The sequence below is a fragment of the Cebidichthys violaceus genome, unplaced genomic scaffold (assembly GCF_023349555.1).
Source record: "Cebidichthys violaceus isolate CVI_PGR_0920_01 unplaced genomic scaffold, fCebVio1.0.p SCAF_1, whole genome shotgun sequence".
Classification (NCBI taxonomy): Eukaryota; Metazoa; Chordata; class Actinopteri; order Perciformes; family Stichaeidae; genus Cebidichthys; species Cebidichthys violaceus.
In genome coordinates, this window is record NW_027176262.1 from 8,860,854 (window position 1) to 8,914,291 (window position 53,438).

Below are 53,438 nucleotides of genomic sequence, written 5' to 3' on the forward strand. Positions count from 1 at the left end.
GGAATGACCTGGTGAAGAAGGGCAGTGTTGGACAGTTTCTACATTTACTCATCTACTGTACAGTTAAGACATACTTTTATGCAGATTTATACTTCTACATTCTATATTGTAAGTATTACTGCACTTAATTTATCTGACAGCCATACATTACATTACATTACATTACAGTCATTTAGCAGAGCATAACTCAGAGCCAAAGTACAGTGCAGAAACAAACAAAAACAGTAAGTGCAAAAAAAGTAAAATTAATACAATAAGTGCAACAAGCTAGTATGAATACAAGTGCTAAGTGGAAGGCTCAGGGTAGCACTTCCTGAAGAGGTGGGCATACAAAGATATGATCAACAAATTAACGATAATGCAATGTTTTTGATCAACTGAACTGCCCAACAGTGTATAAAGAAGTTAGGAGCAAAAAGAAGTGTCACCTTTACCACCTTCAACATTAAAATGCTTTATACACATGAATGCATCGTAATAATTATTATTATTAATAATAATAATAATAATAATACATAAGTATATTATATAATACTATAACACTTTGAAAAGAGGCATTGCTTATTATGAGTACCTTTATTTTTTAAACTTTAAGTTTATTTTTCTCATAATACTTCTACACATATGTAACATTTTAACTACTTTACACTTTTACCTGAATGTTTTACAAAGTGGTATTATTAGTTTAACTTGATTAAAGGATGCAAGTACTTCTTTCTTGTCTGAAAAGGGGAAATAAAGTTCAGTTTGGGTTTCCTCTTTAAATATCAGTGAGACCTGCAGCCACTGAAGAGGTCAAACTGCTGTAATGTATCAAACTACAATCCAGTTTTACAAACCTTTTATTTTCCAGACCACACACACTCTACAGGTGTAGCTGTCCACTCAGGGGCCAGACTGGCAAAACACAGAAAACAGCCCACGCAACATTTAGAGATTTTGCTCATTATGTATTTTCCTTTCTAGTGCCCACAAAAAGTCTGACTTCTAAAATGTGGTATGGACACATACACACACACACACACACACACACACACACACACACACACACACACACACACACACACACATACAAAGCAACAAAGCATGAGAAAGTTGATTTAGGAGAAAGGGTGAGAGTTGAGCAGGGTAGTGTGTGTGTGTGTGTTTCTGTTTGTGTGTGTGTGTGCATGTTGCCAATGACCTCAGAAAAGCTGAGTATTAATAGCCACGTGGACGACAGCCATCCCAATTCTATTTCTGACTATGTCATCACACTGTGTGTGCCCGTGTGTGCCCGTGTGTGTGTGTGTGTGTGTGTGCATTGACAGTAAAAGTCTGTAAAGTATGTGGCTTAACAATATGTCTGCATGCAGGGATTTTAAAGTTGTGTCGCAAAATGTGACATTGTAATAAAACTACTTTTACAACTACTACAATTCATCTTACAAATAAATCCTTTTGCACATTTAGTTTCTTTTCTCATCTTACCATAATTGTCTTGTAACTCTGAAACACAAGTTAAAGTTTGTGGCCATGCTGAGATCACGGTGAGGCGTTACTGCTCATTACAAATCCCAAAACACAACTTTTGTGAAGTTGTGCCTGGGGGTCAGGCCAGAAAACAGGCCTTGTTGTTACGTATACATAACCTGTGAGAGGGTCACTTTAGGCCACTTGAGGCCACTGAAGGTCACTTTAGGTCACTTTAGGTCACTTTAGGCCACTTGAGGCCATACTACTCTGTGTGGACATTTTAGAGTCAGCTTTTCAGGCTCATCTTTACTTCTTTGATTTAAAGTCAGGATATTTTTGCACATTATGTCAAATAGAAATTCCATTTTCCCTGGTTCTGATTGTTCATATCAATATCAAAAGTATTAATATCTGACAATTCACATTTTTTGGTCATATCTTACATATTAAATTATTACGTATGTGCTAAGCATTATGTATCTGAAAAGCAAACTAGCATGGATGCATCAGCTATAACATCCATCACCCAGCAAGCTACAAACCTATGTAATATTAAATAAATGCACAACATGTTTGCCATTCCATGACCAAATCAACACGATTGCGTTGTTCATGTAGTGTGTTTACTCTTGTTATGAGTAATGTTTGCAGTCAGCATCTTTACATGTCTGAAGACCATTCTTCAGAGTGTGAAAAGATGTTTAAGATGACGTTAACCTCATTGTGTGAACTAATGGCATTATGTTAAATTGATGTTGTTTGTGGAAACATCTTCTGTTATTTAAACACAGATTGAATATTGTTTCAGTATGATCTTATCACGGAAAATTTTGGAGCAGTTATGCCCATGTTTGAGTTGGATCAATTATGGCTACGGCAATAACAATCTTCTGCAACGAGATTGTCTCATGCAAATCCACGCCTCTCTTTGTTTAGCAGCTGTGTGCATACAGTCCATGCAGAGAAAAGAGACAGGAAAGACTGGCCTTGGGTTCACAGCTGACCTTACAACGGCTAAATCATCAGGAAGGATGTTATTATAAGCCTCAGAAATGGAGCAGAACTTTGACACGTCTGATATTTGTCAGAAGGGAAGGCCACATTTTCAAAGATACTGTTGACTGCATCTGTTATGTCTTTTCATTGTACTTGATTTAATTATCTCAGACCTTGATTATAAAAGTGCAGAGTGCACAAAAATTGCCAAATATGTATCTCAGACATATCTTTGACCAGCCAAGGTCCTCTCTGGCCATGTCTTGTAGCCAATCACAAAACGTATTCAAAGGCCTGATAGAGCACATTCAGACGTGGCACTGACGCACACATATGTAAACTCATGCCCCTCACAGTCACTGTCACACACACACACACACACACACACACACACACACACACACACACATTTATATATATATAGAGACTATGTGACACAAAAACACACTTAAACATAGGGGGAGGAAGAGAGACACTAACACACCCTTAGTCTTTCTCTCTTTCTTTACTCCCTCTCTCTGTCACACACACACACACACACACACACACACACACACACACACACACACACACACACACACACACACTCATGGGACTGGAACTCCTTAATTACCAAGCAGTGGAGCCCACTAACCACTAGCTGGCCCAGAGTGGTCATGTGATGTCGTGATCACTGGGGCCTAGTGCAGAGAAACATTTTCTCTCAATGCAGATCCTGGGTCACTTTTGTTGTTTCCCCACTGGTGGTTATTGTTGTGGAGGGGTTATTAAATTGAAAAAAATATATAAATATTTGAATTCAAATGTAGAGAATTAAACAGCAACAAATCTTCTATTTTATTATTGACTATTGTTGAACTTACTTGTCAAAAGCAGACTAGAAAGCTACAGAGCCAGGAGAGCATGTGAAAACAATTTTATTGGTGGTCTGAGGTGATACAAGAAATCATTTTAGTGCATCATTACAGATAAAGATGCAAAAGCCGGGAGAAGTAGTGTCGTCAAGGCAAAGCTTTGGTGTTGCTGTGCGTTGTTGTTGTAGTACTCAGCTACCTCCCTGTTGGGGTTTGACCCATTGAACCAGAGCTGCATGCAGCGGCCTGAGGTTTTGGAGTGAGTGGTATAAAGGTAGGAATTGGACCAGATTTGCTCACACATGGACTTGGGTGTGGAGTAAACTTCGGTCCACTTCCTGCACTTGCTGTTTGCAGGGCATTTGTTAATACCTGTAGGAAAGAGGGAGAGAGAGGGTGGGAGGGGGGAGGGTAAAACAAATGTGTGAATTTTTTTTTTGTGGTTACATACGAAAATGCGAGCAAATATTTACCTTACCCACTGGTCTGTGGTTGTTTGTTTGTGTGTGTGTGTGTGTGTGTGTGTGTGTGTGTGTGTGTGTGTGTACTTACCTGAGCTCCAGTCCCATCCCTTGTGCCAGTCAGTCTTGCAGGTGTAATCATTCTTGCAGTCTTCCCACCAACTATGGCAGTCCTCCTTACACAAAGGCACATCCAAGATACGCTCCCTACGCCAGCTCTGATCCACCTACATAAATGTAATTAATGAGTGTGAATGAGCCATCATTTCACAACAAAAGGGATATATTTTTAGAATAAAACTCATTGCCCTTTGCAGTTGCAATGCCATGCTGTGTCGGGAGAGTTATAAAAGGTGTCCACAAATCAAACTGGGGCACATTACAAAGACTAATTAGCTGGCTCTCTTTTTATTACAAAGATAAGAAAATAATGACATCATTCTGTATGTGGCTTAACGGTCCTGACAAGCCCTTCTTATGCTGCCATCTAGTGTCGCAAGTACACACATACAAGAGAGACTGAGAGCACAATACACACTTTTTGTATCCAGGGTCCCAAGTGAGGTGAGCACTCATAGAAGCAAGTGTCCTGGGTGAAATGTTTCTTGCACTGGGGGCTCATGACGCCACAGTGATTCCAGTTGAAGTTGTACAGGTAGGAGTTGTCGTTGTGGGCTTCTGTGCTGGTGTTGGCAGTACAACATGCATTGTCACGCCAGGGAGCACACTGGAAAGAGGAAGAAGGAGAGAGAGGTCACTTTATGTTGTTGAACCATAAACATTGTTCTGAAGAGAAGAACATTTTTGAATCACAGCATCTTCCCCATTTGATTGGTTTCATCTTTGATGTCTGTGGACTTTTGTGTTCATCACCTGAAAGTAAAGTTGTCCCTCGGGGCCAGGGTTTACTTTGTGGTGTTTGCCGTCCATACACATGTTGAGTTTGTCCAGAGACAGAGCGCCACTGGAGAGGGCTAGTAGCGAGGCCAGGACAAGCCACATGGCTCTACAGCAGGGAGGCATTAACATACATCAATGGGTAGGAAAAATAATGGGATGACAGCCGACGTACAGAACCGGTCAAAGGTTTAAATCCATATGACAGGCGTGTCTTGTAACCTCTGATCTGAGTGAGACACACACAGTCCTCTGGCCACCTTAGTCACTTTTATACCATCTAGGCAGCAGGTGTATGGGTTGTTTGATAGTAATTCATTGCTAATAGTTATTTTATGAAGTAGGAGGACCTTGCTGGCACAAACAGGCCACAGTCGCTGTCCAAAGGGCCTGAACTTAAAAGGGACACACCCTGGTCAGTCCTTGTGCAGAATTGCTTTTTGTTTGATTTCCCCATATTTTTTCAGCTTTCTTTTTGGGAGTTTTGATAGACATTGAGTCCACTGGAACATCTCTTATTCAGGTTCTGACATAGTGCCTAGTGATGCATTACTTAACTTCTTAAAACGTGACAACGACTTAAAACATTTTAAAAATCATCCTCTTGCAATCGTGCTAATCACTGCAAAGATACTGTTCTAAATAAACTGTATGTTTATACTATACAGTTCTCCTGGATGTAAACTTAAAAACACAATGGAAAGCAACAACAATGACAGTTTAGGCCTTCATTTAAAAGTAATTAAAACTTACCCTACAGCCTAAATACATGTATTTGTAATTGTAACCAACTTATTTAGAGACCAATGAGAATATTTCTATAAGCAATGATGAACAGATTCATTTTACCTTGTTAGTTTGTGATGAGTCCTTCCACACGGGATGATCCTTCAAATCACCGTCTTTAGTCCAGTCACCTCTTATACACCTCGCAAGACCAAATTTAGAAAACACACCTCTGTGCATGTGTGTGTGTGTGTGTGTGTGTGTGTGTGTGTGTGTGTGTGTGTGTGTATATGTCTACAAGTCCAAAGTCTGTGCCAATGTGTCAGTGCCTCTGGTATGTGCAGTGTTTGAGATATAAAGGCAGGAGAAAGAGGCAGTGCGCTTGTGATAATCTGAGTTTTATTACATCTTACTGTGAGGAAGGTTTGTCTTATCTCAAGGTCTACCCTGCTCATTCTCACACACATGGGGTTAATATTTGGTGTATAATGGCAGTGTGACCTCTGGGAAGGCAATAAGAAGAGGAAAAAGAAGGCAGTTAAGATAAGTTTTTGCTTCGTTTGTTTGGGGGTCTCCTGATTCAACGAAAACATTTCACATTACAAGCACTTTAAAATGGGTGGCTCATTTGTGTGTGTGTGTGTGTGTGTGTGTGTGTGTGTGTGTGTGTGTGTGTGTGTTAATCTCAGAAGTTGCAGAAGTTACAAGTCTTCAAATGAAACCTCTAAAAAAGAGACATATCAATTGTGTCAGTGGCTTTCTTATTGATTTAATAGAAGATCGGTGTCAATGTACTGTTTGATTTAATTCATGAGTAATACAAATAAGGGTTTTCATTTTTAAATGTCTGTATTTGAATAAATCCACCAGACCTACTTTGATGCTTTAGTGTTTTCCTATAATCAGTGTAAAAATAATGGAAATTGATAAGTTTCACAATGCAATTAATTAGGCAAAAATAAATTCAGGCCCCAAATGAAAGATGATGTCATTATGATAATATTGAATAATATGGTAATTTAATAGCTGTTGTAGAGGTTGATTTTTGTTGTTGATGATCAGATTATTTGACGTTATGGGCGTTATGAGTTAAAACTCAATACCTAATAGCTGGCTTAATAACTTAGTTATCTATCTGACTTGTGGTGAGACACCACAGGATCTCACTATTAGGAACTCAGTAACGAACTGATTTTCTTCAGTTCACAAAGGTTTATTTGCATCACACAGAATACAAGTAAACCGAGCTGTCTGGAATCAACTAACTTCACAATAGCAATGTACACCACTGTATACCCCCATTCTGCCCCAGGGGGTGACTTTAGCAGGTCCCTTGGGTCTCCCCCCTCCCCAGGTTCCTGCTTTGCTCTCAGTCCCTAAGCCCCTAAATAGACAAGTTACAATGTGTACAACGGACATGTCAAACAGAGGGTTTTTGCTTTAGTGGCAATGGCAGCAGGTCACAGTGCACCCCCCCCCCCCCCCCCCCCCCCCCCATCTTCACCCAGGCTCCTAGGCCACTATGCTTACTTCCCTACTCTCAAAGGAACAGCGTCTGAAACAGAGACGGTTGATAAGCAAATCCTCCCGAGATGAGATTGGTTCAGTTGTGCATATTTACGTTCAGCGGAACCTAACTCCCTGTTCATTCCCAGTCCCTTGGCCTTCATAGATTACCGCCCTCGGCGTACATACTTCCAGATTTCCCCTATACCCGTCACCAGTCCCCTTTCTTTCACCCTCTGACACAGCATCCTGTTTCCCATGCACACACTTGTGAAGTAGTTGCTTCAAAGATTGAACTTTGTTTTACTTGTCAAAAGGTTACAAGGTTGAGGCGGCCAAAAGAGCACAAAGCCTCAGTTATGTGAAGAACATATCACAATGATACAGGCCAATATCACAGTATGAATGTGAATATACATGAATACATTTCAAAATATGGATATGATTTTACACAAATATATTTCAAGACACAAATACAGTTTTCTCCCACACTGTTCATTGAAATATTTAGCAGTATTTATGGGGCAAAACATACATAGGGGAATATTTGTATTACACAGTTCATTGATATCAATATCAACATACTAACCAAAGTACATATTTTGTTACAACTTCACTTTCCTGTCTCTACTGCTGCCACCCAGGCGGAACCATTGTGCGGGGACACAGGAATAAAGGACTCCGGAAATATTGGTAGGTGAACACCAGGAGTTTCCGGTTAAATTTGTTTTGAAAATTTTGAAAGCTGGAGCGAGAGATTGGCAGGTACTTAAGCTACCCTGTCTATAATTTAGCCAGGATTTACGAGTAAAATAGCATGTTATATTAAATTGTATTTTACGTAGTAGAATAGCGAGAATAATTTCTCTACATTGTAGAGTTGGAATGTAATAAAACAGGAAGACTTTAGATCGTACGTCAACGATGTGTTACGTTAATTTACCGTTTCCCTCCACCGCTCATGTGTCCTTTTACATTGTGTTGGTGTTTACGTGTCTGGTAGACCCGGGTTTTAACGCTTTGGTTTGTTTGTGTAAAGGTGGCACACACACAGGCTTGCTGACTGACGCCGTGTTTGTTGTTGTTATTGTTGTCCCCGTGAGACAGACATGTCCACGCTGTTCCCCTCGCTTTTCCCCCGGATTACGGAGTCCCTGTGGTTCAATCTTGACCGACCCTGCGTGGACGAGACTGAGCTGCACCAGCAGGAGCAGCAGCATCAAACCTGGGTAAACAAACCTCTGCTTCAACACAGTCTCAGTCTCTCTCTCTCTCTCTCTCTCTCTCTCTCTCTCTCTCTCTCTCTCTCTCTCTTCGTGCTCGTGTTTGAATACGTGCTCTCCATCTCTACCTCAGCTGCAGAGCATTGCTGAGAAAGACAACAACCTGATGCCCATTGGGAAACCTATTTTTGAGGTAACATGTTGGTGGTGTTGCTCTTTTTAAGATATAATTAAAAGTTTCACCCTGCCACAGTATAAAACATACGCTGGTAAGACGGTTCCCTCCATTCATGTCATCTGGCTATCCTGTGGCACAGGCGGGATACGATGAAGAGGAAGAGGAGGACGACGAGGATGAGGAGGACAGCGAGGAGGACTCAGAAGATGAAGAAGACATGCAGGACATGGATGAGATGAATGACTACAACGAGTCACCCGATGACGGCGAGATCAATGAGGTGCTTTAATTTAGGATTTGTAGAAAGTCTTGTTACTGGATATCTAATACACACAGAAGTTACTTTTTATTACAATAAGTATTGTTTCCGTTTTAACTGCCTTTCTTCTCCCCAAGCTGAGAAATCACGGTCTTTTAATCTGGCTCTGTGTCTTCTGTCAGGTGGACATGGAGGGAGCAGACCAAGACCAAGACCAATGGATGATTTAAGACAAATGACAATTTTTAGTCTCCATCAAGCTGTCTGGCACTGGATTTCTACTCCCCACTTAAAACATGACTGCTGCCCCTTTTGCCTGTGACACAGATATATCTTTCTTATTTGTGTAAACAAATAAGAAAGATAATAGTTGAATCAAAAGCTTGTATCACGATGTCCTTCAAAGGAAGTGAATCCAGCACAAAGTGTCTTGTTTCAAGCTGGAGTGGGCCCGTGAAGGCCCTGGACGTCGTTGAACATCACTGTGAGTGCTTCTACCTGACACACACACACACACACACACACACACACACACACACACACACACACACACACACACACACACACACAAGGTCCTGCTGTTTTGTAACCAGTCGGACACACACCCACACAGTGGTAGCAGTAGGCATTAATTTTAACTTTGACCTTCTCATATCTTCAGTCATGTGCCACTTCTCTCGGAGAGCCTTCAAACAGCTGACCGAGCACAAACAACAGTTCAGTCAGCTAAATAATTTGTTACCTATGAAGGAGACTGACCGCTACTTCACACCATGTAGTACGATTCTGTTTCACAGTGTTGTGTATGCTGCTAGTCTTTTGTTACAGATATCATACTCCCAATGGAACCTTCATAAACGCTTATGAAATAGTATTATGTTCAGACCATTCATCAGTTCTTATTGAAATACATTTCAATGTTTTTTTGAGAGAGGAACAAGCAGCCTTTTAAAGCAGTTACTTTTGAAGAATGTCAGTTGAAATATGGAGACACTCTCAGTGTCCGTCCAAATACTCTCATGTTTATCTTAAAGAATTGCTTGTCAAGGTTTTGGTTATTAGTACTCAAATGAGCAGAAGCCTTGAATTTTTGTATTAAATTAAATAATTTTGATGAAACCATGTTTTTCTGTTGTCTACATTTTCCTTTCTTATTGATTAAAAAACACATAATGTAACATGGTAGTAAGGGGTGTGTGTTGGATTTAGGTTGAGTCAATGTTCATTGAGAAAAGTCTAGTAAAGAGGTTTGTGAATTTGATGTAAAATGTATGATTTGGTGTTCCGATGTCCATAATTCACTTTGTCATTCAACATTGTTTTAAATTGACTCCATAGCGCCCCCTACAATATTTCAAAAGAGCAGCCCCAGTGCTACGTTTGACCTACCTCTATGAAACTTGGTAAGAACATGTATCTCAGAGAGAGTTAAAAATAAGTCTCTTGGGAATATGCTCTAAACCGTACCGGAAGTCGGCCATTTTGATTTTTGTGTCATTTTTCAATAGAGTTTGCCTTATTTCTAGTCGCTATAATTTAACGAACTCCTCCTAGGAACTTTGTCGGATCCACTTCAAATTTGGTCAGTACAGTCTCAAGACCTTTGTGATTAAAAGTTATCAAAAGCTTTACGTTTGAAGGAATGGCTTAACCGTAGCGGGCGGCTAATTTACGTGATTCCCCAACATAGAAGCTGATGTAACTCAGCTGGACTTGTTCCAAACAGTCCCAAACTTCACATGCTTGATAACACTCATGGCCTGAGACAAGCTAATTTACACTAATACTCACAGCGCCACCTAAAAGCCAAAGGAAATCTGTGTTTTGTAACAAACAACATCCGATTTACATGACTTTTACACAATGTGGTTTCAGGTTCATATAGAGCAACATAATGCATGTTTACGTGTCTTCTGTAGCGCCACAAAGCAGATACAGGAAGCGGTGGACTATTTGCATAGCATCATTTCCTGCGTCACGCGGTCCAAGCTGAAAAAATGCATTGGACTCATAGGCGCGTTGGATGCGAGGGCCCGTTCATCGCTGCTCGCAGCTTTAATTCACGTTGTCATTCAACATTTCATATCTGGAAAGAATTGAACAGACAATGGTTACATTTCTCACCCGAAAGGCTACATTTTCTTTATTATTAAACTTGTATATGAAGGACATTTATTATGAACTCACTAAAAGTGACATATTATTGAGTTTAATTTGCGTATTTAATGAATTTGGCAGTTATGACAAAACAAAACAAGCTATTTTTTAAGACATTTCCTGATTTTTCAGTCTTTATTAAATAGGTGACAGAGGAGAACAGAGTGGTGACAAGTAACATGTGGTTACTAAATTGGTACATTTTCCTAATACAATTTTTTCTACCCAGGAGAGGGCACTGGCAGTGAGTCATTTTGAAAGTGAGATAATATGCAAAAACTAGCTTTGACATGCTACAATTTTCAAGTGAATGTAACTTTTTAGGGAATAATTTACAGTTAACTTTTCCATCACAAATATTCTTTAAAAACAGTTTTAACACGGGGTATACCATCATCACTTCATACCGTGCCACTCCAAAAATGTGTATCTGAATAATAGTGTAGTCTACTTGATTCCCTGGTACACCAGCTCAGCCATCCCGTCCCTGACGCCTTTGCTGTACTCGAGTGTGGCTCGGTGGACCTTCCACTCATACAGGCCGCTCTTGCGAACGTACCTGAGGAACTTTGGAGCCCCGGGGAACAGCACGTTGTCGGCCATGATCACGGACCCTTTTCCCAGCAGACCAGAGCCCTCCAGCATCTGTAACACACACACACAGAGGAAGTATCATGTACAGTAACTGAGGGAGTTAACCAGGTAACAGTGCGACGGATCACAACTATAACATATTTATTTAAGCACAAATTCAGGTGTGAAGAAACTGGCTTCTGCAAACTCACATTATGAGTACATATTATGTGAATGTTTTTTCTAGTGATTTATTCTAGTCACCTGCAGATCAGGGAGGTAACATTTCTTCCAGTGGTCCATGAAGACGAAATCGAGCCTTTCCAAACCATAGTCAGCCCGCAGCCGAGGGATCACCTCATCAGATGGGTTTACAATGAGCTCCACCTGGAGAACATACCTCGGGAATGTCTCAAAGGTATAATATTCTTCATATTCAATACATGAAAGAAAAATGTCCTAGATTCATGTGAAAAAAAGGTCATTTGGTGCTTTTGCTGTACATGGAGTGCGATGGATGTGCAGTGTTTACATGTTTCTACTCTCACCGTGTCATCGTCAAACCCTGCCAGGCGGATGATTTTCTCAGCGATGGCAGCATTCCTCGGGTCCATCTCGAGGCTGTAGATCCGGGCGCCCAGGGGCAGAGACCGGGCGATCCTCACGGTGCTGTACCCGCAGTGGGCACCCAGCTCCAGCACCGTCAGAGGGCTCTGCTCCATCACCAGCCGGTCCAGGATCTTCCCTACACATCCAAAAGCATCATGTAAAATCATACTGGTTGACAGATGGTAAATTGTTGCGTGAGGTAAATGATCTTCTCACCTTTTTTAGGCCCGATGTTGCTGATGAACTCCACTTTGCTGCACCAGACATCGAAGGCATCCAGGATGCTGTCTGGGTCTCCAGGGGTGGCGTGAGTGAGGACGTACTGGTAAGCACGCTCCTCGCGGCTCAGACCAGTAACACAGTCCTTCCATATCCTGACCAGGACCGCCCGATAGAACAGCACAAAGTAGAAGCGGCACCTAATAAGAACTGTCAGCAGGAGGGGAATGAAGGCCAGAGCGATAGCAGGAGAAACCATCCTAGCACCTATAAAGAGAAACACACACAAGTAGAATCATGAGACACCTATAATTATGTTCAAAAAAAGGAATGTTGTTTATGTCAACTCATAAGATGTATTTATACTGTTCGAAGGGGCCGGATGCCATGTCTCCATGTGCCCCTTTAAATTAACCTTTACGTGAATGTTGTACCAGAAAAACACAAATCAACTTTTGTGCTTCTGTCTCCCTACTCTCCGTTTTTACATTCATGGACTACAACGGCATTGGCTTACTGTATTTTATCTGATCTAATCATTAACATCTAATCTAACTGTGCTGCCCTGCAGTGGAAAAAGAAGGTAATATGGATAAAGAACAACTTTATCAGTCAACAACTCACCTCATTTTTGAGTAAAAGCACAATTATACTGATTATCGCAGTGCCATGTTTCCTTCTGATGCTGATGTTCAGGTGCTTTAAGAGCCTGAGTATTCAGTGCCGGTATTTAGTCCCAAACCTTGCTTCAACCTTCCATTAGTGCTGCAAGATCATTGAGCCAATTCCTCCTCATTCTCGAGTCAGTTAAGCTTTATAATTTTGTTTATAATTTTGTAGCTGTCATTCTGCATTGTGACTCCACAATTCTTTCTGTGGTCTGGTGCTTTTGTAATGTTTCATGTGATAAATGATCAAAGCCATCAATTAATCACAACTAACAAAGGATCTCTAGTTAATGCACAGAAAGAAGGAAAGGTAAGGTACAGTTGGGAATACTAAATGTCCATTATAAGACCATTATGAGAGTGAATCAACAGTGACAATTGTATTAGTTAAATTATCTTTTCCTGAATTGCCGACATTCCAAATAGACTTTTGAGACAAACTCTCCTAGTTTTGAATAATGCAAGATCTACACAGGAATGATCTTTCACACTTTAGTCCTGTGGAAGATGTGAGAGAAAGTGCGGTTGTCTCTCTCGATGTTTCTACTGCCTCAGGTAACCATAGACTCCGCAGGCTTTCCCGTCCCACACAGAACAGATGCTATAACAAAGTCTCTCTTACTGTCCCATGAAAAAAAAAACTCACCTGTAAACTTAACTTGTTGCGAGCGCAGAGCAGCAGCGCCGGTGATAAAGATGAAAGTGTCACTTCAGGCACAGAAAGATGGAGGTGTGTGTGTGTGTGTGTGCAAGAGACGGTAAGAGACCTGGGGGTGTGAATAATTTAAGTATCACGTGCTTGACAGGACACATCCTGTAATTATTTCCAATTAACAGGCGGTCGACAGTAACATCACTAACTCTTTAACTCGCTGTTAAACACCAGTTTTTGTAATTTTTGACAAGACACACAGGCAGCTTCTTGTGCTGTTTATAACAGCGATGCTGTGGATAGGAGCAGAGACAGTGAGACAGAGAACGGCAGTGTGAGACATTTGATATATCCAGTTAACAGCAACAGGTGTATGTCTGTGTGGCATCAGATTTCTTTACTGAGTAACGATGGAAAGGTCAAGAAAACACACACAAATAAGTTTAAGGGAATATCATCTAATGTAACTAAATCATACTTTTTTTTCATTAAAGTTTGTTTAAATAAAACAAAAATCCGCCAAATATGAAAAAAACCTACAGTATAGTTATGTTAGGAGTAAATACATGTAATACAATGCAAAAATAGAGACCAAACAAGAACCAAATGATTTATTATTCACCTCATATTTCTTTCCTTTCTTTTCAGTGCTTCTCTTTTGACGTGACTCCTAACATGCGATTTCACTCATAAAACGACTGAAGATGCTGCGAAACTAAACGGTAAAATACAAGGTAATAAAAAACTTGCAGGGCTAGTTTTTATGGTGTATGCTTCATGTATATAAAATGATAGGATAGGTAGTATAAGAAAACATTTTTGTCATTACAGGAATAAAAACAATTACACTGCTTTAACCCAAATATGTGTCAAAAGAAAACTTGTGATGAGATCAGTCTAAACCCTGCAATCAATACCAAACACTTTGACTTTGATTAAAGGTCTCTCCTATATACACATGTACACAAAAATACTAATATTCCTGCTGGTGGGAGATTTTCAGAATAATTGTGTAATTGGTAATTACAATAAGATACAGAAACACCAGCACTCTGCCTAATAATCATTCACTGAAAAAAAGTTACAAATGTTGAATTATGTAACGTAACGTAATTCATGATACTGCTTTACTTGATGGGACATAAAATAATATGTATGTATTTAAGGAAGAAGATTGGTTATTGAGCACTTTTTCAGAGTTAATTAGGAACAATTCTTCAAGAAAGTGGCAAGTATTCAGATACACAGATAACTACAAACTTATCTGGTTAATTAACATTGTATCTAACGATCAGTACTCAAGTGAATTACTCAATGTTAGTTGGGAACTATTTGTTAACTGATCATTATTCAATGATGTAGCAATCAGCAGCACAGTTACACACTGCATACGACCACAAAGCAGCATCCATGGGGAAGGAGTGCGATGGTAACCCTTCTGTCTACAGCGCCAGACAAGACTGTTTAAGGAGAGCTCTGATGAACTTCTTCAGCTCTTTGTCCCCTCTGGTCCACTTCACCAGTCGAGTCAGCAGCAGCCTTCCCTCTTCAGCCTGAGCCAGGGCCAGATACCATCCACTCTGGACCCCTTTTGCCTCCTTTCCTCCTTCTTTTGCTTGTCTTATATCCATCTGTTCCTCCTCTAACCCCCTGTCTTTGTTTGTCTCTGCAGAGTCCAAGCCAGGACAAGCGCAGGTGCCTCCTTCTTGCAGCCACAAAGCGCTGTGGGCCATCGCGCCTCCAATCCCTTCTGCCCTCTGCGCACCTCCCCCTGCCCACCTCAGGATGCGGCTGCGGGCCGTAGGCACCAGCTGACGGTCCCCTCCCACCACCGACACACTGCCCAGACGCATCTTAAACGCTAAAACGGAGACAGAATGCTAGTTAACAGGTGCCATTTCAGACACATTGTAAAACAACCACTCTATCTCTATGATTAGATCATCTGTTGGTTCTCACCATATGGACTGTGGCAGAAGTTTTCCTGGATGTCACTTTCTCCTTCAGCAGCCAGACTGCAGGCCTCACAGATGACACTCCCTGGGGGGTGGAAAGAGAGGGGATTAGATGACTGCAAGCGTCTGCAGTGGGGATGTAAAAAAAATCCTAAAAGGTGGTGAGACTGTTGTCTTTGAGCAGAAACTCCAGGATCAAGGCATTCAAAACAACTTAAAGATAAGATTGGGGGAAATAAAACTGCATTGATCTTCAGGAGGGACGTTTCAGTTACAGCAGTTCAAGAAACAGATCAACTGCTTTAAATACAATTTGAAAATAACAAAAAAAATTACTTTCAAAAGCTGCTTAAATATATATATATATATGCTTGTATACATCTAGATACTGTACATTATTTGTACTACAGCACAAATGATTGAAAACTGCAGAGTGATGCCAATATCAATATTAAGGAGTACACCATTTTATATTGATAAACTCACGGATATTTGTCTTTCAGAAACACATAACATAAATAAACATTTTTGATGACGATTACTAAAATGTGGTTATAAAGAGGACATGTGACCAAGATATATGATATGTATAATGGAGACACTTTACAAACATTTCTTTAACATCTTGATATTTCCTTTTACGTATCAGCAGAAATAAGTGCTGATACTGATATGTTTGTTCGTGCATTGTGCAAAAATGAAGAGTACATGCAGAGATGATATTGGGCTATAGTGGTATAGTGCAGTTGGAGAGCCTTGGAGAAAGTGACTGCAGCAGGGATAGGAATTTATAGTGCAGGCAACACATAGGCTAATAATAGTTATGTAAATAATAATTATGTAAATAGGCCTAATAAAAAGGTCTACTACAGGCACATAGCCTATACAAATATATAGCTATTAATATAACAAATATTTGAAGGTAGCCGAGTTTAACTGAAGGCGTCGACTGGTGTACTCGTATAGTGTGATGATAAAGCAACAGCTGTGTTGTGTTTTTAAAGAGTAGGTTAAACAGAGCCTACTGACCTTTCAACGCCTCCTCGTGCCTGTCCTCCTCGGGCGTCCGCCCCTCCTGCTCTCCGGTTGCCGGGATACAGAGCTGGGTGCCACGCGGGAACCGGGTGCAGTTGAACATCTCCGGCCAGGGGAACCCGAACGCGCTCATCACGGGCACGCAGCCGTCCCGCACGACCTCGCACAGGTTCCTGCAGGGGCTGACCGGCCCGCTGAGCTCTGGCAGACACACCGGGGCGAAGAGCGAGCACAGGAACTTCTTGGTGTCCCGGTGGCACAGCTTGGAGATGAGGGGCAGCCAGGCCGCCGACTGCTGCTGGGCCTCCCTCAGCGTGTCATGGCCGAGCAAGTTGGGGATCCGCATGTGCCTGTAGCCGATCCCGTGGCACAGAGACAGGGTGCTCGGGATGGGTTTACACACCGAGCGCACCGAGGAACTGAACCCGAGCGACGGCGGCCCGAGCTGGGCAGGAGCCGCCGTGTCCGAGGCATGGCAAACTCCAAACAGCAGAATAAAGCTGAGCACGGAAACAAACATTGTGTCTCCCGAAAAGAACAGAGTGAAGTCTGCTAATCTGCTGCTCCCCCTGCCTGGACTTGACCGGCATGTAGGTGTAAACAAAGGAGGTGTGGAGGAAACGGGGGGTTAATGAGAGGGCAGGCGCCTCCCAGTCATCATCCCCACCCCATCAGACTGGTGCCCGCCTCCACGTTTAACGGTGTACCACTAATACACACTGTTTCTTTAGTTTGGGATTCGTGTTGTAAACTGCTGTGAAGTAACTTATATCATATTTTTGCCTTGTTGCTGTGTATAGCCAGACTCTAGACTTTCAAATGAAGACAAATTAAAATGAAGAGACGTTAATAAACTATACAGTTTACTATAAACGTTGCTTTTGTTTGTTGGACATTAATACAATTTTTGTATGAGCAATATGAAGAGAAATCTGATTTGGTGCATGAAGAGATTTGAAGAACATTATTGTCAGTATTGTGAAATTAGATACTGGAAATAACATGTAACTGTTGTGTGTTAGAGAAGCACTGCATATGGTACTCTGTCATCATAATCAGCCCGAGGGTGTGAGAGAGCCTTTCATCTTTTTCCAGGGAGACTTCCTCATGTGCACCAACATGCCTTGTCCTGTTCCCTTCTCCTGCTGCTGTCTATTTGATTTCAATTCAAACTATTTGCTCAGCCTATTATGGATTTAGACAGCTACTTCACTAATTCACTAAATGTACTACTCTTTTCTAAGGAAAATAGAGAAATAAACACTGTTTGGGCAGTTTGAATATACTCAGTGCAGTGCATTAATGCTGCAAATCAGATGTACGACTGGAGCTCGCGATTTTGCAGAGTAAGGAATGTATTTTATGTTTTTAATCAAGATCATAAAATAATATGGAGGTCAAACAGCAACTAGATGGAGCATGACTAATATGATATCAAAACATTTGCAGGTTGATGCATCAATAAAACACAAGCACGGCTGAATTAACCTGTTGTTTACCCCTGTTGAGTTCCCATTGAGTACACTGCACACAGTAGAAAAGACATGGCACTGTCATTACATGTCTGAACAGAGGCCAATCACTTCCCATGTTGAATTCATATTTTTGGTTAGTTTGTGGTAGTGTAATTAAACACAATTTAATTCAGAATTAAATCATTCTCTTAATTCTGGTCCTGTAATTTGTTTTTATAATTTCAAACATGAACACAAAGCTTTCTCTGTTCATTAGATCTGTCTGTTCACAGCTAATCTTGAATTCTGATGGACCCACCAGCGGAATATTTTTTGTGCTCATTTATGACTTTATGCTCAAGGACTTCTCGTGGTTATGGGGATTCCTAAATTTTTGTCAGTGACTGCTGACTCCTCACTCCTCTTAGCCTGGGTTGCACCAGCAAGGATTCATTTAATCTGAGATAGGTTTTAATTAGAATTTAGAAAAACTAGGTTTCAAATGAGTAAATCCAGATTTAGAATTTAGCAGAGCTCTGTTGCACAAATACAAACTAACCTCTGTTCAGTAAATCCAAGTTTAAACCAAAATGAAATAGAGTTTCATCCCTATATTGATGCCTGCTTACCCAAATTTGAATAATTAATAATCCTCCTTTTCGTGGAGCAATATGGCCAAATAATAGTAGAAAAATACGTACAACAGTACAGTAAAGGAAAAAAAAACCTAAAATATCAAATTTTTCACCATTCCTGATATGCATGCCAAAATTGTTGAGTTTTGAGCATGACAAAGCCCCCAAAGTGCCAATTAATTTGGCAGAAGATGAAGAAACCCTACAATTTCAACAGGGCCTTGTTGACCCAATGTTGTCAGTGCTCGGGCCCTAAATATGTACTGCACGAGCACAATACAAACTACGAATATGCTTTTAAAGTGTGATTCTCTCAAAGTACTAAAACCATTGAAATACAACGTGGGAACTAAATCTAATGCTTCGTAGTAGTGGTCATTTATTTCTGTTCAGTCAATAATGTTGACCAGAAAATCAAATCGTAGGCTTAAGCTTGCTATATCTACCCAGTTTTTACATATACAATTAAAATAGGCAACCTTTTCACTATTGGTTTAGGCTATACAAAAACAAAACAGTACTGCAAAAAAAAACAAAAAACGTTTAAAACGTTCATACATCATAATAATCATGCCTCAGTTGTATTTTTCTAACTAGCTCCCTCTAATCTAATAGCCTCATACAATGATATTGTATATCAAAGCAAATTATATTGCTTTGCACAATATTCGTAGAGCTTTAATTTGGGTAGCGTTGTATGTTTACCCCACTGCGCCTAACTTTTTAACATGTTTTCATTTTTTACATAACTCACGTTTGAAAATCCCCCCTTCACGTGACGGATTCCACAGCTGCTTCACATATACCGGAAGTGGCCGCTGTGTTGTTGCACCAGAGCTACTGTCATGTGATAGCTCGTCCTGAGGAGCTGCTGTAGGCAGTAGTTTCCATACCTTTACATGAAGCATAAGTAAACCAAGCAGGAGAAAAAAGTTTTATGACTGTTGGAGAAGATAAATACGGCCCGTTTCTGACGGACAACAGGGAAGCCGGGGTTGTGTAGTTTGGCCCCTCGGACGCTGACATGGGTTGCTGTTACAGCAGCGAGAACGAGACCACAGAGCAGGTAGTTAGCTAGCCGCTAGCCGGCTAAAACTGTCCCGATAAATACGATATTTGGTATTAAGAACCATGTTATTGTGTCATAAATGAATGCATTTGAGTAATGGTTGAAAAGTTTACCAAGTGGTCTTTCTTTATAGCTAAACTGTTGTGACGCCTGAGAAGCAGCGTTAGCTTGCTAGTCAAAGCCTTCGTAAAGGCCTGAGCTAAGGCAGGCTGTGAAGTTAACGCATAGAGGAAAAACCATCGTGGATAAGACGAGCTGCACGGATCGGAAGGCTAAGAAACATGTTTTGAAGAAAACCCGTAACGTAACATATGTCAACTTATGTACAGACACTTTTTACGATTAGCAGGACATAATAGCTTAGTCAGTTACATTAACGTTGTTTCCTGAAAACAAATTGTTGTAAAACTGTGAATAAATCCCAGAATTACTAGTAAACTAGTAAATATTCTATTGTTACATAAACAGCAGAAGAGATTGATGTCCTGAATACCATGTTCTTGATGTCTTTTATGTCATATGACCCTAGCCATTTTTAGTTTCCGGAAACAAGTCACTTCTGCCTTGATGCAGTTTTGTGCTAGCACAGAGAGTTACAGCAGAAATGCATATCTAGCCACTCTGTCTGTGTTATTCCCAAATAATGTATATTAGTCCCAATCAAATTAGTCCTGTTGTTCAAATCAGTGTGAATTTGTTTATGTTTAGGCTTCCCCTGATGTCTAATTAAGAATGGCAAACCTGAGTTTAGAGCAAGTCTGCAAGGAGGAGTGTAACAGTGTGTGTTACCACAAGTATTGTCATGTTGACAAATGCATTGCTATGGTTGGTTGTTGAGCTGATACCTCAGGTTTTTGTCACTACTTGTTGTATTGTAACACGATGCATTCATTCTTGTGTCCAATGGAGAAAGCACCTTTGATGGGTCACACATTACTTCATTGTTTCATCTCATTGGCTCAATTATCATGTTTAATGTCATGCTTAATACAATATAGTAGGTAAGGCACATTCTTTGGCGCTATTTCTGCTGAATTGAATTACTACACAACTGTAACATAGTTTGTTGTATTGTCATGAGCTGAAAACCTTTTTTATCACTTGATCCCATTCTGGTCGACCCGTTCTAGGACCCTGATGAACGCAAGCCGCTGATCCCCCACCCGAACCCTGTCAGCAAACCCCCAAATGGGACTGACTGGATCACTACCAGCGTCCCCTCAGCGAGGACGGATGAACAGGCCCTCCTTACATCCATCCTCACCAAGACGGCACAGTGAGACACGCAACCATAGATGAGCCAGATTCATGCATGTGTTTCCCTGATACTAAAAAGAAGTAAATTGATGTGCCTTTTAATAACTGGCCAATATCTCTTCTCTGTCAGGAACATCATTGATGTGTCAGCAGCTGACTCCGTCATGATGGAGCAGCATGAATACATGGACAAAGCTCGGCAATACAGGTATGTGGGTGAGCGGCGGTGTAATATTTGTTGTGGAGGGCTGGTGCAGTGTTCTGTGTACGGGTATGAGAAAGGTGTCTGAAGATGTTTTTTATCAATAATCTGCTGAATTCTACATGTAGGTAGCCTATAAACTATAAAGAAAGCTTGGATATTTGAGTTGTTAGAGCCATATATCATGATAGCATTCTTAGTTTATACAATTTTGAGCTTACTTTTGTGTTTACTGTATGTACACCGTATGGAGCTTCACGGTGTTTTGTTGTATGATTATACCATATCTTACTCATTTAAAGCCTATGGAAAGCCTATCCGATGACTTAAATGCTATTAAAAAGGGAACCAGCTTGTACTGGTTGGTGTTGGCTCACATGAATGTGCTAAGAATGAAACTTTGTACACCAACCCGACGACTCAAGAAGGTGGGGGGAGTGATTAAAAAGAAAATTGCAACAACTTAGACCTATTCGCTTGAACTTTACCGTTAAACCTCAGATACAACGACACCTAGTGGCTACATTTCTACCAAACACAGCAGCTGTGTTTAGTCTAAAATACAGGTGCAGAGATTAAACTGTTGGTTCTGAGGACACAGCAATGAGGTTGAACAGTCAAGGTGACACACTGTGTTTTAAACTTTTAAGCTTGTGTTTTGTTTCAGTACAAAGCTGGCTGTGTTGAGCAACAGTCTGCCCCAGAAGAAGTCCCTCACGCTCCCCTCCCTCACCAGCCAGCCCCACCAAGTGCTTGCGAGTGACCTGGTGCCGTACTCAGATGTTCAGCAGGTATAATCACCCACTAGCACACATGGAAGATATGTTGGCATGTGTTTCTTTTGTTGGCTACATATAACATCAGAGAGGTACTTGGAAACAGTATGCAACATGTGTAGCTGCGTGGTGTTTCAGTGTGTGTGGGGGTGTGACTAAATGTGTGGCTGAAAATAGATCTTAAAGATATCAAATGCATTTCTGTCGTTACTATTTTTGTCCACCCCTTTAAAAAGACATTCTGTTGGTCATACACAGCGGAGTAGTTTTGTTTTACTCTCTGTAAATTGTGAATTTGATTTGATTAATTTTGCACACTCATAAACTCTTCTGCTTTCTTCTCAGGTGTCCAAGATAGCAGCTTATGCTTACAGTGCAATTTCTCAAATCAAAGTGGATGCTAAAGAAGAGCTAGTGGTCCAGTTTGCCATTCCCTGATTCTGCAACCCCGGCACGCACACTGTTCCTCCCATCCCGCTCTCTCTGTGTCACTTCTGCATCCTCACCCTCCAGCTCATCCTTTATTAAAGCATCTTGGTTCTTGTGCTCCTTAGCTATGCCTCTAACTGCTATAAAGACAGAGACAATGTAGGATTGCACCCTATGGCTGTCTTTTAGTGTACTTAATTACGTGTCAGTTACAAATTGTCAGCATGGGCAATGGAAGATGGCCGACCGTAGGTGGGCCATGCTCTCATATTTATAACATGGCCTCCTCTGTACGTGGATCACAGACTTTGTCAGAACCAGCTGTGGAAAAATCAACATTCATCCTTCTTGGTAATCGCTTTAATTTTTAAAACGGTTTCAGGGCCGTCTCAGTATCTATATTTAGTTAGATTCCCTAGCCTGTATTCTCAAACGAGCATTTTTTTGATGCAATGCATAGGCTATCGGTGTATATGCTTGATACAATCTTCACTAGAACCGGAGAAATTAGGAATCTATGTGGCATGGAACAAGTAGCATAGATGCAAGAGCAATAGTTGGGTATTTTAGCCATTTACCAGGATAGGAATACTTCCAACATGAAGTTTGCACTTCATGTCTCTAAAAGGAAAACAAAATGTAGAAAAGTGCAGCCATAAAAGAGTTAAGAGGCTATTCTATTTTAAAAGGTTGTAATGCTATAGTTCCGATGTGACCATCAAATATCCCACAGTAATCTGGTGTCACACTGCACCAAGATTCATGTCTCACTACAAACCTGAACATGAACCAGTAAACCAACCTGACATTGCCCTGTAGTAATGTTTACAATCTGACAGTGAAACCGGTTGGTTATTGGTTGTCCGGTGTGTAATCTGTCATCCCAGATGAGGCTAATTCATGAGTGACCTGACGACGACTGGTGTCTTCTGGTGGGTGAGGATGCAAACACAAGCAGGAGGGGCCTGGAGGGGTGGGGCTACTGATGTCACAGCGGAGAGGGAAGATGGGAATTTTCTTGGGTCACAAGTTCTCGAGTTTACAGACAGTAATTTGTCCTGAGCTGGCAGACTCTTTAAATAAAATCCCAGAACTTCACATATTTAATAGCAGTGGAGGCAGACAGAGATGAAGGGGGTTGGTGTGTAGAAGATGCAGTGACAGATATCATGTATTCATGCCGCCTTTTGTACAGAGTTTTCTGATCGAATATAAAAGCAGATGATGGATTGTATGAAGTTCCTCCTTTTTGTCGAGAGTTCATTGAGGGCAGGTTGGACCGGATCTTGTGGTGATGAATAAATGTTTTTATGAAACACAAGAAAACTTTTAAGGACTGCATCGGTTAGCTTTTTAAACGAAAGCTGTCCGCTGCAGATTGTAATAGGATTGAGTTGTTCATATTAATCAGAAACTAACCATTGTAGCAGTGTGGGAGGAGCGCTAACAATCTATGTACCACGGCAGATAAAATGATCCGAGACCCTTTTTTGTGATTTATTTATTTGTGTTTTTAAATGTTTATTTGCTCTTTGGAGGAGAGCATGTGAACATGCGTGTGCAGGGAGCAGGGTGAGCCGCTCTGCAGTCTCTAAAGGGATAATCTGCAAGGCCGTGATTATTTCAACCACGCAATTGATTTGAGCTTTTTGCAATGGGTTCTTGGCATTTTTTGTTTGTTACTCAAATGTGTTATACTACCTGAAATATGTTTGTAATATCTTAGGCTAGTACCAAAAAGTTTTAAGGATTTTTGTTTTTTCTGGTTTAATTAATTCATTAAAGATTTTCAACATAACACGTGTCTTATTACATCTTACATCCACATGCTCTCATCTGGGAAGTGGTTGGTTCAGTAATGAAACAGAGAAAGTCATTAACATTAAATACTGATATGCCACTTTGTTAGAAAAAATTAAATTAAAATATTCCAGAACCCACACCCATGTTTGCAACAATATCAGAGAATTTGCAGGCATCTATAGAATGTCAGAGCCAGTATCTCAGGATGGTTCCGATTAATTTGCCTCCCTATCACTTTATTATCAAGTGATACAGTGTTGATGACTTCTCTTTGGACTATCCAATAATAAACTTAATTTCAGCAAATAAAAATGGATAAAACATTCAATACAGTGCTGGTTTCACCACAGATATACAGAGAAACACAATATATGAGGTTTTCCAGCAGTAGATGTGGACCACAGAACATTTGGGTGAACACACCACAATGGAGGTGAGTCAGCGGTCACTGGAGAGTCTCCTTGCCGCCTCTGCTGCGTCTGTTGCTCTGATGCCAAATATTTGCCATGACTCGCTCCTGGCGTGTCACAGCACTGAAGTCCATCGACTTCAATCGAGGCAGAGCAGAGATCACACGATTCCTAAATGCAAAAAAACACATTCATGCATGTGCACTAGATAGTTTAGATGTGAAAACTGAATGTTGAAAGCAGACCGTATCTCCACTTTACTGGTGCTACACATATAGTATACAATGTAATCCCATAAATCACATTGATTCATGAGAAACCAGGTCATTGGAATAGACTTTTAACAAGCAGCCCCTCTGTGTGTTATGTAACCGGTGTTGCTGCGCAGACTAGGTAATATGAGCTTGATCTGCATTTAAGCACCTGTTATGCACCTACATGCTTGCCAAGCATTTGTGTCTCATTTGACACTCACACCGTTACTGAACTGAGAGTAAACCCTCATTATGGCCCTCTACTGTATGACAGTATGAAGTGTTAAAAATAAATAAATAAATAAATAAATAAATAAATAAATATATATATATATATATATATATATAGTTTATATTATATATATATATATAGATATATAGTATATCTTTTTTATATATATATATATATATATATATATATATATATAATATATATTTTATATATATATAGTATATATTTATATATATATATATATATATATATTTAAATATTATATATATATATAGTATATATTTTACAGTATATATATTATATATATATATATATATATATATATATATTATATATATATATATATATATATATATAGTGTATATATTTTAGATATATATACAGTATATATTTTGATATTTTGGCCGTGTATTTTATACCTGGGCCTTCAGTGCTGTCCGACTACACTTGAACCACTTCCAAATAACCTCATTATGACGCCAGCATGACGGGATGCTTCGTCATTAACGGGCAATGCATATAGTCAAAATGACAAGAACAAATTCACAAGGAGCAGTCACATATATTTATATGACAACAAAGTAGGTAGAATAACATAAAACCCAAATAACACGATTCAACAGGCATCTGCACATTCCAGCAAAACTGCGGCGCTAAAACACGCTTTCAGAACACAGAACACAGAACAGAACACAGAACACACACACACACATACACACACACACAGAACACAGAACACACAGAACACCGAACAGAACACAGAACACACACACACACACACAGAACACAGAACACAGAACGCAGAACACAGAACACACACACACACACACACACACACACACACACACACACACACACACACACACACACACACACACACACACAGAACACAGAACACACACACACAGAACACACAGTAAGTAACTTCTCCACCTGTAAGCCTTGTTGGTTTCTATCATATTTCCATGCAGAGTGATGGTATGTAGATGCGGCAGCACTCCCAGCCTGTCCACCTCTGACAGAATAAAAAGGCCATTGCCGTGGAGATACAACACACGCAGTTCATGCAGCTCGCACAAAACCTGGAACACACACACACACACACACACACACACACACACACACACACACACACACACACACACACACACACACACACACACGTTGCAAGTGTACTGTGAGAGACAGAAGACAGCTAAGCCACTGTGCTAACAAACACGCTTACTTGATCTATGTGTGATATATTGTTGAAGGAAAGGTCCAGCCAGGCGAGCTGTGACGGCTCAGCCAGGAAGTGGTTAACAGTCCTCTGGAGATCATGAAGGTCCGTGATGTTATTGTTGTTGAGACGTAGGGAGCAGCTTACGTACTTCATCTTTGAATTTCTCTTTAAAGGCCGCAGACTGCTGCTGGGTTCCTCTGTCCATGCATCTGAGAACGCAAATAAAAGAAAGACAGTGACTATTAAGTACTGGCTTGCAAATTATATTTATGGTCCACATTGTTTCAAAGGCATCTAAATGTATTGATCAGTTTATAAAAGATCATGCATTGCAGACGTTAAGTGTCCATTATCTAATTATTATGTTGAGCTTGAGTTTGGTTTAATTCAGTAGAACAAATACTTAGACTTTTAGAGAAGAATAACACATTACAAACTTTTTACAGAGATATACTGAAAATGTCCTAATCAGTTGTTCTAATCATATGGTTATTTTAAGTATACTGCAGTTCACTGTAATGTGTAGCTATTTAAACAAAGATACAGTTTGTCCTGAACAGAGCTGTACTAATATTATAGCAAAAATACAATGTGGAAAAAAAAAAAAAAAAGTACTATAAAGAGGCTGAAAAACCTTAGAGGAATATGATAGTGTACTACCTGACAAACTGCTGACGTGTTTGAAGGATAAATCCACTGGAGCTCCGTACATATTCCCACCTGTAATAGATTCACTCACCTGTGTGAGGACAGTGACGTCATGGTGAATTAGTGAAGAATCAACTGACCTAGTGATCATCAAACACCATTACTTTATTCAAACTGTTCTAAAACAACAACACAAAAAGCTTAATTATAATGACTTTGCTGACACTATTAACTGTATTATGGGCTATACAGCTATAAATTGCCTATTTCGACCTGATTCTTTGTAGCTGACCTACCTCAATTGTTGACATATCATAAACATACCAATAAACTACGGGATATTATAATACCAACACGCTATTTATCTTAAGTTATTTAGAAACCTGTGTGTCGACGTGACTAGATAGACGTTTACCAGTCGAAGAAACAACAACGCGTTTCCAAGGAAACGAACGAGGTGCATTGTGGGATTTGTAGTGAGGGTTTATATCCCCTTGCTAAATCATATAATGTGTAAATATATAACAATTAAATGCATTTACCCCACAAACTTCTGTACAGTATGAACATTAGTAATGTCTTAATGAAAACCATTTGGGGCATGTGTATGTAATTTTGTGTGCGTGACGATTCTCTCGCTTGCTTTCTATTCCGGCGTGCACCGAAATTCCATCGGAGGGGGGGGGGGGGGGGTCAACAGTCAGCACTAGTTTTAGAACTAGTTTGACCAGCTGCAACCTGACTGATGCTGACGCAACAAAAAAACATAATGTAAAAAAATAAATAAAAAATGTTTTGTGGGTAGTTTGTGCATTTTGTACGTTATTCGTTCCCGCTTACCTTTAAGCGGGGCGCACCCACCACGGCACCGACCGAAATCAATAACGAGTGCGACGTTTAGTTTACTTCCTGCTTTTAAACCAATCAACTCGGGTTATTTTCAGACGCGTCTGTATGCGAATGCGGATTGGCTGGTTCAATCTTCAGCAAGTCTTTTTGAATTGTGTCTAGTTTATCATGCGCCTGTGTGTGTTTCGTAGCCGTAGGTTCGTTTAGAAAGACGTAGAGGCTGCATCTATTTTCAGAGGACGAATAAATACGTTACAGAGGACAGGACAAAGTCTTCAAAGGTGAGTCACTGCTGGAGAGCAACACTGTATTACCGTTGGTATTAAGAATTAACTATAATTGTGATAAGTTACAGGTAACGTTAGCGTTACTGTAACCAACGAATGTTGGTTAATTTAAGGGTACCACTAACTTCAGCTTAATGCTATATTTGCTAGCACTAAGTTACCATTCGACAGGCAAATTAACTAATGTTGGAGACTGTTTTTTGGCTTCCAGGTTGAAAACCCTTTTTGAGTTAAAGGTTCAGCCAAGATGACTATTAACTTGGGTGTCAAGGCTCTTCTCGGCTGGGTAAATTCATTTAACGTTCATTTTATTGTTAAAATATATTGAATTAAGCCAAGCTTGAGGTTAGATGAATTAAATAAGATTAGATGGATGCAGTTGTCTTTAACCAACTTATTTAAATTATCTTTTTGCAGGTCAACACCCTTAAACTGTCCGACCGAGAAGTAGCTCTCGAGGATTTAACAGATGGGGCAGTCCTTCTGAAAGTTGTTTGTATGTTGTAAGTAGAAGTAATGTGTTGAAATGCTTGGCCTGTGTAAACAGGGGAACTGTCAGTGACCGTTGAACTTCATTTTAAACAAGCTTCTCCTGTTAAGAGTGTTCTTGCAAGTATAGAGATGCTTATTCCTTATTCTATTTTCACCTTTTGTGTCATCTCAGGAAAAGGGAACCCAACTCCTGTTTCAGTAATTCCATCGAGGAGCGATTCAAGATCATTGCAGACTTTGTGGAACGTGAGTTTCTCTGTGTAACCTTTTTTTTTTTTTTTTTTTTTAAATATCACTGTTGGGCGTGGTCTGAAATGTGCCCTCTTACACCTGTAAATGTGCCAGACAGTGTATTAAACACACACCCTGAGAACCACGTCTCTCATTTATGTTAACTTACTCTAAAAGTCTCACAGTTAAGACAGATGTTGAATATTGCTTTCCTTTGAGAATTAACCTTTTTGTATATTTCTTTTGTTTATTAGGGGATTGCAGATTTAGTCCAACCAAAGGAACTTCATTATTTTGGGACAACATAAGAGATGGTGTCAACCTAACAGTAGAAATTGCAAAGGTACAAGACTAAATAAAAACAAGAAAAAGACTTAAGACAAACAAGCAAAATGTCCCTTTCTGACCCATTCTTTGTGATACCACCAGGTGATTTTGTTGCTCATATATCACGACATAATGAATGACCGCTTGACTCTGAACAGGCTGGAATGCGATGTGGAGGTAAGCCTTCCCTGATTTGTTATGAATTGTCATGTGTCCACCACTTAGAGGCATCACATTTCATTCATCACCTGTTGTGCTATAAATAATTCTGTGCCAATTTATATATATATATATTCCCACTCTTATCTGTTAGCGAGAGATAGCGAACCTAACTGGTTCCTTTGTGATGGAGAGCGACGGCTGCGTTTACTTGAACAGAGGAATTGATGCCCATTTGGCCAGGAAACGTAAGTCAAATATTTGTTGAATCTTTCATTTCTTCATGCCATACCATAATAAGAGACATTAGTGTCACACACACCTAATGCTGCTGTATAACACTAGCTCTTCTGGTTGGGATTTAACATGCAAGCTGTGAAGTTTGTCAAATCGCGTTTCTCCATAAATTTCAGATTTGCCCGTCTCCCGTGAGGTATTCGAGAGGTCCGCCACCATCTCGGCGTCCAGTGTGTCGACCGTCTCGTCATTTTCAGATGACGAGTCCCCCGTATTCCGCCGCATACCAAAAATAGCATTTGTGGACATGGACACTGTGGCTTCCTCCTCAGTCAGGTAGCTGTGCGGATTTGAATGTTTTCAATCCAGTGCTTATCATATACATCAAATGTGAAATAAGCAATTTTATGCACACTGTCACCAAAACATTGGTTCGGGTATTGATCTATCGAACCTCTTTACGAGACATTTTTCAGCTTAATAAGTTGCTTGTCTCCATTGTAAAAACTTCAGCCCGAGAGAATAAGCGGAAGCAGCATTGTTTGTATTCTTTGTAATGAAAACTCGCAGGTGGGCTGTTTAATCTACCATGCTTTGCCAAACTTGCATTAACTAAGATTTTTGTTTTCTCAACATGACAAAACTTTTTTTTAGGGTTGCATTTCATGAAAGCATTAAAACTTTGTCTGAATATACATGCTATATGTTAGTAATTTCATATCCATTTATGTATGTAAATCCATTGAATGTTGTTGTGATTTGACTATAATTCTTTTATTCCCACAGCAAGTCTCCCCTGCAGGATATCATGAACACGCCTAAGTTTCAACTGAGGAAGATGCAGCGACAGATGATCCAGGAGCGAGACTACAGAGACGGGTTGGAGAGGGAGCTGGCCAGCAAGCTGGTACTCATTGACCAGAGAGGTACCGCATTTAAGGCTTTGGATAATACCATTGTTAGTTAGGTTGATAAGAGAAATAAGAAAACCTTTTTGTGCTTTCTGTTTATTTTATGGGCAACTGAAAGTGTGCATTATAATGTCTGTCTTTTCATGTATGTTTTTGTTTCTGTTCAAATTATAGTCTGTTCTATACTTACTTTGTTTTCTTCAGAGTCCCATATTAGCCAGTTGCAATACCGCCTAGATAAAATGAAAGAAGAGCAAGGTGATCAGGAGACTGTCATCAGGGACCAGCTCAATGAGATTCAGACCAAGAACAACACGTAAGTACCCAAGGACAGTCATTCTAAAGAAAACAACCTGTAAATAAGGCCTATTTATTAATACAAGACAGAGATAATAGGATTTGTACGTCAAAGATGTGTGTTCAACTGGAGTTTGCGAATAATATTTACATCTGCAGGCCATGACACGTCCCCTGCTAAACTAATAAATTAAGGGTGGTTTGATGCTATTGTATAAAATTCTTCTCGTAGCAATAAGATAATCTATAACAAGTCTCACATTTTGCTCAAGAAATTATTTATTTCATGCCATGATCTGTCCAAAACATTCAGAATTTGTTGTGAAAGTAATTGAAGAAACTGTTTTGTTTTTTTCTGTCTTAGGTTACAAATGCGTCTAAATGAGATGTTGACTCAAAATAAAGACCTTAAGAGTAACTCCTCACTCATGGAGCGCAAAGTGGATGAGCTGTCAGACGAGAATGGTTTACTCTCATCCCAGGTAATGACACTCTCTTTTCCAATCCCCTCATAAGTGAGAAGACAACCAGTAACAGTCATGTGCAAAGTGTACGTCGTTGAAAGATTCAACATCACGAGCAGAGTTCTCCTAAAACTAAGTCATGTGAACATGCTGGTGCATTTGGGGAATATGCAAGTCTCAGTGGGGTCGACGCTAGTAATAACACAGTCACATGTTGGGATAAAAAATTAGTCAGTTAACACATACCGAAAAGGCTTTCTTTTGATATTTTTGCAGGTGAGAACTGTGTGTTCACAGCTGGCCATATTTGAGGCAGAAGTTGGCAGGCTGACGGAAAGCCAAGCATCCGCTCAGGACGAGTGGAGGAGCAAAACGGGCCACCTACAGTCTGAACTGAACCAAGCTACCTCTCAAAAGGTAGGTACACCATCACAAGAGATGCTAGAATCTGCTTTTGAATTGTTAAATCTTGAACTCTGATTCAGGTCGTATCCACTAGAACTAAATTAAACAAGCATATGAGTTTTGTCTTGATTGGAATTTTTTTTTACTCTACTTTTCCATTAGTCTGATTAATTGCATTTCTACTCAAAGTTTTGTTTTAATGTAATATGATCCTCTTTGTTTCTCAGGAGCTACTGACTGAACAAATTCAGATCCTGCAGGGAAAGATTTCCTGTTTGGAGGATGAAATAACCAGGGCCTCTGAGGAAGAAGTAGGAGAGAACATGGGACCTGTAATGGAGGTAAAGTCCACGGTTCTATGTTGAGTTCAGAAAAGCTTGTTAATCAAATATAATCTTTTTGGATTAGATGGATACTAATTGTGTTCTGCTTGATTTATAGAGAGAAATGTTGGACACTGAAATCAATGGTTTGAAGAATGAGCTGGAGAGCACATTTTGCTCCCTGAAAAAGGCTGAGGTGGAGATTGAGGCCAAAACACAGCAGCTGGCGGAGTATCAACAAGAAATTAATCAACAAAAAGAGCTCCTGAAGCAACAGGAGGCCCAAACTGAGGCAATTATTCAAACCAAGGATGAAATTATAGACAAATTGAAAAAGGAGATCACTGAGCAGAGAGCTGTCATTCAGCAAGAGATCCAGGATCTCAAGATTCAACTTGAGCAAGTTGAGCAGCAGAAAACTGAGCAGATGACCAGACTACAACAGCACATTGCTGCTTGTGAACAAGAAATTGAAAAACTTAAGGAAATTAAGAAAGAGAAGGAAGGCCTTTTGCTCCAGACTGAAGAAAACGTGAAACATCTGGAGACAAAGTTATCTGCTGCCAGTTCTCTCTTGGTTGATAAAGACCAACAAATTAATAGTCTCAGAAAAGAAGTTTCATTTCTTACAGATGAAACCAAAAACAACCAAAATGAAATTCAAACTAAAGAGGAAATGCTTGCCAAATTACTTCTGGAGAAGTCTAATGAGGAAGACATTTTTTGTAAAAAAATCCAGACCCTAACCGTCCAGGTGGAAGACCTTAGCTCGTCTCTCAAACAGGCTGAGCAGGAAATTCAACTCAAGCAAGACCTACTGGCTAAAACCCAACAAGAGAATGACCAACAAAGAGAGGTAGTCCAACAACAGATTGTAACCGGCAAAGAGGAGGTTCAGAAGTTAAACGAAGAGATACAGGTAAAAAACGAGCAGCTTGTTGTTCTAAAGAAGGAAAGCTCTCAACAGTCCGAATTGCTAGAGCAAGAGATTGCAGGTCTGAAAGGCCAACTAGAACATCTGAATGACTCTCTCAGAAAGACTGAGGATCAAGTTCAGGCCCAGAAAGTTCTGCTTACAAAGCAAGAGCAGCAAAGTGCTCATCAGACAGAGGCCCTGCAGCAACAACTGTCTGCTTCTGAAGAGAGGGTAAGGAGCATGAAGGAGGAGATCCAGACTAGAGAGGAACAGATGAACATGTTGAGAACTCAAAGTTCACAGCAGTCAGAACGACTACATCAAGAGATACAAGAGTTAAAGAAACAGATTGAGTGTCTTAGTTCCTCACTGAAGACTGCAGAGAACAATTTGCAATCCAAGGACAACCTGTTTGCTGAACAGCAACTACAGAGCACTCGGGATATGGAGTCATTCCAGGAGCAGATGGCATCATCTCAAGATGAGGTGAAGAAGCTGAATACAGAGATTCATGCTAAGGAGGAGCAATTAATCCTGCTGAAGACTGAGACCACTACACACTCTGAATTGCTGCAGCAAGAGATTGAAAGTCTGAATAAACAAATAAAATGTGTGACAGATTCTCTTGAGGTCGCCAAGAACCAGGCTCAAGCCAAAGAAGATTTGATGGCCAAGCAGGAGCAGGAAAGCACTTTGCAGATTGAGACACTCGGGAAGCACAGTGCCGCTCTTGAGGAGGAGGTTAATCGGCAGAGGGATGAAATCCAAACTAAAGAGGGCGAGGTAGACCTGTTAAAGGTGGAGAGCTGCAAGGAGTCAGAAGTGCTCCAGAGTGAGATCCAAACTCTTAAGGACCAAGTCCAAGGTTTGAACGAATCCCTGAAGACTACAATAGAGCAGCTTCAGGCTAAAGAAAACCTGCTGACTCAGAAGGAAATAGAGATTTCTCAGGAAAAAGACAAATGTGAAAGCATGATCACCACCTCTGAAGAGGAGGTGAGAGGGCTTAAGGAGCAGATCCAGACTAAAGAGAAACAACTGGCCACACTAGAAAGAGAAGGCTCCACACATTCTGACATGCTACAGCAAGAAATCAAATGTCTAAAAACCCAACTCGCTGATATGGGTGACTCCCTCACAAAGGCTGAGGAGAAGGTTCAAGGTCAGCTTGTCATGCTCACCAAACAAGAGCAAGAGAGTGCTCATCAGATGGAGCTTCTGCAGCAGCAACTGTCATCTTCTGAGGAAGAGGTGAGGAAGATGAAAGAGGAGATCCAAGCTAAAGAGGAACAGGTGACACTGCTGAAGACCAACAGCTCAGTGCAGTCAGATGTGCTGCAACAAGAGATGCAAGAGTTAAAGAAACATATTGAGTGTCTTAGTTCCTCACTGAAGACTGCAGAGAACAATTTGCAATCCAAGGACGACCTGTTTGCTGAACAGCAACTACAGAGCACTCGGGATATGGAGTCATTCCAGGAGCAGATGGCATCATCTCAAGATGAGGTGAAGAAGCTGAATACAGAGATTCATGCTAAGGAGGAGCAATTAATCCTGCTGAAGACTGAGACCACTACACACTCTGAATTGCTGCAGCAAGAGATTGAAAGTCTGAATAAACAAATAAAATGTGTGACAGATTCTCTTGAGGTCGCCAAGAACCAGGCTCAAGCCAAAGAAGATTTGATGGCCAAGCAGGAGCAGGAAAGCACTTTGCAGATTGAGACACTCGGGAAGCACAGTGCCGCTCTTGAGGAGGAGGTTAATCGGCTGAGGGATGAAATCCAAACTAAAGAGGGCGAGGTAGACCTGTTAAAGGTGGAGAGCTGCAAGGAGTCAGAAGTGCTCCAGAGTGAGATCCAAACTCTTAAGGACCAAGTCCAAGGTTTGAACGAATCCCTGAAGACTACAATAGAGCAGCTTCAGGCTAAAGAAAACCTGCTGACTCAGAAGGAAATAGAGATTTCTCAGGAAAAAGACAAATGTGAAAGCATGATCACCACCTCTGAAGAGGAGGTGAGAGGGCTTAAGGAGCAGATCCAGACTAAAGAGAAACAACTGGCCACACTAGAAAGAGAAGGCTCCACACATTCTGACATGCTACAGCAAGAAATCAAATGTCTAAAAACCCAACTCGCTGATATGGGTGACTCCCTCACCAAACAAGAGCAGGAGAGTGGTCATCAGAAGGAGCTTCTGCAGCAGCAACTGTCATCCTCTGAGGAAGAGGTGAGGAAGATGAAAGAGGAGATCCAAGCTAAAGAGGAACAGGTGAGGCTGCTGAAGACCGACGGCTCAGTGCAGTTGGAATCGCTACATTCAGAGATTCAAAGTTTAAAGACGCAGGCGGAGACTCTTAGCTTCTCGCTGAGGAAAACCGAGGAGGATCTGCAAGCCAAGGAAGATCTCTTGGCTCAACAAGAACAACAAAACACTCAACAGGGGGAGGCTCTCCAAAGCCTACAGGAGAAAGTCAAACAAGTGGAGATTCTGCATGAACAGATTTCTTCACACGAAGAAGAGATTCAAACGCTAAAAGAATCTCAGAGGGAGAAGGAAAGCCTCCTCTTTAAGGCCGAGGAAAAGCTTCAGATGCTCCAGACAGAGTTGTCTGCAGTCAACACACTCATAACTGATAAAGACCAAAATCTGATCACTCTCAGAGAGGAGGTCACTGCCCAAGCCGACTTGGTTCACAAAGCAAAAGAGGAAGCTGAAGCCAATGAGAAAATGCTGGCTGAGATGAAGGTGGAGAGCTCCAACCAAACAGATGTTCTTCAACATGAGATTCAGGGTCTGAAAGGGGAAATGGAAACCGCTTCTCTGAATCTTCTGGCTAAAGAGCAGGTGTTACTTGAAACTCAGCGGGAGTCCGCTGAGCAGATAGACCTCCTCCAGCAGCAGCTTATCTCCGTAAATGCAGAGCTGAACCAATACAAAGAGGCAAAAGCTGCAGACCTCAGACTGAAAGAGGCTGCTCACGTTGCCACTGTTGGGGAAAAGGATGCTCTTGTTCAGGAAAAAGAAGCACTCACGGCCAGGATATTCCAGGCAGAAAAGAATCAGAAAGCTCTGGAGAAACAACTGGAGGCCACGGTGTTTGAGAAAGAGAGACTTGCTAAAGCCAAGCAGGCCATAGAGAGGGAGAATACTGCCTCTCATGAATTAGAATCTGTGCTTCAGCAGGAACTGGAAATCTTGAAACTGGAAAAAGAGAAACTCTTGAAAGAGAGAGAAGAAGTTGAGACGCTAAAGCGAGACCTGCAGGAACAGCTCTCGGCTAAATCGGAGGCTGCAGAACACTACAAGGCACAGGTTGGTCAGATAACATGACATAATTCAGTTTCAGTACTTGTATTTCATACAACTTTACTGTCAAAAATGATTAAGATATTTACACTTCTTGTTTGCACTGCTGTTTCATGTGCATACTTGGTTGGTCTGTCTGTTTGGTGTCAGATGACTAGTTTGGACTCAGAAATTCATGCTAAAATATATTTTATTATCACAATACCGCAGATGGAGAAGGCAGTGAGCCATTACAATGGGAAGAAACAGCTTCTCCAGGACAGCCATGGGGAGGTGGTTGAACTCAAGCATTCCTTGGAGGTTAAAGAGCGAGAAGTAAAGGCTACTACTGTGGAAAACAAGCAGCTTAAACTGGATTTGGACGAAGCCAAAACTAATGAGAAGGCCCTTTTGAGCAGGGTGGCCAGTTTGGAGGCACAGGTTGGTATTGTTTTTTGAGGCATGAGAACTGAGACGATGTCTCTTTTTAAATTACTGTAAAAAAACAAACAATGAAACATTTATAGTTCAGTTTGATTGCACTTTTTTTTGCTGCTGATTGCTATCATTTTTATCTGTTTTCCTTTTAGCTGGCTTTTGCTGACCGTAATCTCCGGGAACAGAATAAAATGTATGGTAACCAAAGAAGTGCAACCGGGTCGTGTTACTTGGAGATTCCTTTTCCAAGTAATGACACGAGAGCACAGGGGAAGAGAATCGAGAGCTCTGACAGCCTGGACCAGAGCTCTCTGGAAGACTCGCTGAACACCACAAGGTAATGCTCCTCTCAGATACGTAGCATGACATCTTTTAGGGCTGCAATTTATGTCTTTTTTATTTATTTTTGTCCCCCGTGCTCCCAACAAAGTTGAAAAGCCATAAAATCTTACATCGGAGGCATTGTGGGAATATATTTTGTTTGCAATCTCGCACAAAACTCTTTTTCTTACCGTTGCAGGAAACTGTCAGCACCTGATGAGTCGAGCACACCGCTTGTTCGCAGTTCAGAGCGCTTGGCAGCCAAACGCCGTGGTCTACAGGCCGAGTCTTTGGAAACCCTGTATTTCACACCTATAAACACCAGGCAGATCAACAGGTACGTCACACAGTTTCACATAATAGCCACCTTTTAGGAAGTTTTATTGTTTACAATGAGTGAGTGAGAGTGGAGGGTGTTGTAGAGTTCCCCTAAATTAATTTTCAGTATATTGTATACTAACTGCAGACATGAGTGTCTTTGAATTGCTTATATTTACTCAGCCTTCTCCAGGCTCCAGGCCTTAACCATGCACAAACTAATACTGCATTACTCAATTGTCTATTTTAAATTTATTTTTTAAACATTTCCCTGGACATTTCTCCCTAGTCTATACAGACAATTTCCAGATTTTAGTGCAACCACTCCATACTCTTTTATTGAGATCTTTGTCTTCTTTTTCATCGCCTAGGACCGGTACAGAGCACAAAATGGAACTGGATTCAACCCGTAAAAATCCATCTTCATCTGTCAAACGACGCAGGACCACACAGGTTATTAACATCACCATGACCAAGGTGGAGGAAACTCACTAGCACACTTACTGCATGTTCACAATAACACACACAGTTGAAGATGCTACATTTGAATAATCACAATGGGTTCTTCTTCACTATTTTTCAAATGCAGTCATTATGATGATGATATTAGAGTATTTGTGTTTTTTGAGGGTTAAATTCAACTCTTAATTTGTTATCTTTAACATTGTCGTGCTAGGTTTTAACTCTCCTGCTATACCTATAATTATAATTAAAGAGCTCTGTGTACCTTTCATGTTGTTGGGAGTACTGCTCCCAGAACACTCCAGCAGTGTAAAGATGCATTGAAATGGCTGAACCCAAATGTTTAAACTTGCCCTTTCAAAAACACTCCAACATTATTGTAGCTGTGAGTGATTGTTGAACTCTTATCGTAGAAAACCCCAGGCGGCAGTGAAGATGAGACTTTCTACAGTCTGGCCTCGGCTCGCTCCCACCCAAACCTCTCCAGTTCCCACTCTGCTCGACCCGTGTCTTTGGAGCCGTTTGACACACCTGCCAGAATGACCGGCGCTGCCAGCGACCAGCTCATTGGTCTTCCAGGTTACAGACGCAGCACAGTCCATTCACAGCGTAAGTGTGACGACGTATCTAAAATAAATAAATAATATGATTAGACTTTGAATCGTCAACATTTAGGGGGCAGATGTACTAATTAGTTACTAATAAATGGCGATTGATTCCAGATGGGTATTACAGTTGGTGTGTATGTAACTCTTTTTTTTTTTTTTTTCTACATCTTCAGCCGCTAGTACGTTCTGTGCGGGGGTAGAGAACGAGCCAGAGGGCGGACCTGAAGATTGGAGGAGGATTGCTGAGCTCCAGGCCAGGAACAAGGCCTGCCTTCCTCATCTAAAGAGCAGCTACCCCGTGGAGTCTGAAGTTAGTAGAGAGGGACACTTGCATGCACACTGAACATGATGGGAATACAGTCACACACATACATTATACTTGTTTCTATGAAATCCATCTCTCGCTCTCTGTTCTCCTAGAATTGCCGTGGCAGTACATTACTTTTCACAGATGAAGAACTCCGTATGGGTGACCCATCGGACACAATCCGTAGGGCGTCCATGATGCCCGGCCAGCTGCAAGACTCTCTAGCCTTCCATCGGCTCTCCTTCGTGGCGGGACACTCGGGTGCCGCAGCCAGTACTCGGTCACATCGTCTGTCCCTGATGCCAGGCCAGCTGCCATCCAAAACTGTCAGCACAAAGCGCTCTTCATCGACGTTGTCCATACATCAAGCTTCGCCTGAGGTCGGTTTGCATTAGAATGCACAGGAATATTTGCTACATCTAGTGTAACTTAATGGTTGAGCTTGACTGAAGGACAGTAGATAAATGTTTTATAGCCTACAATTGTACTTTTTTTTTTTTTTTTTTTTTTTTCAACTTGAATGTTTTCCTTAGATTTCTTTAATTTATAGTTATTGATAATATAATTTCTTGAAGTTTAGCTTTTAAAATAGACTTTTTTTTACAATACTTATTGTTACTGTGTTGGTTTATTTCATTGGTAGTCTGAAATTTTACTCTTTATGTTAATATAAATGACCATGAATCTGAAATGTAACTTCCTGAAACCCTCTTTGTCTTTTTCTTAACTTGTCTTTCTCTTTTCTCCATCTGACAGAAAAGGGTGAAGGCCAGCTGCTTCCCACGTCCACTCACTCCCAAAAACAAGATCGGTGGACCTTCAAGCGCTCAGCTTCGCCCTGCCCTCAGTCCAGTGAGTTCAATGCACGCACACACACACACTTACAGAATATTTTGGTCAATTGAAAACAGAGACGAGGACTAAATTATTTTATTCATGTTGTCTTGATTAAACACAATCGTACATTTAATGTTTTGCATGTATAAATCTAAGTTCCACCTATATTGTTCTCTCAGGCTGATCGGAGGCAGTCAATGATGTTCAATATTGACAACACCCCGAAAAACAGTAACTATCTAAAGAAAGGGCTGAACAAACTGCGCAGCTCCACCCGTAAGGGCCAGGAAAAAATGCCTTCAGGAAGTCTGCAACCAGGCAGAGGCTCCAGGTCACCCCAGGTGGCCTCTAAAGGCCAGAGAGCCCCCAGGTCTGCAAAGTCTCCTCTGACGGCTAGTGCTCGCAAGGTAATAACTCAAATCACAACACAAAACCATTCAGAATTGTACAGGCCACACTTGGATAATCATTGTTGTGTAGTGGCAGGGGTGGGGAAATCTGCTTAGATGAAGTGCATATGAGGCAGCAGGTATGACGTAGGATCTCCGTCGGCTCATAATCAAACAGCAGCAGGTAGTGGAGATACTGTGGTACCAATTTGTTGAATGTTTTCAAACCTGTACCATTAACATTGCTCTTCATTGGTACTTTACAGTAACAGTACTGACCCTTTTTTGTCCGCACATATACAAGTGTACCTAATAAACTGGTAATTTTGCATTTATTAATTTAGTACAAACGACTTGAGATGATTACATTTGTCTGTCCCTCAGTAGTGATCTCACTCATGAAACAAAACGACATGATTGTGAAAGAGAACTTGCTTTAAATGTGTTCAGTCGTTACATCTCAGTAACTGTTTTCAGAAACACGCACCTGTCAATGAAGAGAATGTTGCTGGAAGTCTTAAAAGGTCATTAAAGTGATTTTTATTTAGTGACTGGGGGTTTGCTTCTTTCCACTGGCTGCTTGTTCTCACGTTTTTCCAGAGTAACTCACGGTGTTTTCATTTATAGAACAACCTATGGGATGTCCACATCCGTCACACAACACTAACAGCATGTGATTTACACTTCTGCTTAATGTAATATTGTGTTAACATGTTTCTCTGTCAGCTTTGGTTTAATCCGATTTTTTTTTTTTTATTTATTTTATTCCACAGATGATGAACAGGTTGAAGGTGTGAGGACAGGCTCCCAAATTGGATTCATAATCGTCAACGGTTCTACTTGATTACACTTTTTTTTCCCCCTCCCCGATGTCGTCTTTATTGTTGTCCTTCAGGGCTTTTTACAATCTTATCTTAATCTACTTTTATTTCCTCTGTATTATATTTACATGTTTGTTAATAAAAACGATTTTAAATGTCCCACTGTGTGGAAGCCTGCTACTTGAGCCTTTACCAGTTCTTGGAGTTCATGTATGGTCCAGAGCTTCACCTCATGATTTTATTTACACATCTGTTAGGGCATCAACAGACACCATTGCTTGTAACAAAGATGGATTCTGACCACAGTTGCACAGTTTTTTTTTGCCTTCTTGTCAGAATGAGCTACCTTGATTTAATCATAATTATTACATAGGTTGCCCACTTTAGCCTAATTTGAATCTAATGTATTTCCTGCCCAATAGATACTTTGAATTGAAAGCACTTGACTCCACTGGTAGAGCAGCTCAAATTTTCTTGAAAAACAGTTTAAACAATCCTATAGTCTTATTTCCTTTAGTTGGGTTAACTTTTGTTAACGTGGGGTTCCTGTTAGAATGATAAAGGTTGACGGGGAAAATGCTGTGACAGTAGAAGATGCCAAGATCTTCTGGGAATTCTAATCCAAAATAATTCAGTCCAAATCCAATATTGTGTTGATCTACATGTTAGAAGTTCAAAAGTGGAGGCATGGATGTTCAGTGTGTTTCCAAGAACATGACAGATTCATCCATAATTCAACAATTACAGTCCATGTAAACCTTTGAAGAATAGTGCTGTTTCTTTCAGCCATGGGTGTATTCTAAGAATAATATTAATGTTTTTATAATGCATCCATGTTTTCAGCACATGAGAAGAGGTCGCCTGAGTTCCTGACTATTGAGCAACTATTATTCTTCCGGTATGGGCATCAAAACCTTCAGATTAAAAGTAAAATATTTTGTTTTGGAGTTATAGCATGCATATTTCACCGTCGTACCTTAATGAAAACACAGTCTACTGCTTGGTGTAAATACATTCGAAATTCTGTGCATCCTTTTTAATAACGGACGCTGAATAAGAGACTGACAATGTAGCATACATTTGTATGTGTGTATGTATTGCACAAGTCGTCTGTTAAAACTGTTTCAGCAACCTGAAATTTGAAGTGAAGTAATTATGTGTCAATTCACCACTGTACAATTTGGCTGACTTTGAGGTTTTACTTTTAAATTGGACAACTACATTTAAAACGACAACATGAAGATAAAGTACATGGAAAACGGAGTATTTCGTTTGTGCCTTAGCAATCAGCAGGGGTTCTTTCACAAAAATGCTCAAATGTTTCCATCACACAGTATAGTTTATGAGTATATATATTTCAAGTACATGCACACATTAGAGACTAGACCATGTTTGTGTGAAGAATGTGCCAGTATGAATCATGTGATACATGTAATCATTCTTGTGCCGACTGCTTGTGGATTAACGTTTGTCGAGATCATGCTTTTATTTTGAAGTGGGACGGAAGTCGTACTGTTGCTATTGGCGGAACACAAAAGCAGGAACTGAAAGTTAGAGCTGACAACGAATAGGAAATAACTTAAAAATCGACTGCTGGGTCATATAAGCCTTACAGTTTATAGAGTATTTGATTTGTATTCATTATTTGCTGGTAAATGTTTATTTTCTACCGCGGCCGTTTATTCATACACGTTAGCATAACCGACAACCTTTATTTTAGAGTAACGTTCGCACGCTGGATTAACGTTTTTTTGGATGTAACGCACGTTAAAGTTATTGCAGATACGTATGATTTACATAAATCCATTCTACAGCTCGTGTGTTTGAGTGTATTGCTGCCGGAGAGATGGACCCGGACATTGAAGTCGAAAGGTAGGTGTTGTCGCCTCAGCTCTTTGGCAGCAGGAGATAGCTCACCTGCCATCTTTAATTCTCTGTCACTTTAAGGAGATGTTTCACAAGCAATGTTACTTCCGTAGGTTGACGTTAGTTTTATCACACCCACGTGCGTCACTTATGGCCCAAATGTGTCACATCTTGTTCAACTACTTGGTTTCTTAATGACCATATTTGTATTTGGTGACTTTTCATATTGTCCATATGTATTATTTTTTACATGTATCCCAGTAAAATATTGGCAATTAATTACCTATCAAACTAATTTAAAAACTGTGTCATACCTCACATTTTAACACCCGTTTTTCGTCCCCTCAGAATTTTTAGGCAGGAGAATTCGGAGGAAGATGAGGAGGAGAAGATGAAGAGGCCTCCCTCCAGCTATGGTTCAATGAAGAGTGATGCCAGTGTTGTGATGGACGAGGAGGAAAAAATGGAAGAGGCTGACCAGGTCTCCTTCGCTTTCCCGTTTCCAGTGTCTCTACCTGCATCAACTGCTCATGAGGGGACAGGGTACTGTGTGTCTTTTAATATTTAAGCATCAACCAGATGTTTTCGTGGTTGGACATTGTACCACAGATGGCATAAGGCTTCACATAACTGCTTGGGTTTTCTTTACACGTTAAAATATAGATATTATCACATATCAATATCTTTTTGCCAGGTTGCAGATGATTCGCTCAGCATCTCCAGAGACCCTCTGCACCACGACCACGCAGCAGACCAAACCACCGGGAGCTGTGGTCATTGACACCAGGTGGACACACGCACACACACACACACACACACACACACACACACACAAATCAAAATGTGACAAAGAATCATGGTCGTCCTTGGAGAATATTTGCAGTGCTCTTTCTTAACCCTTCTTCCTGGTGTCTCTCAGGTCTTCTGATCTGGAGGATTTCTCCGAACACGACGATGATGAGGAGGATGCAGATGAAGTTTTGATAGCTAATTCCCCAGAACCACCTGAGCCTGTTGAACCGGAAGACACAATGCAGGATGAGAACGGCCAGCCGGGTAGACTACACCCAGAGCAGGACCTGCCCCACATATTCAAGGTGGATGCATCATAGCCAGTCTGGAATGCCTAATATATAATATAATATTCTCCTTTCTTAACAGAAGTCGTTGTTCTGTTCTCAGGACTTTGTTTGACCTGATGATGCATTTCAACTTTGATTGTGATACATCCTAATAACACAACAATAATGTAATTGTGGCATCTTCTTGATGTGACCCCAAAGGTGCCAACATCAACATGTTAACTTGTGTTTTTACACCCTTCTCTCTGTCTACAGAGCATCCAGAGTGTTTTGACAGAGCTCACCAGTGACGACCTCCTCAAATTTAAGGTGTCGTTTTACCAGTGGGAACCAAAGATGAGCCTACCACAGGTGATGGAGGGAGACCTTCTCGATTTTGTGGACAGGATCCTGGAGATACTTGGTAAGAAAACACAGCTGTAGTACAAACACTGTGAATGGAAAGCTGTGAAGGGAACACTTTGTGAACTAGATTGTTTAAGAAGTAGAATTTAGCTGTAAGATATCTGTAAATGGGAAATCTAGCAGCTGGAATAATTATTGTACACAGGGACTGATGTGCCGTCAGTGATTCCTCACTGTTTTTATTTTTGTTTCATTGAAATTCTGTTCTGCAGGCCAGGATCGTTCCCTGTTGCATACAATAAGTACCCTAGAAAATATCGGCAAGAAACCAGAGGCAGATGAACTGAGGAATAACTGCAAGAGAGGCAAGTAAACTCTGGTTTTATCTCAACACACAGTCTAATATCGGTTTGATCGAATATATTTTGATTAAGAATGCTGTGGCTGCACTTTTGATATGACTTTTATTTGCTGTACGTACTATTTTCACGAAAGTTATTTAATTTTTGCACAGACTGCTGTTATTATTAATTAGTGTGGGTGTGTAACGGGTCTTAAGAAAAAATAGATGAGAAGAGTTTATATTATTTTCATTAAGGAAAGTGGTAACTAATGATGTAATAAATGCTCCTGGATTCTAGTTTCAAAGGAACAATAAAAATGTCCACCATGTGATTAAAAACTTTACTTCGTACTTTGATAAATGAAGTAGGAACAGCATCCAGGGTTGAGACTATTGTAACTAGGCAGAGAGGTGGTGTTGCAGGTAGATTGTTCTTCCAGTGTGAGATCCAGATGCCAGACCACATTTATTTTTTTTTGTAACGTTCCTCTTTCTTTCTCTCCACAACCAGCGCTGATCCGTTATCGCCTGAAGCAATATTTGATAGAAAAACACCAAATCATCCGCGAGGGGGTCGTTCGAGCCGGAAGGCAGAATCTCCTCGATAACATCTACGTTGAGCCCCACGTTACGACCCGTGGTTACGGAGGAGTTGACCCCTCCCATGAGTTTGGGAGGAGTCCCATGAGTCCGTCACCTCTCCAGGTCCCCACGGCCGACACCTTCGTGGGCTTGAACAATCTGTTCCGACTACAGACGGATGACGGCAAGCCGGTGAGGACGGTGGTGACCACTGGGATTCCAGGAATCGGTCTGACCGTCTCTGTCGGGAGAGTCTCCCTGGATTGGGCAGAACTGCGCGCCAATAGGGTAAATCAACCCAAAAAATAATTAAGTTTTTGTTTTTTTACTATTTTTTTGTGTGACTGACACCATTTTCCTGTCCATGTTTTTCTCAGGATCTGCAGTTTGTCATTAAACTTTCATTCCGATCCTTCTGGCTCCTGCGGAAAAAAGAGCTCCCTCTTTCACAGAAGACGTCCATCGTGGAACTGATTCAATACCATCATCCTGAGTGCAAAGACATGAAACACCTGGAGGAGGAGGACTGTAAATTTCTCATCATAATGGACTCATTTGATTGTTACCAAGCCTCTCTAGACTGGCAGGTATCCCATCTGCACACATACACCGGAGACCCTTTCACATTTGTAACAGTAAAATAAATCTAGAGCCTGAATTATAACTACAATTAACAATATAACATTTAAAATCTCTTTATCAATTACCAGTTTTTAAAAATAGGCAATGGTCTTGTGATATATGTCTGTTTTTTTCTGGATTTTCTCCACAGAATGCTCCTGTGATAAACGACAATTACACCCAAGCACATCCTGACGTCCTGATAGTAAATATCATCCGAGGTACTGTGCTTCGTGGGGCCCGCGTCTGGATCCTGGGGAGACGGGCCGCTGTCTCACAAATACCATCTCAATACATAGACGTTGTCACGGAGTTACAGGGCTTTAGGTGTGTGTGCAGATGTACTATGTGTTGGTTTTGTGTTCATCAGTCTTAATTTCTGCTGTTTTTAGCATTGTGTTTAGTGTATATACCATCCTCTTAACATGTTTGATTATGTTCAGTAATATAATTAATAGTAACTCTGTTTCAGTCCAGTTGTATCCCTTTTTTTTGTCCCTCTTTTCTCCAGTGACGAGAAGGTAGAAGAATTCCTGACCATCCGCTTCTGCAATGCAGAGCTAACGAGGAAAATCGTGGCACATTACAAGCACCTCCCATCGCTCCGCATACTAGCTCGACACCCGTTAGTTTGCTGGATGGTGGCCACGGTGTTCGAGCGCTGCTACCGTTACCGGGACTATGGGGTGCACCCCCCCAGGCTGACGCCCTTCCATGGCAGCATTCTGATTTTCCAGACCAATCGCAAGATGGAGTACTACTATGGATTGCCGGAGAATAAACTGGTAACGAGCGTTTGTCGATGTGTTCGATTGTATAAGTTACGTCATAGTTCCCAGTGACTATCGCCATAAATTATTCTTTTTAAGGATGAAAGTAGAACATTAAAAAAGTTATGGTGACACACATTTTCTTTATCAACCTTTTCATTTTATTTTATTTGGTAATAGAATGCAATTAAAATGTTGTAACTTTAATAATTTTAATTAGCGGGATACCACATCATGGACTCTTGTATCATCTTATGCAGTCTGATGCAATTGACCTAAAATAAATATATTTATGAAGCTTATAATTTTCAATATTTGTTGAGTATTATAACTTCTGCCTCAACAATTACGCCAAGCTTTGAACACCTGATGACATACTATCAACAAAATCAAAAATGGAGCTTGAATGACCTAATTGTTCAAAAATAACAAAAGAGTAATTTGTCAAGAAGCTAATTTATCGTCATACTTCGTCATTTTGATGTTCTCTTTGCACTCAGAAATGGACCACTGATGAAAAGAACCAGCTCAATAAGATTGGGAAGATGGCCTTGAAGATGCTGGAGAGGAACACCGGCGTGTTCTTTGAAGAGGACGTGAAGGAGTTCGGTCTGAAGGTGACGGATGTGACGGTGTTTTCCGGCCTCTGCGCTGAGCTCCCCACTGCAGCCTCAGGCAGCAAGAGGACGTACTGCTTCCTACACTTCAGCTTTCAGGTACAACTCTTTCCATCTCACAGTACCCACGTCTCAATATTCCGTTATATAAAATATCTCTAGGTCTTTTAAAACATTAGAAAAACCATGCTACTGCCGTTCGAAATCCACCTAGCAGGCACCGGCCCTTAGGCCACCAGGACACCCCTAAAGATTCGCCCTAAAAACCTCCCCCCGTCTTCTCTCCTCCAGGAGTTCATGGCCGCTCTGTACGTCTTCACAATGTTTCGCTCGGAGTCCAAGAACGTTCTGGACACGGCGTTGTTGCACAAGCCCAAGCTCTTCACACCCAAGGACCAGACCAAATCCGCAGTGGGCCTGGTCCAATGTGCCTTGGCGCGGACCCTCGCCTCCCCGCCGGGCTACTACGACATGTTCCTGCGCTTCCTGTGCGGCATGCTCAATCCGGACTGTCACGACAGTCTAATGCGAGGGTGTCTATACACCCACAATGCGCCTAAGGTGGCCGGACTGGATGACGTGCAGCGGCTGCTTGAACAAACAATACAGAATGCTGAAGAAAACCGGGTGGAGAACTTAAAGGAGTGCCTTAGAGAAATGACCCAGAAGGATGAGTGAGCTGGGGTTGGATCGCATCATGATAATCAGTGTCACTTTAAGGATATGGTGGATGAAAGAAGGGCACCATTACTACTCCGTTATTTAAACCTAGAATCCATAAGTGATTTAAAGTGTAACGCTCAAAACACTCAACGGTGACATGTTGAAGTCTGTGTCATTTAAGCTTTGATTACATTATATTTACATACAATAGACCTTGGCTTTCTGTGTCAGTAATGTTACTGCTGCACCAGACACATTCAAATGTTTTTCTATGCATTCTAGTACAGCGGAGATTATGCAATATTTAATTATGTCACTTATGTCTTACAATGAGCACTAATCAAAAGGCATTCTGGATTTTAATTTATCCAGATGTGATTTTTTTATTTGGAAAAGTTGGTCTGGGTTCTTCAAAAAGAAGACATGTACTGTTTAGAGAGTTGTTGATATGTAAACTGAGCAGAAGATGTGATGACACTTGAAGACATGTGACTTTGTTGATTCACAGTAACCCTCAAACTACATTGTGACATGAACCCAATGTGCCTGATCTGTTCATATCCAGCATTTAACCATTAGTGCCAACACACCACTATTATTTAGATTGATGGAGGACCCTCAGATTTCACATTTTGTCAATGAGAGGTAGAGATGTATGTTTTTTTTATTGGTTCTTCTCTCTACCTTATCTGCGTCAATACAAAAGATTTGGTGGTACTGAATCTTTTTGAATTTGTCTGCATTTATTTCTAACACCTGACACAGAGGTCACCAGGTGTGTCTGCAGCAACCACTGCTGTAGTGTTTGATTGATGAATACAACGAATGCTGTAAAGCGTCATCAAAACAGACTTCATCCGAACTCAAAAAACGAGCGGCGATGTAACGTTATACAAGCATAGTGCTTGAAGTTGTATACTTAATAATACACTTCATACAGAGGTAAAAGATGACACTGTGAACTGTCTTCCCTGGACAAAACGTGTGTGTGTGTGTGTGTGTGTGTGTGTGTGTGGGGATATATTGTGAACACTTACTCACCTCCTGATGGATTTGTTTCTTACTTTTCTCAATTTATTTCTTGCTTAATTTACATTGCAGTCCTGCACTCCGACTAACAATGGAGTTTGTAAGTGGTCATTATTTCCTTGTTACCTGTTGTCTTCTAGAGTCACGTGACATCCTCAACACTGGTTATATCAGTTGTTGGCACTTGGCATCATTATTATTAAGCATGTATAAACCAAAATATGAAGAGAAATGGGTGAGATAATGTGTTTTTATTGGATGAATGTTAACGATAATGAACATGAACCTACATTACATCACTTACAAAATTGGTTTTACAGGGAAGAAAAGCATATCAGTCAGTTGTTTGAAAGGGGATGCAAAAATCAAAAGCCCAAAAATATTCTATGAAAGTTATTATCTAAAGGAATAGTGTAAATGACACTTGTAGTTTCCAATTCCCCATCTAGTCTTTATTTAGAATCTGCAGGACGTAAAGGAGAACCTGGAAAACATAAACAGTTTTCACACATTGGTCCCCAGTGGTGACTTATTTATGGAAAGGCCTTTCATTTAAATCTGAAAATGAAAAGAAAATACGAATTTGTTAACAATTTCGTGCCAGAAAGGGTGTAAACAAGTTCCCCATGGCAGATAAAAGGTAGCTCCTCATGGCATTCGCTGTCCAGCAATCTGAATTCATCTTCTATCGGGATGATCTTCCCACAGTGGTTGTTTAAGGGCTCATCTAAGCTGCTGTTCCACTGACGCCGCCAGAGATGGACCGCTCCAGGCTAATCCACACCACTTTTTCCAAGCCCGTCTGATTTTGCAGGAGAGAGTTCACTGCGCTCTGCACTGTGCAGTTGGTGATTTGACCCAGTGTTCTGTTTGAGGAAGATAAGGAACCCGTTAATGGGGCGTAAGTGAACATCTTGCCTTTTAGTAATAGTTAAACCAAGTTCTTAGATAAAAGAACAGTTTAAGAGGATATTTAAAGCCACCATGTGTAGAGTTTGAAAAGCACTTTGGCAAAATTAATGTTTTAATCCTGAAATCCTTTTTTTTTCACATACTAACATCTTCAAAAAGAAGCCACTGTAGTTGTGTTTTTTAAAGTAGAGCTGTGCGCTAGCAAAAAAGCCCAGCTTCATCTTCAGCTGTTCAGCTTAATTGCCACATGATGACATTGTTCTTGTGAATATTGTTTAGAGCAGGGGTTCTTAACCTTTTTGACCTCGGGGCCCAGCTTTTCAAGTACAAGTACCATTCAAATATTGACACTGTATTGGTTTAACTAATTGATCGCACTCTTGGTTTGATTTGTATTCAATAACAAAATCAAATTCACTTACAGTTTAACAAGCAAAAACCTTGTCAAATAAATGAAATGATACAATGTGATCATCACATTTATTTATCCTGTGTATGTAAACCTGCATACAAATACAACAACGCCCAACAGGCTAACAATTCATGGAACAAATCAAGGTAATACAAGAACAAATTTATAGGCTCAAGTCAGGCTTATTAACACAAAAATAACTAATAATTAGGTTTTACTACAGAAAAAAAGGAGGGACTCTCAAAAAAACTGAGAAAAAATGGAAATTTTATAAATATGTGGTAATAAAATACATTCAAAATAAGTTTCAAATTAAATAAACTGTAAATAGAATTGAAATAAAGTGCAAATGAAAATATAGCCTTATAATATGTGAATTATATGCTTCAGCAGTCTTCATTTTGGCATGGCAGAACCAGAAGTTGTTCTTCATATCTGTGACAAATGAACAATAACAACAGTCACAACAGTCCACACACTGGGCTCTCGGCTCTGCCTCGTTACCTCCGTTCACAAAGCCATACTTAATGAAGTCAGGATTGTAAATTTTTCAGGGGGGTTTGGCACCACTTTCATTTTTTTGTTTTAAATTAGTGCTGGGCAACGATTAACATTTTTAATCGCGAATAATCGCATGATTTTCTGCGATTAAACGCATTGTTATGCGCAATGTTCAATAATTAATTCAAAAGTAGTGTATTGTGCACTTTAATTTTAAAAGTACTGCTATATGAACAAAAGTGCAATAACATTTGGTTTGCACACTTTAAACAAATCAGGTTCTTTTAACAGCAGTATTCTCTTTACACAGTAGCTGTTAAAATACAGTTAAAATGATTCTGATCATAGATATTCAGCCGGTGTTCACAACTTTATTTTCATGTGTGTAATAGATGCAATTTGAAATATACACTTTGAAAACTGCAAACATGTCATGTTTTTTTTTATGTTTGTTAAATTCTCAGTAGGATAACTATGGAGCTAAGATAACTAAATGATATGCTTATTATACATATTCCAAACAAAACAACTTTAAAAAATCTTAAAAAATAATTTAAATGAATCATTTCTTTTTTGCTTTTTTTGGTCAGACACATATGCAACGCTGAGTACCTTGTACTATGTGTGGTATTTGTTATAAATGTACGTTGGTACATAGAGGGTGATAACAAGCTGTACCTGGAGGAACTTAGGACCCAGGGGAATGTAGGTGAAGCATGGAACGTGAAGGGAGTCTGTACCGGGGCAGTAACGTGCATGTGAAGTTATGCTAATAAAGAGTTAAGAGTAGTTTTATGCGCGATAAAATAATTGTCGGCGTTACTTAATTAATGCGTTAATGCGATAATAGCACGTTAACTTGTCCAGCACTATTTTAAATACTTCTCCATAACTTTCGTTACAGGCTAGCGGCTAGCTGAGTGTCTTCTTCTGCTTATTGTAGCTTGTTAAACAACTGACTGACGCATTACCGCCACCAAGTGGTGGGAAGCTATATTGTAACTGAGCGTCTCATGGATAACAGCAATATCTCTGGTGTCTTCAATTGATAACCGAAAAATACGTGATATTGTGGTAAATCTTTTAGTTGATTATATTAGTTGTGTAGAATTGTGTTTGGAGTTTGTAAAATGGCTTACATGATAGTATTGCTCAGACTTTTTTTTTATCTGATATATAACATGTATACATGCATTATATTCGCTCTGGATAAATGCATTTTTTTTTCAACGGTATATGCTACTCGTCTGAGCCCTCGAGTCCCCGAATTCGGGGGCGTCGTGCAGAACAGGTTTTAATAGGCTACCTGTTGGGATGTACTGGTTGATATTATTATGCATTCATATGCGATGCGGAGCGTGGTTGTCGGACATCTTGTGGACAGAAAGTCTAACTGCGTGTGACCGAAGTTGGACGTTATCGAACTATTTGTCGACCTGAAGTTTCCCAAGTTAGGTAAGTGTGTTTTTTACTAGACAACCAATGTTATCAGTAATGTGCACTGACCTATTTCAACCTACAGATGAATTCAATGAGTTCAACTAGCTAGCTACCACATGTAGCTTTGTTAGCTACGTTATTAACTGTGTAACGTTAGAATGCTGTGTCAGCCCCGCTTAACCGGTATAACCGTGATGTTTACGACTACATGCAGCATTTACTGCTTCGGCAATGCGCCAGCGCTATAGAGGACACTTGAATTGTATTTGTTTAACAAAGGCCAGTCTTTACCGGCGCTGTTCACGTACAAGCCAGTTATAACATTTTACATAGCCTCTTTACGGCGGTAATATATGTAACGTTATGTATGTTTTGTGTATAACATGGGGACATGAGATGGGTAATATCATTCCGTTTGGGCGGCAGCGGAAGTAACGTTAGTAACATGTTGAATCAACGTCTGTTCAAATGGGGGAGGTGGCGGCGCCGACTCTGTTGTGTTATACGTCACTTTGTTCAGAGTAAAAAAGCCGGCATGTGAAGCATTCTTTATCGTCAGTATTGCGGGGGGGGGGGGGGGGGGGGGGGACTTGGCGCGTGTGAACTGGTAAAGCTTTGTTGATTCTCGCTCTTGCCGCAGTAGCGCGAGCCTCCGCAGATCGCGTGTGAGCTTCGAGCAAGAACGGAGGCGTTTATACTGTATGTGCTGTGCGTTATTCTCTGAAACACCAGAGTAGTACAAATATAGTTAACTGTGAGGAATCAAAAAGACAACGAGTGTAGCTCATAGATACGCCCATAGACTGTAGGTGTAACCGGGGCAAAAAGCCATAAACCAACCTCCACTATAGAGGATGAATTGTAATTATCTGTAATCTCATATCTCTTATTCATGGACTACATTACCTTTTGTACAAGCTCTGAAAACATACACGTTAAGAAACACAGGTTTAATATCCTAAACAATTTGATTTGGCTGTCAAAATATATACTCAAATTATGATTTTTAAGATTATGATTTTTCTAAAGCATCTATAAAGGAATTGCCTTTCTTTTTATAATCCCCAAACATGTAAATAGAACAACTTGTGGCAGGTTTTCTCTATCAACACAATGTTCTTACCTTTTTTTTGTTTCTTAAAATGATTTAATATGATATAAAATGTCATAGAACCGTTAGTTGTGTTTGTTTTGTGTTCATTAAGACAATTATAAATCACTGTCACTCAATACTGCAGTGCCATCCTTTCTAGCAGGCACATGTTTTACTGTTAAGTTTTCAGTTTGCTATTTTGCACGTCCTCTTCCCCTTGTATGACAGATTCAACCTGGCCATTATCTATTCAGTCTCATGGACGGGGTAGTTATGGCTTCAGTGGGATACATGTATGTCTCATATTGATGAGATAAAGTTGTATCATGGTAGTTATCATATATTTGCAAATTACAAGGTCTGCAGCTTAAATGCTGTTTGAAAAACTGAATATGTCCTATATGTGTCTCTTTTGTTTCATGGTTCGACGAAATGAAGAAGAAAAAGAAGAACATCACATTGATCCGGCACAAGATGGAGCTGACCTTTTCCCTCAGACGGAGAGAGGTAGTAGAGGGGCAGCCTATGGTATCAGAAGTCCAGGAGAGGTGGCCTGCACTTTTTTCCATTGAGGAGGTGAGGCTGTCCTCATTTATTGTCTTATAATGCTTATTGTGGTGTGTGTAATTGGGCAGGAGTGTGGTGGTCTACACTTTATCAT

General features: G+C 40.5%; 8 protein-coding genes across 12 annotated transcripts; 4 read left to right on the forward strand and 4 right to left on the reverse strand.

Annotated features, from left to right (window-relative positions):
* Window positions 1–3,350: 3,350 nt before the first annotated feature.
* Window positions 3,351–5,682, reverse strand: folr (folate receptor). Of its 2 annotated transcripts, XM_068717023.1 has the most exons (5): window positions 5,513–5,682; window positions 4,640–4,772; window positions 4,305–4,493; window positions 3,858–3,993; window positions 3,351–3,677 (listed from the first exon to the last, which is right to left on the reverse strand). In XM_068717023.1, exons 2-5 carry the CDS (start codon window positions 4,766–4,768, stop codon window positions 3,403–3,405), a joined length of 729 nt encoding a protein of 242 aa, XP_068573124.1. In that variant the 5' UTR covers window positions 4,769–4,772; window positions 5,513–5,682; the 3' UTR covers window positions 3,351–3,402. The 2 variants fall into 2 exon arrangements, with proteins under 2 accessions (XP_068573124.1, XP_068573039.1); XM_068716938.1 differs by lacking the exon at window positions 5,513–5,682 and having other exon boundaries at window positions 4,640–4,810.
* Window positions 5,683–7,512: 1,830 nt separating this feature from the next.
* On the forward strand, window positions 7,513–9,679 carry anapc15 (anaphase promoting complex subunit 15). 3 transcript variants are annotated; one of them, XM_068717318.1, is made up of 5 exons: window positions 7,513–7,588; window positions 8,003–8,124; window positions 8,252–8,311; window positions 8,436–8,576; window positions 8,738–9,679. In XM_068717318.1, the coding sequence occupies exons 2-5, from the start codon at window positions 8,005–8,007 to the stop codon at window positions 8,783–8,785; spliced, it is 369 nt and encodes a 122-aa protein (XP_068573419.1). In that variant the 5' UTR covers window positions 7,513–7,588; window positions 8,003–8,004; the 3' UTR covers window positions 8,786–9,679. The 3 variants fall into 3 exon arrangements, with proteins under 3 accessions (XP_068573419.1, XP_068573246.1, XP_068573333.1); XM_068717145.1 differs by lacking the exon at window positions 7,513–7,588 and adding an exon at window positions 7,606–7,660; XM_068717232.1 differs by lacking the exon at window positions 7,513–7,588 and adding an exon at window positions 7,631–7,660 and having other exon boundaries at window positions 7,999–8,124.
* Window positions 9,680–11,140: 1,461 nt separating this feature from the next.
* tomt (transmembrane O-methyltransferase) lies at window positions 11,141–12,372 on the reverse strand. Its single transcript, XM_068717427.1, has 4 exons — window positions 12,111–12,372; window positions 11,834–12,030; window positions 11,550–11,672; window positions 11,141–11,357 (listed from the first exon to the last, which is right to left on the reverse strand). Exons 1-4 carry the CDS (start codon window positions 12,370–12,372, stop codon window positions 11,160–11,162), a joined length of 780 nt encoding a protein of 259 aa, XP_068573528.1. The 3' UTR covers window positions 11,141–11,159.
* A 1,657-nt stretch (window positions 12,373–14,029) lies between these two features.
* sfrp2l (secreted frizzled-related protein 2 like) lies at window positions 14,030–17,012 on the reverse strand. Its single transcript, XM_068709416.1, has 3 exons — window positions 16,418–17,012; window positions 15,393–15,473; window positions 14,030–15,294 (listed from the first exon to the last, which is right to left on the reverse strand). Exons 1-3 carry the CDS (start codon window positions 16,941–16,943, stop codon window positions 14,876–14,878), a joined length of 1,026 nt encoding a protein of 341 aa, XP_068565517.1. The 5' UTR covers window positions 16,944–17,012; the 3' UTR covers window positions 14,030–14,875.
* Window positions 17,013–19,342: 2,330 nt separating this feature from the next.
* On the forward strand, window positions 19,343–24,043 carry lamtor1 (late endosomal/lysosomal adaptor, MAPK and MTOR activator 1). The gene is made up of 5 exons (XM_068709447.1): window positions 19,343–19,578; window positions 20,712–20,857; window positions 20,969–21,046; window positions 21,708–21,831; window positions 22,162–24,043. The coding sequence occupies exons 1-5, from the start codon at window positions 19,537–19,539 to the stop codon at window positions 22,252–22,254; spliced, it is 483 nt and encodes a 160-aa protein (XP_068565548.1). The 5' UTR covers window positions 19,343–19,536; the 3' UTR covers window positions 22,255–24,043.
* Window positions 24,044–24,398: 355 nt separating this feature from the next.
* lrrc51 (leucine rich repeat containing 51) lies at window positions 24,399–27,213 on the reverse strand. Of its 2 annotated transcripts, XM_068709435.1 has the most exons (5): window positions 27,111–27,213; window positions 26,827–26,905; window positions 26,170–26,375; window positions 25,878–26,026; window positions 24,399–24,629 (listed from the first exon to the last, which is right to left on the reverse strand). In XM_068709435.1, the coding sequence occupies exons 1-5, from the start codon at window positions 27,123–27,125 to the stop codon at window positions 24,494–24,496; spliced, it is 585 nt and encodes a 194-aa protein (XP_068565536.1). In that variant the 5' UTR covers window positions 27,126–27,213; the 3' UTR covers window positions 24,399–24,493. The 2 variants fall into 2 exon arrangements, with proteins under 2 accessions (XP_068565536.1, XP_068565529.1); XM_068709428.1 differs by lacking the exon at window positions 27,111–27,213 and having other exon boundaries at window positions 26,827–26,972.
* Window positions 27,214–27,860: 647 nt separating this feature from the next.
* LOC137871584 (nuclear mitotic apparatus protein 1-like) lies at window positions 27,861–40,660 on the forward strand. The gene is made up of 24 exons (XM_068709458.1): window positions 27,861–27,944; window positions 28,162–28,236; window positions 28,368–28,453; window positions 28,615–28,688; window positions 28,928–29,016; window positions 29,103–29,177; window positions 29,314–29,407; window positions 29,573–29,732; window positions 30,183–30,322; window positions 30,512–30,623; window positions 30,969–31,086; window positions 31,345–31,485; window positions 31,701–31,814; window positions 31,915–36,027; window positions 36,232–36,441; window positions 36,591–36,775; window positions 36,959–37,096; window positions 37,449–37,554; window positions 37,953–38,148; window positions 38,321–38,457; window positions 38,568–38,834; window positions 39,211–39,306; window positions 39,471–39,698; window positions 40,454–40,660. The coding sequence occupies exons 2-24, from the start codon at window positions 28,198–28,200 to the stop codon at window positions 40,475–40,477; spliced, it is 6,942 nt and encodes a 2,313-aa protein (XP_068565559.1). The 5' UTR covers window positions 27,861–27,944; window positions 28,162–28,197; the 3' UTR covers window positions 40,478–40,660.
* A 1,377-nt stretch (window positions 40,661–42,037) lies between these two features.
* On the forward strand, window positions 42,038–48,343 carry nlrc3l (NLR family, CARD domain containing 3-like). The gene is made up of 12 exons (XM_068709469.1): window positions 42,038–42,373; window positions 42,716–42,910; window positions 43,062–43,154; window positions 43,287–43,464; window positions 43,705–43,852; window positions 44,067–44,159; window positions 44,649–45,007; window positions 45,097–45,306; window positions 45,492–45,667; window positions 45,852–46,125; window positions 46,611–46,826; window positions 47,019–48,343. Exons 1-12 carry the CDS (start codon window positions 42,348–42,350, stop codon window positions 47,403–47,405), a joined length of 2,355 nt encoding a protein of 784 aa, XP_068565570.1. The 5' UTR covers window positions 42,038–42,347; the 3' UTR covers window positions 47,406–48,343.
* The last annotated feature ends 5,095 nt before the right edge of the window (window positions 48,344–53,438 follow it).

What these genes read in the sequence shown, in the direction of transcription:
- sfrp2l (XM_068709416.1), bottom strand. Translation starts at nt 16,943, where the DNA reads ATGTTTGTTTCCGTGCTCAGCTTTATTCTGCTGTTTGGAGTTTGCCAT. An exon ending in GCACGAGGAGGCGTTGAAAG is followed by an intron (nt 15,474 to 16,417) that starts GTCAGTAGGCTC and finishes TCCACCCCCCAG; the next exon opens with GGAGTGTCATCTGTGAGGCC. An exon ending in CTTCTGCCACAGTCCATATG is followed by an intron (nt 15,295 to 15,392) that starts GTGAGAACCAAC and finishes TCTCCGTTTTAG; the next exon opens with CGTTTAAGATGCGTCTGGGC.
- nlrc3l (XM_068709469.1), top strand. Translation starts at nt 42,348, where the DNA reads ATGGACCCGGACATTGAAGTCGAAAG. An exon ending in ACCTGCCCCACATATTCAAG is followed by an intron (nt 43,465 to 43,704) that starts GTGGATGCATCA and finishes CTCTGTCTACAG; the next exon opens with AGCATCCAGAGTGTTTTGAC. An exon ending in TCCTACACTTCAGCTTTCAG is followed by an intron (nt 46,827 to 47,018) that starts GTACAACTCTTT and finishes TCTCTCCTCCAG; the next exon opens with GAGTTCATGGCCGCTCTGTA.
- folr (XM_068716938.1), bottom strand. Translation starts at nt 4,795, where the DNA reads ATGTTAATGCCTCCCTGCTGTAGAGCCATGTGGCTTGTCCTGGCCTCG. An exon ending in TGGGACCCTGGATACAAAAA is followed by an intron (nt 3,994 to 4,304) that starts GTGTGTATTGTG and finishes ACATTTATGTAG; the next exon opens with GTGGATCAGAGCTGGCGTAG. An exon ending in GGGATGGGACTGGAGCTCAG is followed by an intron (nt 3,678 to 3,857) that starts GTAAGTACACAC and finishes TCTTTCCTACAG; the next exon opens with GTATTAACAAATGCCCTGCA.
- anapc15 (XM_068717318.1), top strand. Translation starts at nt 8,005, where the DNA reads ATGTCCACGCTGTTCCCCTCGCTTTTCCCCCGGATTACGGAGTCCCTG. An exon ending in AGCAGCAGCATCAAACCTGG is followed by an intron (nt 8,125 to 8,251) that starts GTAAACAAACCT and finishes TCTCTACCTCAG; the next exon opens with CTGCAGAGCATTGCTGAGAA. An exon ending in ATGACGGCGAGATCAATGAG is followed by an intron (nt 8,577 to 8,737) that starts GTGCTTTAATTT and finishes GTCTTCTGTCAG; the next exon opens with GTGGACATGGAGGGAGCAGA.
- tomt (XM_068717427.1), bottom strand. Translation starts at nt 12,372, where the DNA reads ATGGTTTCTCCTGCTATCGCTCTGGCCTTCATTCCCCTCCTGCTGACA. An exon ending in CAACATCGGGCCTAAAAAAG is followed by an intron (nt 12,031 to 12,110) that starts GTGAGAAGATCA and finishes TTGGATGTGTAG; the next exon opens with GGAAGATCCTGGACCGGCTG. An exon ending in CAGGGTTTGACGATGACACG is followed by an intron (nt 11,673 to 11,833) that starts GTGAGAGTAGAA and finishes TATGTTCTCCAG; the next exon opens with GTGGAGCTCATTGTAAACCC.
- LOC137871584 (XM_068709458.1), top strand. Translation starts at nt 28,198, where the DNA reads ATGACTATTAACTTGGGTGTCAAGGCTCTTCTCGGCTGG. An exon ending in CTGAAAGTTGTTTGTATGTT is followed by an intron (nt 28,454 to 28,614) that starts GTAAGTAGAAGT and finishes GTGTCATCTCAG; the next exon opens with GAAAAGGGAACCCAACTCCT. An exon ending in ACATGGGACCTGTAATGGAG is followed by an intron (nt 31,815 to 31,914) that starts GTAAAGTCCACG and finishes CTTGATTTATAG; the next exon opens with AGAGAAATGTTGGACACTGA.
- lrrc51 (XM_068709428.1), bottom strand. Translation starts at nt 26,965, where the DNA reads ATGATCACTAGGTCAGTTGATTCTTCACTAATTCACCATGACGTCACT. An exon ending in ACACGTCAGCAGTTTGTCAG is followed by an intron (nt 26,376 to 26,826) that starts GTAGTACACTAT and finishes TTGCGTTCTCAG; the next exon opens with ATGCATGGACAGAGGAACCC. An exon ending in GAAACCAACAAGGCTTACAG is followed by an intron (nt 24,630 to 25,877) that starts GTGGAGAAGTTA and finishes TTTTGCATTTAG; the next exon opens with GAATCGTGTGATCTCTGCTC.
- lamtor1 (XM_068709447.1), top strand. Translation starts at nt 19,537, where the DNA reads ATGGGTTGCTGTTACAGCAGCGAGAACGAGACCACAGAGCAG. An exon ending in AGAACGAGACCACAGAGCAG is followed by an intron (nt 19,579 to 20,711) that starts GTAGTTAGCTAG and finishes GACCCGTTCTAG; the next exon opens with GACCCTGATGAACGCAAGCC. An exon ending in GACAAAGCTCGGCAATACAG is followed by an intron (nt 21,047 to 21,707) that starts GTATGTGGGTGA and finishes GTTTTGTTTCAG; the next exon opens with TACAAAGCTGGCTGTGTTGA.